This window comes from Cibotium barometz, chromosome 56 (genome assembly GCF_041138505.1).
Source record: "Cibotium barometz isolate CiBa-2024 chromosome 56, ASM4113850v1, whole genome shotgun sequence".
Taxonomy (NCBI): Eukaryota; Viridiplantae; Streptophyta; class Polypodiopsida; order Cyatheales; family Cibotiaceae; genus Cibotium; species Cibotium barometz.
Window position 1 is genome coordinate 11,188,191 of NC_141101.1, and position 72,089 is coordinate 11,260,279.

The window sequence follows — 72,089 nt, forward strand, 5'->3', positions numbered from 1 at the left end:
TACACCAAGGTTAGCTATGCACACAAAATTTGTTATCCTGATGTCATGTGTTGCTACGCACATGAATGTCACCTATCGAGAATTTCACGCATGCTATTTCACGCATGCTATAGTAGCTACACATACTTGTGTATATATGTGTGTACAAAGCCACACACACATGTGTGTGGGGAAGCCAAGATTACGCATACTCAATAGGTGGGAACCAATGTTTAGACGCCTTAGTAATTTCCCTTTTAATGGACAATTTTAAAAAATAAAGTTATTGAACCACTGCATACATGTCATGTCAGTTAAGGACAGTTGTGATCAGGTTATTAATAGCTAATAGCCAACTACATTGGAATCTAGATGCCGTATGCTTCGATGCACAGTGCGCGGTCTTCATGAGCCTCTCTCTTTTTCAGGCAAGCTCACTTTCTCGTGTCAACTCACACAAACCGTTTACACACATGTCCTATTGCACTAGCTCAACGGTCAATTTCCACCCACATGGACATTGTGAGCGTGTGTCTTTACTGTCGGGACCCTTGTGTCGTGTGACAATGCTATGCAATAGCTCTCTATTATTACCGCCCCAATGGCCTATTGTGGCATAGCCATAGCCATGGCCATGGTGAATATGGTGATGACAAGGTGTCATGCCGTCTCTTTGACGGCCGCCTTGTGTGACACCCACACACACATGTAATCTGCAGGATGACCCGATGGTGCCACTCCTAGTAGTTAGTGGTTTCTGGTCGACTGTGGCACTGCTCCTTGGTGGCTATGGCTTCGGTGCTAAGTTGTATAACAGTGGCAACACCTACAAGCTCACGGCTACCTACTGTTAAATTTCATGGTGGATCAAACACTAAACTAAACATGATGAGAATGTGAAAGAATGTGATTAGACTCAAGTACAATTAGGCTCCAAGATTAATTAGCTTGGAAGGCATATAGAGACTTGAGATGTGGAAAAGTGCATTGTATTTCATTGCTTGGAATGGCCCCCTTTTATATGAGAGGCAAGTGCACATTTTCCATTTCCCCTCATGTGGGATAGATACAACTAGGTGCTCATGGCACTCTAGCATCATATTTTCAACACCCCCCCTTGATGCTACATTGGGTACAATTTAAGAGATTTTTGAAACTTTCCACTCTTCCTCTCTCTCCCTTTGTGCTAGGCTACTTTGGCCTTTCCTATGCTACTTTGGCATGCTTTAGCTACTTTGGCTCTTCAGCTTGGGTACATCATTGGTCCCAGAGGCTGGTTACAACACGTTTTGTAGAGACAAGAGAGGTGAAGCTTTATAATGATTCTTTTTTTAGAAGAGTTGTTCTTTGTCATGCTCCGAGACTTCCTTGACCTCGGTGAAGTGTGCTTGGTTCTTTGTGTTTACAAATGACTTAATGATCTTTGCTCTTTCTTTGACTTGATTTCTTGAGAGCTTTACTTTGACTCTCTCACTCACAATTATATGCATGCTCATATGGCCGCTTTTACATGGGTTTTCTTAAAGGTTACATTTTTATTTTTGTAGACTAAAAACGATGCCTTCAATATTGATGACATTTTGCTGGTGATGGCTTTGATCTCGACCATGTCGATGATGAATGTGTTGATGCTGACGAAGAACATGTTTATTCACATAGCATGTTTGTAGAAGCCCAATTAAAAATACCCATTTGAGTCACCTCTTGTTTGAGGGCCTTTACACATTTTAAACGAAGGGCTCACAATCAAACCCTAAGGTTTCAAAAACCTTATCATGATTTGAGGAAATGAATGGGTGTCCTTATAACACAAACACACGGCTAGCGTGAACCGCCGCTGGCGATTTCGAATTGGTGAGACGGCAACCTTTGATAGGATCTGAAAGGGGCCGACTAGGAACAAGTGGAGCAGCAGACGGGCACAAGCCACTGTGGTGGGCGAATAGATGAGACCACTCGATGGTGAGCCACAGACGCTGGCTTTTGTAATTTTGATGAGTACGTGTTTGAGAATTCATGGGCGTGCTCTCTGCAACAACAAGAATGGACAGCGTCAGATTTTGTTAATACCAAACTGTGGGGAGAACCCTGCCCCCACCATGTTGAGAAGCCCAACATCTTCGTCATCCGTCTCTGCGGCAGGCGGCAGAGCTATAAAAATCTGGGCAAGATCTTCGTAAGGCTGTTCACAGCTTCTATGGCACTTCTCCTTTCTCCATTTACAAAGGCTTTTGAGTCCTTGCACGGAGTGAGCCTGGAAATGTCTGCCAAAGTCCCTTGTTGCGGGCATGTCAAAGGCGCAGTGTTCAGCACAGTGCGGCCAAGGCCAAGGCAATGGTCAGCTGCTTGTTTTCAACCAAGATGGTTCTAGAGATAGACTTCTTCTATTGCTCTTTTTCTTGCTGGTCTTGTTTACTTGTACCAAATTGGAGCACTCACTCCTCTTCTACTATTTGTGGGATTGGCACCTCTCTTTTTCTCTCTGCGTTGAGACAAGGCTATTGACCAGCGTCCTTCTTCCCTTTAATTTTGGTTGCACTTGTGTTGCAATGCTACTTTTGAGAAGTGAAGAAGTTGCCAAGTTATGGTGCTTAGAATATGTACAATAGAGTTGAGTATCTCTCTCTTGATTGCAAGAGAAGATGGACAAGAAGACCTATAGAGAAGAAACCCTAACCCTAAAGATAGCAAGAGGAAAACCCTAATCTTGCCTAAGGAGAGCTCTACTGAAAAAACCTAATGGTAAGAAAAGAAGTACTAAACAAACCCTAATGTAAAGTTGAAAACAGAAACCCTTAATGGGGATCTAATCACCTCCTAAACCTAATCTAGATCCACCATAACCTATAACCTAGCTCTGATACCATGTTAAATTTCATGGTGGATCAAACACTAAACTAAACATGATGAGAATGTGAAAGAATGTGATTAGACTCAAGTACAATCAGGCTCCAAGATTAAATAGCTTGGAAGGCATATAGAGACTTGAGATGTGGAAAAGTGCATTGTATTTCATTGCTTGGAATGGCCCCCTTTTATATGAGAGGCAAGTACACATTTTTCATTTTCCCTCATGTGGGATAGATATAACTAGGTGCTCATGGCACTCTAGCATCATATTTTCAACACCTACGTACTTTGTGTGTGTGCACCACACACATACACACACTCTAGTAAAAGCTCTTGCTACCATCGAGCACCATAGCAGCCATTACAAAACACAACACCATCACAGACCCACGATTGCCTACAGATACACCCACAATAATGCCCACAACAGAATGCCCAACACACTTCATAAGTGACTACCTTATTGCTTCAACCTCGAAGAACACACACACATTTCATAAGTGACTACCTTATTGCTTCATCCTCAAAGAACACACACACACACACACACACACACACACACACACAGAATGAATGAAGCAAACATTAACAAAATAGAAGCAAAATTAGAAGTAAACATTTAGGATTTATAGAAGCAAAATTAAAATTATTTCAAATTCTCCACAATATTTATCCTATTGAAAGGTTGCTAAAAATGAGTCCTATCTGAAAATAAGCTTACAATTAATGGCAATAGAGCCAAAAACTATAAAAAATATCTTTATAATCATATTTGAACTAAGATAGCTCACAAACTAGATTGAATTCGATAAAGCTTGTGAAATGGACTTTTGTAAATCTTTGCAAGATCTAGATTAATTCCCCTAACCATAGAAAGATATAACTAATAAAAACAACCTTTGATAAAGATTTGATTGTTTCAAAAAATAATGAAAATAAACACTCTTCCAAGACTCTTTTAACCACACCTATAAATGAACATATATATACCCATTGATTATGAAATATAGACTTTTAATTAGGAACAAATTACATTTTGAAAACATTATTAAGAGGGTATTTTGCAAGCATGGGTGCTACTCAAGGCATGGAGTAGACATGGGTGTAGGGCACCATCCATGGAAAGCTTGTTTGAGGAAGAGAAATTATGATTAGTATTCAAAAGTTATGATTAACAATTAGGGCATTGGGCTATATACCACTTGCCATGTTCACACTCACTTATGCCCATGTTCCCCACACTTGGCCTTTGGCCCAAACCTATTTACATGGCTTTTAAGCCCCTTTTGTCCATGGCTGTCCATGGCCCCATTACAATTATATACATGGTCTATAATCCCGGGTTTCCCGTCACATTACAAACCATCCCCACCTAAATATGTTTCGTCCTCGAAACATCTATCATGTAGAAGATCCCCATATATGAGAATGATATGAGTGAGGCATCACAAGGAAAACACCAATGCAATTTCATGTGGGTGGAATTGTCTTGTGTACAAAGCTGTCCAAGAGAGCATGATTGAGCAATATCACTCCCAAAACCTTCATGTAATGCTCCTCGACGAATACCTTCAAAGCATAGTACTTGATAGTACATATCTCTCATGAAGTGCACATACTCATTGCATCCATTTTGGGCATCCTCAAGGCCGCATATGAGTGAATAACAGAAAATTCCAGCAAGCATATTCACTATTGTATAGTCACTTTTACCCCCTCGGAAGCATCTAATAGGTGTTCATAACCTTCCATCATGGAGGCGGGCTGCCATGTTGCTTCATCTTGAGGTAACGCCTTCCATTTAATGAGGTATTTGTGCATAGAGCGATTGCAAAGTACCTTTCCTCTCATGCCCATTACTCTCTCAGGAATGTATTCCACCAATCCATCCTCATTCATGGGTGGCAATTCATCCAAGACTTGCACCTCCGGCCCAACATATGCCTTCAAATGTGACACATGAAACACATTATGAATTCTAGTGGTAGATGGAAGAAGCAATTCATAGGCCACCTCTCCAACTCTTCTTGTCACCTTGTATGGACCATAAAATCGATGTGCAAGCTTTGTATTAGTGTTGCCTTTGAGAGAACCATATCGAAACTTGGGTATCCTCAAGAACACATAATCCCCTTCTTTGAACTCCAATGGTCTTCGGTGTGCATCTTCATAATGCTTCATCCTTTCTTGAGACTTCTTAATGTTCTCTTTGCATGTTTGCAATAGAGTTTGCATTCTTTCCACTTCATCCTTGGCACATATGTGCTATTGTATGCAAATTCCGCCATATGCAAGCAATCATCCCAAGTGTGTTGTGTCTCATAGCAATAATGCCTTAAGTAAGTCTCAAGCCACTTGTTAACCCTTTCGGTTTGACCATCGGTTTCCGGGTGATAGGCCGTGCTTGGAGCCCGTGCTTGGAGCCAATTGAGTGCCCATACTCTCAAACAATGTTCGCCAAAATGTGCCCATGAACTTGACATCTCGGTCACTTACTATTTGCTGCGGCATACCATGCATCTTGAACACATATTCCATGAATTGACGTGCAACCACCATGGATGCCGAGTATCTCACTTTTTTAGGCACAAAGTGGGCAGCTTTTGTCAACCGACCACCACATAAATGTTGTCCCAACCCTTCTTGGTGATAGGAAGGCCCGTGATAAAATCCATTGCTATATGTGTCCATTTACCTTTCGGAATAGGTAAAAGCTGAAGCAAACCACCGGGCTTTTGTGTGGGATCTTTGTTGAGTTGACACGGCAAACATTTGGAGACAAACTCCTTCACATCACTCCAAAGGCCTTTCCAATGAAAGCTTTTCTTGATGGCATCATAGGTTTTAAACAACCCCAAATGTCCCGCCATGGGAGAAGCATGCATATCACTCATCACCTTTTGCTTGAAAGCCGAATGAGGCACAAGATACACCTTTTCCTTGAAGTAAAAGAGGCCATTTTGCAACCGAAAATGAGGCAACTCTTCACATGTACCAAGCTGTAATTTTTGCACCATGTGTGAAGTCTCCTCATGCAACATGTACTCCTCTTGGATGTCATCAATCCAATCTTTATGCACTTCCGTGATAGCAAATAATGTGCAAGCCCACATTCTTGAGAGTGAATCCACCACCACATTATCCTTCCCCTTCGTATAAGTGATTTCAAAATCATAGTTTTGAAGGGTAGCCAACCATCTCCTTTGTTTTGGTGAAAGGTTTGGTTGAGACAAGAAGTATTTGAGAACTCTATGGTCACTTCTCACATAAAACTTGCTTCCATAGAGATAGTTATGCCACTTCTTGATTGCATGATGTAGTATAGCAATCATCTCTTGATCATAAACATGCATCTCCTTCTCTTTGTCATCAAGCTTGCGGCTCTCAAAGGCAATAACCCCATGATCTTGATACAACACGGCACCAATCCCTCTCCCACATGCATCCGCTCTAATAGTGAAAGGCTTGGTGAAATCCGGGCATACCAAAATTGGTGCGGAAGCATTAGGACTTGTTTGGGGTCTTCTTGGGCCCTTTAATTTGCCCCAAGCCTAATGACAGTCATTAAGGAATGGTGCAATGGGAGAAGGCCATGTGGAGAAAAATGTTGGGTTTCCCTGCCCCTAATATGTAGGGGTCAAACTTGAATCATACGTTTTTTTTTTAAAGAAATTGGGCTGAAAATGCAAAATCTTTCAATAAAATCAGATTTCCCACCTTTTTTTAATAAAGACAGCTCAAACTGGCATAAATGACCCCACCTCAAAAAGTGGGCTAGGGCCAGAAACGCCCCCCCATCATTATCCCTCATTTAAAGCTACTTTTCCCTCTCCCCACTCCCTCTTCCTCTCTCTAAAACTAGCAATTCGGTTTTGAGTCTCTCTCTAACTAAAAGAATCTTTTTTGGCCTCCTCCCTCCCCATTCTGCCTTCCCCTTCCCTCCTAAAGTTAGATCTATCTTTCTGTGCCTTCTTGGCTATGGAAAGCTTGGAAAACAGTCCACTTTTTCCCCCATCAAGTCCATCCTCTCTTGCTTGCACACATTCTTCACTCTCCTCTTGCTAGCTTATACACATTCTTGACTCCTCTTGCCAGCTTATATGCTCTGCTAGCATTAGGTTGCAGAGATCTTCTTGGCTATGGAAAGCTTGGAAAACAGTCCTTTTTTCCCCATCAAGTCCATCCTCTCTTGCTTGCACACATTCTTCACTCTCCTCTTGCTAGCTTATACACATTCTTGACTCCTCTTGCCAGCTTATATGCTCTGCTAGCATTAGGTTGCAGAGATCTTCTCACACACCTACAACTTCATAGCATTTAGCTTAGTCGGTTAGCCAAGCACAATGAGTCGCCGACCTCGTTCAAGGGTGGAGTCCTTTAGCAGCAGCAACGAACAAGACGACACTGGCTTGTGGGTTACAAGCACCTTTGCAAAAGGAATGTGGGTGACGATGCGTCCAAGCACAAGGGGAGCCCACAAAGTCTCTCGCAGATACATAGGGTTAAAGTCACACCATTGGAAGGGTCGCATAGTGGATCTCAAGAAGGGGGCTGACGGAAGCAAGCAGGTGATGATCCAACACGTCTACAAGGCATCGCAACTCCGTGTTGACAATGCCAATCACAAACGCTTTCCTGCAAATTGTAAGTTTTATTTGTGCTTCTTGTTTTATGGGCTGCACTGAGACATGCTAATATCATTTCATGTTACGGAAGCTTGATTTTTTCAAGTGTGTTCTTGTAATGTTCTGTGTAGACATCTTTCCGTCGACATTTGTGGAATGGGAGCCTTTAGAGGCCCTTTCTGGAACCTTTGAGGCGCATCACTTTGAAATCGGCAAGCTACTATATACTGGTTGTTCAACATCAGAGCTTTTAGAGCGCTCAGTTTTCTTCTTTCATGCAGAGTATATTGTACCCACGTCAAGAGATGGTTCTGGGACTCTACGGAGGCTCCCTACACCAAGTCTCATGGACCATGATTGGCCAAAGCCCGACAATACTTTGGTTGCACTAACCAGACGTCGGATTGAGATTGATGTGTGCAATGCAATGAAGTGCACCTATGGGTCACATCGTGCGACTCTCACGTTCTTCATGCCTTTACATTTGTTTGTGTTTTTGTTCAAGGAGGTTGATGTTCACCGGACTCCTACAATGTGGATTGCAAAGGGAGGCACAGTAATGAGTGCCTTTTTGCCACCTTCGTGGGATTTGAAGGTTATTCAACATCAGGGTGACAAGATAAAGTGCATGGTGGTGTCGGAGAAGATGGTCGTTCGGTACCAGCTTGGAAAGCAACAACTCTCTATTATCTTTCCTTACAGACGTTGGAAGCTGACTGGAGGCGAATGGCAAGCACTCGATTCGGACATCAACGATGCAGAACAGCTTGATGTACATGTTAGCACGCAAGCTGATGTGTGGGATATCGTAGTAAATGCTGATTGGAATATGGCGAACCTAAGGGAGTACTTAGGCCTTAGGTTTGCACTGAAAGGTGACTTTTCATTTGTGATTGATAACACACCTCTACGTAAGAGGAAAGAGGCATCTTACTTTTGTAAAAGCATTCCCTTCCCCAGATGTATCCATATCAAGCAAGCTATGTAACAGATTTTGAGAGATTAATTCAAAACAATTTTGGCTACTCGCAATTTGCGTTCAATTTTGTGCACTTTTAAGTTTTGTCGCGTGTTTTTATTTTTTTGGAGGTTTTAAGTGAGTTTTTAAACATAAAAAAATTTTTAAAGACCTCTTTATAAGTCACTTTTGGCCACTTTGAGTTCATCTCCTCACTCTCGGCATCTTTGCGGTCCCCTCGCCTTCTTCGCTACTCAAGCATGGCCACCCCCGCCCAAGCTCTCCTATCTCAATTGCACAAGCTTGACCTCGATCACTTGATCGAGAAGCTTGCACCCATCTTTCAGACATCTATTGACATGGAAGGCACCGCCGAACTCCATAATGACGTGTTTGGGGCGTTCACTAGCTACATGGACACATACATGGCTGAATATTGTGTCAACTTTGAAGACGAGGAGGGAACTTGGGTGCCTGTGGATCTTATCAAGCATACCTACAAAGCGGACAAAAATTTCAGGTTTAGGCTTGCAAGATTCCTCAAAGGCCTTAGTAGCGCATATCTAAGGGAGGAGGAAGAAGATAACCTCGTAGGTCTTGGAATGGGCAACATTGGCACAAGTTTTTTGAGGTGGGACATGACTCTTGCCCTCCTGATCTTAGAGGGAACAGAGAAAAGCAAGGGAAAGAGGAAGGCCACTCCTCCAAAGAAAGCCACACCTTATCTCTTGATCAAGGAAGCTGACCCAAAGGAAGAGATTGTCACCCCAGTGCAAGAAGCATCTCTTGCACTTGTGACTCTGGCGGAAGAGCCGCAAGCTGAGGCTGTGAAACGGGACATCGAAGGGGACGATGTCATGGATGAAGTTCCAGAGCTCGAAGTGCGAACTCTACACCCCATCATAGTAGAAGGTGTAGAGTTCTTATTTTTGGATGACATCGCCCATGTCCTTGGGCTACACCAGGATGAAACTCTCTCAGTCATTGCTATGTACGCGGGCATGCGAGACACACAACAGCCGTCCAAAGATGATGACATCCACATTGACTTCAGTTCCGCAGATGTCACAAAGGTGCTTGCGCTCCCGGAAAATCATGTCTCAATAGAGTCCCTTGTGGCAGAGACTCTTGTACAAATATCCCAGTGCAAGGATTTCTACGAGAGTGTGCCAGAAACTAGCTTTGCCCCTCACAAGCCACTTGCCATTTCGGATTCTGTCAGCCTCGGGAGCATCAATATTAGTGATGCAGACCTTGCGGATCATGATGATGCCACTGAGGTAGTACACCCAATTTCTTCCCTTCTTAATTTGTAATTTTTTGAAGTCAACTCATTCTTCTATCTACTTTGTAGACCGCAAGAGAAATGGACTGGTTCGCAAGCCGAAAGGGTGGAGCACGAAAGGAGGTGGAGGGGAAAGATGCTGCGCTATGGCACTACATCCCGAGCTTCAATGCCGAGATGCTTCGCGTAATTCACAACGACTTTTCAAATGATGCGCAAGCTGAATTTTTGAAGTGCAGAGCCCTAAGCGCCGTCCTGTCTGAAGCCCCTATAGCCCAAAATGCCCATAAATGTATTCTTGTAAATAGGGAAGCAGCTATCTATAGCTTTGGTGATAAAGGTGCAGGGTCTTTCCTAGGATTTTGTAGCCTTAGCCTTGGACAAGGCATCACTGATGCCAAAGAGATAGCCGAACGCATTGGTGACAAACCATCAGTAAAGACTCTCACCCACGAGGCTTTCACCAAGCTCATCAAGCGAGTTGGCTAGATCCAATGTAATCATTTGCCTTCTGTGAAAATCAAACAATTAATGACATCAAGATGTTTTTCGAGCTGATTTTAAGTTTTATCTTCTTGATGTGTTTATATGTTGTTGTCGTGTCCTGTCATGATGTTTCAATCAATTTTTGTGAACGCTCGTCTGTGAAAATCAAACAATTAATGACATCAAGATGTTTTTCGAGCTGATTTTAAGTTTTATCTTCTTGATGTGTTTATATGTTGTTGTCGTGTCCTGTTATGATGTTTCAATCAATTTTTGCGAACGCTCGTCTGCCACCGCCCGTCCGACTTTGGCTCGACTCGACGGGCCAATTTCTCCCGCGTATGGCCCCAGAAGGGTATATCAGCTGTGCGGGGTGCGCCGGGGCCGAGGGGGGGGGCCGGTGGTCGCTCCGTGGAGCCTGTGTGCCACGGAGCGACTTTTGGCTGTTTGACCAGGTACGGACGCGAGCCCATTGTGAGCGGACGCCCGGCCGAAACACCACGTCTTTGCCGCACGCGGCCCTTGAAGCTCATGACGGCTCCGCCGGCCCGTCGAGCGCGTTGCGCGCGTTTCCCTTGAGGGTCTCACCGTCACGTGCCCTTCATGCCCGGCTCGGCTCCAGGACGCCTCACCCGGGACTTGCCTTCAATCCATGCCCAACCGGCCTAGGGTCCATCGCGGCCCCGTCGGCCCGGCCCGGCCCGCCGGCCACGTCGGCGGCCGTTTTTCCACCGTCCACGGTCCCGTCGGCTCAATCGGTCCCGACACCGTCAAGGTAGGGAGGGCATCCCCCAGGTCAAACAGCCAAAAGTCGCTCCGTGGCACACAGGCTCCACGGAGCGACCACCGGCCCCCCCCCCCGGCCCCGGCGCACCCCGCACAGCTGATATACCCTTCTGGGGCCATACGCGGGAGAAATTGGCCCGTCGAGTCGAGCCAAAGTCGGACGGGCGGTGGCAGACGAGCGTTCACATGAGGTCGAATGTACATAGCGACAACAATTACATGCAAAAGACTACAATTACCTTGACAAGACAACAATCACTTGCAATAGAAAATAACTTTTTTGAAAATAGACATGGTTTTTCATTAATCAAATTGAGATTACAAAACACGGTTTGTTGCATTACAAGGCTTCCCCTATCTAGTGAAAGAGAGCTTCCTCTCCACGGATACGCCTAGCTAGATGAAGATCAGATGGCTTCAAAGTGACACGTTTTGCATGCACCATGCACAAAACCGCGTCTTGGAAAAGCGAAACCAAAATATCCTCGGCACCTTGTTGCAGAGCGCCTAGTGCCGCCGCTTGCACACGATTGACATCCTGGTGCTGGTCGTGGATAATCTCTTTGACGAGACGCCCAAAAGGTGCCTTTGGAATAATTGGTGTGCAGGTCTTTTGATATTTGCAAATTTCTCTAAGGGCAACTGTCCCTGGTCTCCACCTTTGCTTCTTCTGCGTTGTTGGGGGCGGTGGTGCTTGCGCGTGGCGAGTCCAAGCTGGCGTGTCATTTTTAAACTTCTGTCGCTGCTCTTGGAAGTTATCGGAAGGGATTTTTGAGCGTTTAGGAATGGTTTTCCCCTTCTTAGCCTTTGCAGGTGTTGGAGTTTTCTTTGTCTTTGCAGATGGAGTCTTCGGAGCTGCTCGCTGCTCTGCCTCCTTCCTTACTCGCTCCTCTTCATCTTTCCTGTCTTTTTCCTCACGAAGCCTCCGTGTGTTTGCTGCCCTGGCTTCTCGTTCAAGCTTCTGTCTCTTATTTTCTACTTCCTCAGCTGAGAGTTTTCTCTTTCCTTTACCAAGTGCACGAGCCAAGACTCTGTCTAGCATTGCATTGACAATCCTATTGCTCGGCAGGTGCTCCCTTTCTACTGTGTCTTCATTTCTCCTCTTTGTATATTCTGCTCGAAGACTTTGTATGGCCGCTTCCAAAATTGTGTCATCTTCGTATCCGGCCATTCGCAGGTCAGCAACAAATCCGTGAGCTTTTCTGTTAAGCCAATCCTCCTCCGCAGCAAAGAATGCTATTCTTCTCTTGTTGCTTGCGGCGGCCTGAGCTTCTTCTACAGCCTTCTTATCTGCCTCCGCCTTCCTAACTGCCTCGTCTTCTTCCTCCTTCTTGGCAGCCTCATCCTCCTGTGCTTTCTTTGCTGCCTCGTCCTCTTGAGTTCTGACCGTCTCTTCGGCTTCTTTTCTTGCTCTCTCAGCTGCCTCCATGTCCTCTGCTTCTTTGTGTAATCTCTTCGCTTCTTGGGCTTCTTGGGCCTCTTGGGCCTCTCGCTCAAGCCTCACACGCTCAGCTTCCAGATCCACTTGGGCTTGTGGGTAAATGTTTGGGATTGCAGTTCTATGTGCCACCGGTAAGGGCCCAAGGTCTTTGAAAATGTCATCCTGCGTATTGGAGGGAGGATCATTTGGGGGCTCCATGTGCGTGAGATATTACTGCACGAGCGAGAGAGAGAGAGAGAGCGCGCGCGAGAGAGTCAAGGGGAGAGGAAGAGAGAGAGCTCACAAGTCAAGACTTTTAAAAATGACTATAAAACTCATTGATATTTATAGGAGGCCAAAATTACAAAAAAGTCAATTTACAAAATGAACGCGCCAAAAAGTGGCGAACAAGAATTATTGGGTGGGTAACCACACACGGCCATTTCTTAGTCGACCACTGTGCCATTGCCTCGCTCTTTCACGTGCCATTGACGCATTGCACCCTTCTCTTTCGCCTTGCACCTAACACCTTCATGATTTTGCGCCTCAAAGACAAATTTCCGGCTCGCTTTTGGGCCTTTCTCCCAGTAAGTGCACGGTAAAACCAATTGAACATTTCCTGAAACGCATTGCTGCGAACCTTGCCACCACCATGACCCGTGTTCTTAAAATAGGCCGCCTTGGCTTGGTAATGTGATCGTTCCATGCCTTGGTTGCTCCAGAGTGCAAGAGACCCATATTCATCTAGAAAGAAGGAACTGTGCGCATAGAGAATATGCATGTAGTGTGTTATATGAGTTTCCCCCCAAGCATCGATCATTTCTTCTGTGAATCTGTCAATCGAAGTCTTGAATGTAGCTATCTCTGCTTCATCAAGATACGGGCGCTCAAGAAGCCTCATCATCTCATCACAAGCTTCCCACACATGTGCACGCTTCAATCCTAGTGTCGCCTCATTGCCTCGATAGGTTGTTACATCACAAATCTGCTTCCATAATTCAAAATGTGTATGGCTTTGAGCCTCACCATAGTTTGAGAGCAGGTGTCTTGCTTTTGCACCACCCATACATATCTTATTAGGGTTATCTTGGGTACTTGATGGGTTTTTGCGATCCTTAGAGAGGGTGACAGCACCTGCGTGAAGCCCCACGGATGATAAAACAACTTCAAGCTCTTGGATGCCCTGTTCTCGCCGTGACTCTGGCTCCATGTTCCAAGCATAATTGATGTGGAGCATCAACAATTTGTCCAAAATTCTAAGTCTTGCGTGCAAGGTACACACATGTACTCGCGACAGTGGAATTGAAAGAATAGGGTTCCAAGTAGCATCCTCCTCTGCGCGAGATGGTGCCTTGCTTTGATTGCAGCTCATAATTCCATTGAGCCAGACGTGCATACCCTTCCCTTTTTGTAATTGATTTGAGCCCTTTGCACTTGCCTGCTTACGACCTTTCACCTTGGTTGCTTGTTTGGCCTTCCCCACTGCGACACTTGGCATCCTTGGATGACAACAAAAGATGCATGGAAACAAAGTGTTAGCACCGCTTTTAGTTCCCAACATGCATTTGAGGGTCTTGAGATCACCACCAAGGTGCCACTCTATTTCAAAGTGACCAGTGCCAGGCACATGCAAGACTTCACCATTTGATTGCCTGTGTATCACTCCTTGAATACCTGTACGGGTGAAGTACCACCTCAGACTGTCATGGTCCTCGTGCGGAAGGGTCCATGCCGCCTGCCACCATATGTTCTTCTCAGACTGCACTCCAAAGTAATCTTGCTTGCGTCGCTTTGTGTGCAAGTTATTCTCCGCATCACCTGTTTCATCTTCGCCGTCTAAGCTCTTTCGCTTCAATGCCCTGCTCATGAGTGTCAGACTTGTACGTTCCACCCTTTGGCCCTTTACAACCTGACATTCATCCAATTTGAGGACAAATATAGCCTTTCCATCCGTCTCCTCTAATGTCATATCATAAAACTGAATCATAGCTCGTTGAAGCGCCTCCACCTCGACGTAAACATTGTTAAACTTGTTGTAAGCAAAATCTTTTGAATTTGACATTGGCATGCTACCATCCACCCATCTGTAGCCGCCTAGCAAGTCGGCAATATTGTTGTTTGCTGACTTCCTTGCCATAACTATACTGTATGGTGTTGGAAGTATAGATCGTGTCATTCCTTTGCCTCGTAGACGTGCTGTGATGCAAGTATACAAAGCCCTGTATCCCTTATCACTGATACCTGCTGTGTCGCACACAGTGAGCATGTCAATGGGACTGACAATCTGCTCGAATTCCTTGAGAAAATACTTTTGAATCCTGTCACGCAACGCACCATTTACTGGATTGGTTATCATATTGATTACTTTCTGCTCTGGAATAATGTGCTCAAGGATAGACTCCTCAGTATTGGAACAACCTAATATTGCTTTAGCACATTCCCTGGACATCACATAGTTCAGAGTCAATGACATAACTATATGAAAAAGGAATGTAATGCTAGTTTTGAAGCTGTGATTACCTTGTTTGACGCACACGTCGCTTGCGAGCCCCCCCATCTTTGGAAAGAAGACTCAGAGGCTTGCGCTTTCGCTGCCTTGCATTATATCCCACGGGGAGGTGAGTGAAATGATCGACACGTCGGCGAAGGTTCCGAGTTGAGTTTCGAAGACGGAGATAGTTCTCTATAGCTCGATCCCTCCTTTCCACACCTTTATCAAGCTTCATCTTCTGCTCTGCATCCTCCTTCTCTAGATCCTTGACTCGAGCCAGCATATGTTCTTTTGTGGCCATGAAAGTTGACGCACATTCTTCCTTTTCTGCCTTGCATAATTTTAGAAGCTTCCTGAGGTGATTTTGATTTGAGAGTTCCTGCAAGTACAAAGAATAGAGCCTCTGACAGTACCCTAAGAAACCATTATAACCATCACCCAAGAAGCGTACGACCTGCGTGATATTACGAAAAGGGGGAGGTGCACCAGTCTGTGGATCAAGGGGATAAATGCTTCCATCAGTCCAAAGATCAATGGCTTTTGCACCTTGAAGTCGTAGCACCTCAGCAGGAATACATCCCTTCGTTCGATTACTTCGCATTGTGGCATACTCCTCGTCTAAGTCCACGTGCAAGCGAAACTTTGATTGCTTGTTGGTGATGTCCCGTAGAGCCATTGTACCTAGCAAATGGAGATGGAGATGTAGATGGATACAGAGATGGAAATCTGGATGGTGATGGAGATGGAGATGTAGATGGATACAGAGATGGAAATGTGGATGGTGATGGAGATGATGGAGATGGAGGATGGAGGTGGAGGATGGAAATGTGGATGGTGATGGAGGAGATGAAGATGGAGATGGTGATGGAGATGGAGGTGGAGGAGATGCAGATGGATATAGAGAAATGGAGGCCTTGAGGAGATAGATATGGAGAGCTTGCTAGTGATGGAGATGGAGAGCTTCAGCTTGCAAGGATGTGTAGATCTGTACCTTCACAGGAGGGGATGGTGAGCTCTTCCATGAGAGCTGGTGGAGAGGATGATAGATATGGAGAGCTTGCTAGTGATGGAGATGGAGAGCTTCAGCTTGCAAGGATGTGTAGATCTGTACCTTCACAAGAGGGGATGGTGAGCTCTTCCATGAGAGCTGGTGGAGAGGATGATGGAGTAGGAGGTCCAGATCTGCAGGCCATGGCTCCTAGAGAGAGAAAAAGAAGCCCTTACCCAAGTAAAACACCCTAAACGCGTTTTAGAGAGAGAGTGTAGAGAGAGAGTGGGATCTGCAGCACCTCCAAAAAGGGAGGGAACAAAGTGACGAAAATTTTCAAACATTCTTTGTGAAAGGTACTTCACTACAAGACAAAAAGGCATTTAGGTCCATATTCCTTCCCAAGGACAGAAGATCTAATGATTAGATTACCTTTAGGCCTATTTTCTTTTTTGTAGAAAAGGAAAAATGCATTTTCAGGCCTAGGCCACTAGCTTGGTCAAAGCTTGATTAGCATTTTAAGCATTTCACTAAGTGTCCAAATAAAAGGGCCCAAGAAAACCCCAAACAAGTCCTAATGTAAGCATACTTTTCAGCTCTTCAAAACTCTTGTGAGCAATTGCATCCCAAAAGAATGCTTCCTTCTTCAACTTGTCGGTCAATGGAGCCGCTATGTGAGCATATTTCTCAATGAACCTTCGGTAGAATGAAGAGAGCCCCAAGAATCCTCTTAGTTGAGTGATGTTCATGGGTGTAGGTCAATTCTTCACACATTCCACCTTCTTTGGGCCATTTTCACCCACAATGTGACCAAGATATTCCACTTCACTTGCCATAAATGTGCATTTGCTCTCCTTTGCATACAACTTGTTGGCTCTGAGTGCATCCATAACCTTTTGTACATGAACCAAGTGCTCCTCTTCACTCTTGCTATACACCAAGATATCATCGAAGAAGACCAAAACAAACTTGAAGAGGTATGGTTGAAGCATTTTATTCATTAAGGCTTGAAAAGTGGCGGGTGCATTACATAACCCAAACGGCATCACCATGTAGTGATATAATCCCCTTTCGGTTCTAAATGCCGTTTTGAATTCGTCACCACTCTTCATCCTTATTTGGTGGTATCCGGTCTTTGTTGTGAAGAACTTAGCACCTTTAAGCTCATCCAATAGATCATCAATCCTTGGAATAGGATATCTATTCTTGATTGTGATCTATTCTTGATTGTGATCCTTGGAATAGATCATCAATCCTTGGAATAGGATATCTATTCTTGATTGTGATCTTATTGACATCTCTATAGTCAACACACATGCGAAAGGTACCATCCTTCTTCTTCACCAACAACACCGGTGATGCAAATGGTGATTGACTTGGCTCCACCCATCCCATGTCCATTAGCTCTTTGGACTTTCTTGGCCACCTCATCTTTCTCCACTTTTGACAATCTATATGGCGGCTTGTTGATAGGCCTAGAGTTAGGCTCAAGCTCTATCCCATGATCAATCTCTCTCATAGGTGGTAAGCATTTTGGCATTTGGAATACATCCTTGTACTCCTCCAACAACTTTATCATGCCATCATGTGTAACCTTGCCTTCATTTTGCCATTGTTATCCTCTTTGCAAAGCTGTAATATATATACCATGCCCAACTTCTTGAGCTCCCTTTTGAGTTGAGTGCCATTGATGAAACTTACCTTTGGTGTATGATTGCCCCATAAAGTGACACTTCTTCCTTCATGCATGAACTCCATGTATCCTCGTTGTAAGTTCATGGTTATGCATCCAGAAGTAGAGAGCCAATCACATCCCAAGATTATGTCAATAGGACCCATGTCAAGCATCAATAGATCCACTTTGCAAGTGTAGTCATGAGAAAGCACCAATTCCACATCATGGCATACCATATTGCAATCCATTTTTGCCCCATTTGCCACTTGAACCTCGGGCAAATTTGCCAAACACATGGGCTGTAATTTGAGACTGCACATGGATTTTGTATTCACAAAGCTATGTGTACTTCCACTATCCACCAATGCATGAGCAACTCTTCCATTGATGTATGCTTTGATCCTCAAGGTGCTTGAACCCTTGCATCCGGCATATGAATCATGTGCACAAAGTTGGTTCCATGCATGTACCTTCCAAAGTACACATAGGTAAAACATCATCATACTCAATATGTGACCAATGTTAATGCCACCGGGGTCGAAAGGAAACTCGCCATCCGGCTCATCATCATCATGGTTAACCTCCTCAAAGTCTTGACAAGCATCGAAGGTTTCCTCCTCTTTATCATTGTCATCCTCAAAGACTTCGGAGTACACCATATTGAGTTTGATATTTCTTTCTTTGCAAACTTTGTAATGCTCCTTGTTCCACTGCTCTCCACATTTGAAGCATAAGTCTTTACTCCTCAGTTCATTCATACGGTCCTCTCTAATGAATTTGCTTTTGGTAGCACCATTGCGAGGCTTCCCGTCAACATTTGGAGGCCTTTGAGGAGCATTAGAAGTGTTGCCAAATTTGTAATTGGTTTTTCCTCCACTTCCATACATGGTTGGTGGATACTTGGGCACAAAGGAAGTGGGTTTGGCATCTCCCGTAGACTTCCCATAAGTGGTAGGAGCTGAATCATTACCGAAACTACCTCGATTGGGCCATGCATTTGAATATTTTTCCTCATAGATCTCCACTAGTATCATGGCATCCTTGAGTGTAGCTGGCCTTTGAGCCTTAACATCCGCACCGATGTTACTCTTCAAGCCCTTGATGTATTTGATGACCTTGAAGTCTTCACTAAAGCCATCCACATAAAGCATGAGCTTGAGGAATTTGTGAGTGTATTCCTTCACTCTAGAGAACCTTTGATGAAGATTGTCCCACTCACAAATCAATTTGTCCTTGTGGAGCTTGGAAGCGAATGCTTCTCTCATTTCCTCTTTGAAAGCATCCCAAGAAGTGACTTCATATTCTTGTGATTGGAGATGCCTCCACCATGCATGTGCATATTCTTCCAAGTGCAATGAAGCAAAGTAGACTTTGGCCTTTTCACTTCGAGGGTTCATCTCAAAGTAAAAATCTAGCTTGTTGGCCCATTCTTCAAATGCTTCATTTGTCGTAGACTCACCATTGAATTTGGCAAGTACCACTTTGTCCTTCATCCCTTTGAATTCTTCCCTATCATCGTGTGCATATCCTCCCCAAATACGACCACCATGGCCTTCAACATCATGAACATTTGAAGCATGACCAAAGTGACCTTGGTTGGTGGGCATATTAATGTTGGGCATACCAAAGTGTCCTTTGTAGGGCATATTGACATTAGTAGGCGTATCAAAGTGTCCCTTGTTGTGCATGTTGGCATTTGGCATATCAAAGAGACCTTTGTTGTGCATGTTGGCATTTAGCATATCAAAGAGACCTTTGTTGGGCATGTTGACATCCACCCAAGAGGAACTACATGCAAGACCTTTGCCTTTTGCATCACTTGGAGTAGACGTGTATGTCTGATTCCGCATGGTTCCATAAGAAGAATGCAAATTTGGGTGATTCTCCTTATTTAGGTATGTCATGTCCTCCATGTTGCCAAACATAATACCCTTGGTATACCTGGATCCCACATTCTCGGACCTAGTTGCATATGCATCCATTCCAAACTCATGAGAATGTTTCTCCATCGAAGAAGGTCCTTGATGTGTTTGTACCCATGGTTCATGGTTTTGTTGACGTTGAGAGAGCTCACTCTTGATATCATCTCTAATACCCTTGATTTCAACCATGAAGGTACTCATCATATCTCGCATCATCATGACCAATTGTGTCGTGTCATTATTGGCATTGGCATTCGGTATGACACAATGTGCATGATTTTGTCCTTCATCCATGGCATGTGTAGTACCTTCAAGTACTTGAAATGCCCCTTTTCCCTCATTTGTGATGGCATTTGTACCCCATTGACTTGAATCATCCTCTTCCACTGCATCCCTATGCTCCATATTGTTCAAATCTTTGATCTCTCGGATTTGGGTGGTCGTCCTTTAGGCATGACCGGGATGGTCGTCCTTTAGGCATGACCGGCTGAAAATGAAGAATTGGGTGCTAAGAGCTCAAATCTTGTTGGAATTTGATGATCTATAGCTTGATGGAACCGTGTTGGCGTGTAGAATCTATATCCCGGAGGGTTTGACCAAAGTCAAATGGAAACTATTCTCTGTTTTGACTTTTCTAAGACAACTGCCTAGGTTTGACCCACCAAACGGAATCGGAATTGACATGTTAAGGGCTTGTTTAGAAGGTATAATGGAGTACTACGAGGATGTATAAAGGGATTTTTGATAGCTTTTAGGGTTTGGGACTGAATTAGGGTTTTGTGATTTCTGGTAAACCCTAATTTGCCGCTCTGGATGATGTCGATGAGGTTTCTATAGCTTGTTACGAAGCCCTTGTGGAGTACTATAAGAGGGTGTAAAGATCTAAGTGATACCTACAAACCCCTAGGACTGAATTTAGGTTTAAGGTTGTAGGATTTCTGAAAATTTTTGGCAACACTTTGTTCGTTTTTTGAGCTGAATCTCAAAAAAAAATGCAACACCCTTTACCATTGCCAAGCAAGGCATTCAACAAGCATGTTTAAGGCATCCATATCATCCCAAAAAGTATCCCAAGATTGCATCCATTGGCATCACACTTGCCCATTCCAATGCAGAGTGGATCAAGTGATCAGCTATATACCACAACCCGGAGAGGTGAGTCAAGTTCATCAAAAAATGATACTCGCAATATATTCTAGATAAAGGAGTTCACATCAAAAATTACCTCATATGGTATCTTATGCCGCCCAACGGGTCTAACCACATAGGTACAAGGTAATATCATCTCCACCACTACTTATAATTGTCCTCTCTACACCGTCCGACGGATAGAAGAGACCTACCCGCACGGTGCTCTCATGTAGGCACATACCTCTACATGGGACATCTCCCATACGTCGATCGAACGAATATTAGGGAGCCTACCCGCACGATGCACACATGGTAAATAGTCACACGTGGGACAAAATTCTCTTACGCCTTCACGGATAGAAGAGGCCTACCCGCCGCCGTAAGCCGCACCACCAATCATAATCACACTCATGTTGCCCCACAATGGTGACAACCATGAGCCGGGGGATCCTCCCGTTCCACTGTACACAAATACAAGTCTTTTACAAATATTTCTTTTCAAAGGTAAAGTACGATGCACTTTCCAACGTTCATGCACATGAATTCAAGGTGAAAACAAATTCCTTTTGCAAGTAGAATCTAGCAAGGGGGCATCATTCAATCCATGGAATTGACGGAAGTTATCCTTTTCCACTCATCTTTCATCCTCCCATAGGGCTTAACCCTGGGGGAATCTACTTCTCATCTTAAATCAAAAACTAGAAATTTTTTTAAGGCAAAACTGGTTTGACATGCCTACTTTGAGTCTCTGTAACGTTTTTCTGAGAAGGAACCAGAGAAAACTCAAAACATAAAAGTTGTTTCTTGTTAAATTTTCTACACTTAAGTTCCTATTGAAAGGTCTCAAATTCTGAGCCTATGATCTTCAAAAACAGACTCCAAAACTGGTCTCAGGCCAGAATTCTGCAGAAATTCACAGAAATTACTTCTGATCTACTTTGGAGGGTAAATATCTCTTAATCTGGTTAGAATTTGACAGGGATTTGAGAAATACACTTTGATAGATTAATTAGTTCTCTACAACTTTGCCTTTTGAAGCACCAACAAATTCTGAATGAGTAGAAAGATAAAGAATTCTGAAAACAGCTTCTGACACATTCTGGACAACAGAATTCATGAAAAATCTCTAGTATGAAAAATAAATTTTGTGATTAAACAGAGGTTTAGGGTTATATATAACCTCTAAAACACACTAAAAACTCATAATCAAAGTTTCATTAAATTTGGACACACTCTCTCTCAAGAATATTTTCTCTCTCTAGGATTTTCCACTCTCTCTCTAGGGTTTGAGATTGGATGAGGGTGGATATGGGTTCTCTATGACACACTCAACTTATATCTATAATTCCATCTAATTTAGATACTTTCTCTCTCTAGGATAATCTTCTCTCTCTAGTTTCTAGAGTACTCTCTCTCTAGAATTTTAAAAAGAGGGTCAACATCTCACATGGAATAATTATTCTAAACCTTATTGAATAAAGTTTTTACTAAAATTCACTCTCTAAAACCTCATAAGAATAATTTCCTCCCTAAACTAAGGTTTTAGCCTAAGGGAGACAGTAAATTAAAAGAGAGGGGGTAAGGATTAATTTCCTCAAGAAAAAGTAGGTTCTAAGGTTTGGGTATAGACTAAATGACTTTCAAGAAGAAGAAATTAAATTTTTCCAATAAAAATAAATTTAAGGGCAAAAAAGCTCATAAATACCTTGATTCTGGTGTTTTTTAAAAATTTGAGATTTTTGGGGATGACCCAAATTCGTGGCCTTCTTGATGGAGATGTGTGGGGGGACAAGGTATGACACCACACACTTGAAACTGTCCTCTTCTGCACCTTGGATGAAGAGAATATGCCCACTTTAAGACTTGTACCACCGGGGACTTCCCAAGGTGTCAGTACTTCAGTACTTGAGTTCTTCAAAAGGGAAAGCTTGAGGATGACTAGCTGTATACCCGCCGGTACAATAGGGCAGATTTGGAAAGAAAACAAGGTAGCAATCAATCCAAGTAAGACTTGGGGGTTGTGCAACACATAGGGAAGAGAGAGAGGATGACAAGTACCAAGGATGAGGGTGAAAGCTAGCCGCCTGGAAGAAGAGGGGGGTATTTATAATTGCCCTTGGCCCTCTCAATTTGCCTTAACCCTTCCTAAAAGCAAGGGGGTGCTTTTGACTATTTTTATAGATTTTCGGGCCCTTATCACCCAATATAGGCCTATCTCTCTAATTTTTACTTATCTTGATAAGCAAGTAAGCTAGATAAGGAGCATGGTTCCTCTACAGCCTTCCTCTCTCCTATTAAGAGCTCTTATCTATTTTTAACCCTTAGCCCAAGCCTTTAGGCCTTCCAACCTTAATATTTGACCCTTCTAGTGCACATCTCTAAATTAATATCCAAAGCTAAGGTGTGCACCTAGGATATCCATTTAATTAAATATATGCACGGGATTTTAAATATTTTTAATGCCAGGAGGCGAGGGATCATCTTCCCGCATAAAATTTAAATTAATGTGATCATTATTTTCTTAAAAATTAAATTGTTAATTTTTGGGGGTGCATATTTATGCCTATTGCACATTTGTGCACATTGGTGCACATTTGCACACACATGTGCGAGATTGCATATACATGAATCCACTTCGACAAGGCGAGGTCTAAGCTTGCCAAACTTCACGATTTATTATTTTTCTAAGGGCTAAACTGATAAAATTTAAATATTTTACAATGAATTTAACTCATCAATTTTACTCTAGGGAAGAGGTATCTTGCATCCTCCCCCACTTAGGAATCGAGATGTCCTCATCGAGCGAAGTTGGGGAAGTCCCTCCTGAACTCCTCTTCGCGTTTCCAAGTGGCATCTTCGATAGGGAAAAACTTCCATTTTATGAGATATTCCCTTAAGATACGGTTTCGAAGGGGTTTTTCCTTGGTCTTGAGAATAGCTTCGGGTTCAAGGCTCATCTGTCCTTGAGCTTCAAAAGTGACCTGATCTCCATCCAAAATGTGCGATGCATCGGGCACGTACTTCTTGAGGAGACTGATATGAAAAACATTATGGATATTTATCTCTGGCGGGAGGAGAAGCTCATAAGCTTGCTCACTAATCTTCTTCGTTACCACATAAGGTCCACAAAACCTAGGAGATAGTTTCTTGTACCTTCCCAAGGATAAGGAACTCCTCTTGGATCGTACGCAAAGAAACACCATATCTCCTTCCTCAAAGCTTCTGCTTATTCTCTTCTTATCTGCATAAACTTTCTGTCTATCTTGAGCGGCTTTTATATCTTTCTTAATTCCATGCATCTGATTTTCCATTTCCTCAAGCATCTGTCGAGAAACTTCTACTCTAACCAATGGGTCGGACCATGTCAAAGGAGTAAGACAATCATAACCATACAAAGCTTTGAAGGGACTCATCTTAATGCTGCGATGATAAGAGGCATTGTAGGCAAATTCCACTAGGTGCAAATAGTTCATCCACCTCTTGGGTTCGCGTCCACAATATGCTCGAAGGATATCTTCAATAACTTGATTGACCCTTTCTGTCTGACCATCAGTCTCTAGATGATAAGCAGTGCTAAGGTCAAGAGAGGTTCCTACTGCTTCGAAAAGGCAATCCAGAATTTGGAGGTAAACTTGGCATCTCTGTCACTGACAATTCTCCTGGGTAATCCATGTAGCCTGAATATCTCTTTAAGGAATACTTTAGCTACATCGAAAGCAGTATAAGTCTTCTTGACTGGGATTAAATGAGCGACTTTGGTTAGCTGATCCACCACAACAAAGATGGAATCGTAACCACCATGCACGGTGGGAAGTCCAGTAATGAAATCCATACTAATGTATTCCCACTTCATCTACGAAATATCAAGCGGTCGCAATTTACCAGGCATTTTTTAACCTTTTAGCTTTAATCTTTTGGCATACCAAGCATTTTCGAATGTATTGAAGGATATCTCTCTTCATTCCAGGCCAAAAGAAACTCTTCTTTACTGATTCATAAGTCTTAATGTACCGAGGGTGACTTGCTATCAAACTGTCATGAGCTTCAACTAAAATCTTCCTTCTTAATTCTTAATTATTAGGAATACACATCCTGTTGTTGAAGTAAAGGCAATTGTCTTCCCACTTATATCCTTGAACCTTATTAACTTCCTTGGGCGTCTTGCTTTCTTGATGAAGTAATGAAATTATGGGAGAAAAGAATTCATCTGATCTTAACTTTTCACGTACTTCCGCGGGTAATGGATTAGAAATCATGGTGATGGCGCACAACGAGGGTTTCCTGCTTAGCGCATCCGCAACTACATTCTGTCTTCCCGGTCTATACTTTATCTCAAAATCAAATTCCTGTAAAGTCTGCATCCATCTTCTTTGTCGCATATTCAAATTATCCTAAGTGAAGATCCACTTGAGACTGTTATGATCTGTCATTAACTCAAACTTTTGTCCCAAAAGATAATGTCTCCATAATTTAAGGGCATGAACAACTGTAAGTAACTCCAAATCATGAGTTGCATAATTCTTCTCACTCATGGGTCCTGAGTTTTCGTGATTCGTATGCAATTGGGCTATGCAATTGGTGCGGTTGTCTTGCATAAGTACACCACTTACTGCAAAACCACTCGCATCAGTGATGTGACTACTTCAAATGGTTTGTCAAACTTGGGGAGTTTTAGTATTGGATGAGTTACTAAAGCAACCTTGAGTTTGTCAAATGCACTTTGACACATAGGGGTCCATTTGAAGGAGGGCGATCCTTTCTTTAATAAGGAGGTAAGAGGCGATGCTATCTTGGCATAGCGATGAATGAAAATCCTGTACCATCCTGTTAACCCTAAGAATCCTCTGACTTCCTTCATATTCTTAGGTTCTGGCCAATCAATAACTGCTTGCACTTTTCTTGGGCCGGGGGTAATTCCATCCTTAGAAACTATGAATCCCAAATATTCAATAGTATCAGTGAAGAAGGTACACTTACTTTTCTTAGCAAAAAGTCCGTGTTTTCTCAAGATCTCTAAGACTTTCCTTACATGGCGTTCATGATCATTTGCATCCTTTGAATACACAAGAATGTCATCAAAGAATACCAATACGAATTCATCCAGTTGCTCTCTGAAGATCTCTTGCATAAGTCTGTTGAACGTTGCTGGGGCATTAGTTAATCCAAAAGGCATAACGGTAAACTCATAGTGTCCATACCTCGTATTAAAAGCTGTCTTTGGAATATCTTGCTCTTTGATCCGAATTTGATAATATCCTAATTTTAAATCGATCTTGGTAAATAATTGAGACCCATGTAATCGATCCAGAAGTTCATCGATTCGAGGAATTGGGTATTTGTTCTTAACTGTAAGCTGATTCAATCCTCGATAATCAATGCAAAGCCTAAGAGTCCCATCCTTCTTTCTTTGGAAAAGTATGGGCGCTCCCCACACGGCGACACACTGGGCTGAACATATCCTTGTTCCAAAAGTTGTCTTAGTTGTTCCTTGAGCTCAATGGCCTCAGGAATTGCCATCTTATAGGCTCTCTTTGCCGTAGGTTGAGCTCCGGGCATCAACTCAATTTCATGATCTACTTCACGCTTCAGGGGCATTTCGGTTAGCTCTTTTGGAAATATATCGGCATACTCACTTAGCCATTCGGGTTCCTAAGCATTAACTTCTTTTTCGATTGGATTCAATTTTACTACATAAATTTCTTGTCGCTTCCTGAGTCCTTTAAGTAAGCTGGAGGCTTTTACTAACTTCAGTTGGGGTGATCCAGATTCACCATGACTTTGGACTTTCACACCATTATGATCGAAGAATGTGACGAGTCCTTGACAACAATGAATATCTGCTCTACTCTGGTTGAGCCAATCCATTCCTAAGATTCCATCATATAGACCAAGAGGCAAAACTCTAAAATTGCACTCAGTCGGGTTTCCATTGAGTAAAAATTGAATGGTACCTGTCTCCTGACGTGAGAGAAGTAACTTCCCACTAGCCAATTCTACTTGCATTGGACTGCTTTCACTTTGGCTCAATTTTAATTTACGAGAATGCATCCTGGTGAAATAAATGAATGAGTACTTCCAGAATCAACAAGGACTTTGAACTCCTTACCTTCATAACTTGCCGGGGCTTGAATAACTAAAAATTGACGGTTCTTTCCTTGATCCTCAACTGCTGCATGAATATGGCCTCTCTCCTCCTCATAATCTTGAATGGTAATTGCCTTTGCTGCTCCTGACTTGGGAGGAGGAGGACGGTTGGTTGGGTTCCTTCCTTGTTGTACTTGAGGTCTTTGATAAGCGGGAGGCGATCGAATCGGAACTGGGCGATTTCGAACATTCCTCAAGGGCTCCATCCAACAATCATTCATATGATGGCCAGGTTGGTTGCATCTAAAGCAACGAGGGCAATTATCATAGGGTGCAGGACCTTGAAATTGTAACTCTGGCTTCTCGAATCCGGGGTTACATCCCATTCCATAATTTGATCTTTCTTGATTGTTATAGGGAACTGGTCCACAATTTCTCTTTTGGGGCGGACCACCTGCACGGATATTGGAATCCATAGGGCGACGAGGCGGGGGTACCTTTTGTGTTGGAAAAGCAATCGCAAAATCTTGAGCCATTACCACAGCCACTACAATAGATTCTGGCTTCGAATTCTTAACCAATCGATCCAAAGGCGGATTTAACTTTCGAACAAAATTGTTTAATATTCTCCCTTCAGCCATCCCATTTGGAGCATAACGGATGAGCTTGGCAAAAGCTTGATGATAATCTTCAATAGAGAGGTTCCCTTGTGATAACTCAAGGAACTCATTCATACGATTCTCATGGAATCCTGGGGGACAAAACTGCTGACGAAGATAATCTTTCATTACTCCCCATCCTTCTTGATTCTGTTGGTTGGATTCGCAATGGTTCTTCCAACTAGTCTTGGCAACTCCTGCAATTTTTAAACGAGCCAATGCCATCTTGCTTCCTTCATTGTAGCCAGCCACATCAAAATATTGGTCCATGGCATCGATCCATGACTCAGCTGCTTCTCCCAGATTCTTTCCTTCACCCTTGAATATATAAGGTTGAGCCTTGTGCCTCACGGCGGCGGACGTCATGATCTAGAGCTTCAACATCCGCATGATCGGGGGGAGCAGCACCTCCTCTACGGCGATTCATTCTTCACAATAATTTTCTAAAAAGGAATAGTTTATTTATAAGAAAATTTCTTACTTATAAATAATTTGTTATAAATAATTTGAGAGGGTAAATCATAAATCTTTGAATCATATATTATTTGCAAAAGTTATTACAATTTTTGGGGAGAATCTCAATTTCTGACTCCAAATAATCTGAAGTAATGATAATTTCCAACATACTCAAATTTCGTATGGGGTAGATACAAGCTTAAGTGATTAAGCCTAGAGAGATATTCTCCTAAATTCTCATCAACTGGAACCACGAATTCTATATTTATACACCAATCCTAGCTGTTCCATGTTGAGAAATGTGATGTGTAGCATGCCTAGGATGTGCTAATGAGCACTATTGCATGAGGAAAATTGAATGGTTTTGAAGATGACCAATAAGAATTCATGAGATGTAGGGGGTCCAATGGGAAAGTGGCAATGTCCAAGTGGCACCAATGAGTGTGCACAAAGCATGTAATATTTTGCTATATTATAGCACAAATGAATGGAGCAAGGAAGCCTTTTTTGAGTTGCACAAATCCAAACCTCTCTTTAGCATTTACGTGTTTTTTTCATTCTCTATATGCCTACTACCATGAATGGTACACATGCTCTTCCACCATAGCCATAGCTCAAGCTCTCCATAGCTAGGCTAAGAGCTTTGCACTTCAATCTCTTTTCATGGTATCAAGAGCTAGGGGCTCTTAGCTAAGCTCATCTCAACCCTATTTCAGCTCCATTATCACTAATCCTCACACTAATCTCAGTTATAGCTCACTAATAATCACCTTATCCTCTTCACCACAAATCTTGTGAAGGCTTGTTCTCCTTGCACACCCAACCATTTTGCTCAAGATTTGAATGGCAAGTCCACAGCACCAAGGCGTTGAAGCTCACCGGACGAATTAGCGATTGGAGCTGTCGTGAAGGCGAAAACGGCGCTGTTTTCCGCCGGCTTGCAGAGCTCGCCATTTCCAGCACGCTTCAAATTGGTTAAAACCCTCTTAGGGTATTATCATACATGGTATGAGGTATGTACAAATGAAATCTTGGAGCATTTGGTCCACTATGCAAGCCGTGAGCAGCTGTTCAACAGTCAAGGAAAATTGCATGTTTTAAGCTATTTTTTGCAAAGTTTTGCCATTTCTCTTGGCTTGGGGAGTTTCTATACTTCAAGGGCAACAAAACCACATCAAAGCTACATCAAAACTCCAAAGGGTTTGCTCAATTTCATCTTCCAAACTCTCACCGCCTTAATTACCAATTTTTATACTATCATTAAGGGATGATTAGTGGAAAATAGGGTTAATTAAAGATAAACTTGGCAAGTTTATGTTGTTAATAGCCCAAGTGAATCCTCATTTGTCTCTTTCCCTCAATTTGCATCTTGTAAAACTTGTCTTGCCAATTTGTGTAAGAGGCTAAGACACTGCCATTGAGATTCACAAGAGCTCAATTGGTAAGACCGCCTCATGGCACCCATCATTGAAATGGATAAATTCAATGGGGTTGGATTTCATACATGGCAATCCAAACTTATGTATTTACTTATGAGAAAAAATTTATGGGGACTCATAAAAGGAAGGCAAACCAAGGAAAGCTTAGAAGGGCTTTGGGAAGAAACAAATGAAAAGGCTTTGGGCACAATTGCTTCCGCACTAGGTGATGAAGTTATACACAACATCACGGGAATTACTAATGCAAAGGAAGCATGGGATGAATTAGAGATTATATTTGGGACAAGGGCAAGGCACTCTAAGGTTAAGCTACTCATGCAATTGTATAATCTTAAGCTTAAACCTAGTGATGACATGATGAGTCACATAAACAAATACAAGAGCATTAAACAACAACTTACTTCCATAGATAAGAAGCTTGAAGAGGATGAAGCCAAAGCCATCTTGTTATCTAGTTGTGACATTGAAGGGTATGGTGATCTTGTGGAGTATTTGTCAAACATGGAGAATCTCTCAATGCATGACATAGAGAATTCTCTACTTGAGAAGGAATCAAAGCTAAAGAGTGCAGGTGAATCTTCTACATCAAATATGGAGCGGGCCTTCTACTCAAGAGGAGGAAGAGCATCGACATCAAGAGGACGAGGACAAGCATCATCATCAAGGTCTACTTGTGACTATTGTGGCATGCAAGGCCACATAGAGAAGTTTTGTCGGAACAAGGGTAAGCCCCAATGCAAGAAGTGCAACAAATTTGGTCATGAAGAATCAAATTGTTGGTCATCAAACTATGTAAATGTCAAATCAAATGATTTAATAGATGTACCACAAGAAGAGTTATTTTAAAGCTTACGAGCTAGAGACTTATGAGTCTAAAAAATCACTCCTTGTAAGAATCCTACACCCTAAAGTGACACCACAGTGCTAAAGGCCTAAGTGGGCACTAAAGGGGGGGATTATCACCTTCAAGTATGGTTATGATCATGCTTACATCAAAGGGGGGATTATCACCTTCAAGTATGGTTATGATCATGCTTACATCAAAGGGGGGTGTTGAGAAATGTGATGTGTAGCATGCCTAGGATGTGCTAATGAGCACTATTGCATGAGGAAAATTGAATGGTTTTGAAGATGACCAATAAGAATTCATGAGATGTAGGGGGTCCAATGGGAAAGTGGCAATGTCCAAGTGGCACCAATGAGTGTGCACAAAGCATGTAATATTTTGCTATATTATAGCACAAATGAATGGAGCAAGGAAGCCTTTTTTGAGTTGCACAAATCCAAACCTCTCTTTAGCATTTACGTGTTTTTTTCATTCTCTATATGCCTACTACCATGAATGGTACACATGCTCTTCCACCATAGCCATAGCTCAAGCTCTCCATAGCTAGGCTAAGAGCTTTGCACTTCAATCTCTTTTCATGGTATCAAGAGCTAGGGGCTCTTAGCTAAGCTCATCTCAACCCTATTTCAGCTCCATTATCACTAATCTCAGTTATAGCTCACTAATAATCACCTTATCCTCTTCACCACAAATCTTGTGAAGGCTTGTTCTCCTTGCACACCCAACCATTTTGCTCAAGATTTGAATGGCAAGTCCACAGCACCAAGGCGTTGAAGCTCACCGGACGAACTAGCGATTGGAGCTGTCGTGAAGGCGAAAACGGCGTTGTTTTCCGCCGGCTTGCAGAGCTCGCCATTTCCAGCACGCTTCAAATTGGTTAAAACCCTCTTAGGGTATTGTCATACATGGTATGAGGTATGTACAAATGAAATCTTGGAGCATTTGGTCCACTATGCAAGCCGTGAGCAGCTGTTCAACAGTCAAGGAAAATTGCATGTTTTAAGCTATTTTTTGCAAAGTTTTGCCATTTCTCTTGGCTTGGGGAGTTTCTATACTTCAAGGGCAACAAAACCACATCAAAGCTACATCAAAACTCCAAAGGGTTTGCTCAATTTCATCTTCCAAACTCTCACCGCCTTAATTACCAATTTTTATACTATCATTAAGGGATGATTAGTGGAAAATAGGGTTAATTAAAGATAAACTTGGCAAGTTTATGTTGTTAATAGCCCAAGTGAATCCTCATTTGTCTCTTTCCCTCAATTTGCATCTTGTAAAACTTGTCTTGCCAATTTGTGTAAGAGGCTAAGACACTGCCATTGAGATTCACAAGAGCTCAATTGGTAAGACCGCCTCATGGCACCCATCATTGAAATGGATAAATTCAATGGGGTTGGATTTCATACATGGCAATCCAAACTTATGTATTTACTTATGAGAAAAAATTTATGGGGACTCATAAAAGGAAGGCAAACCAAGGAAAGCTTAGAAGGGCTTTGGGAAGAAACAAATGAAAAGGCTTTGGGCACAATTGCTTCCGCACTAGGTGATGAAGTTATACACAACATCACGGGAATTACTAATGCAAAGGAAGCATGGGATGAATTAGAGATGATATTTGGGACAAGGGCAAGGCACTCTAAGGTTAAGCTACTCATGCAATTGTATAATCTTAAGCTTAAACCTAGTGATGACATGATGAGTCACATAAACAAGTACAAGAGCATTAAACAACAACAACTTACTTCCATAGATAAGAAGCTTGAAGAGGATGAAGCCAAAGCCATCTTGTTATCTAGTTGTGACATTGAAGGGTATGGTGATCTTGTGGAGTATTTGTCAAACATGGAGAATCTCTCAATGCATGACATAGAGAATTCTCTACTTGAGAAGGAATCAAAGCTAAAGAGTGCAGGTGAATCTTCTACATCAAATATGGAGCGGGCCTTCTACTCAAGAGGAGGAAGAGCATCGACATCAAGAGGACGAGGACAAGCATCATCATCAAGGTCTACTTGTGACTATTGTGGCATGCAAGGCCACATAGAGAAGTTTTGTCGGAACAAGGGTAAGCCCCAATGCAAGAAGTGCAACAAATTTGGTCATGAAGAATCAAATTGTTGGTCATCAAACTATGTAAATGTCAAATCAAATGATTTAATAGATGTACCACAAGAAGAGTTATTTTAAAGCTTACGAGCTAGAGACTTATGAGTCTAAAAAATCACTCCTTGTAAGAATCCTACACCCTAAAGTGACACCACAGTGCTAAAGGCCTAAGTGGGCACTAAAGGGGGGGATTATCACCTTCAAGTATGGTTATGATCATGCTTACATCAAAGGGGGGTGTTGAGAAATGTGATGTGTAGCATGCCTAGGATGTGCTAATGAGCACTATTGCATGAGGAAAATTGAATGGTTTTGAAGATGACCAATAAGAATTCATGAGATGTAGGGGGTCCAATGGGAAAGTGGTAATGTCCAAGTGGCACCAATGAGTGTGCACAAAGCATGTAATCTTTTGCTATATTATAGCACAAATGAATGGAGCAAGGAAGCCTTTTTTGAGTTGCACAAATCCAAACCTCTCTTTAGCATTTACGTGTTTTTTTCATTCTCTATATGCCTACTACCATGAATGGTACACATGCTCTTCCACCATAGCCATAGCTCAAGCTCTCCATAGCTAGGCTAAGAGCTTTGCACTTCAATCTCTTTTCATTCCATGAGCATAACTAGACAAAGATTGGGTCCATAACAAATTCTATAGCCTAAGTCTATGCATACAACATATTGTCGTTTATTCATATCCCATATGTGCCTCCACATTAAAGCTCGCCTACGGGGTCGAGAAAAGTAATGAGAGCAGCATCTCGATCTTGACCCAGGTACTGGAATGCAATAGAAGCGCCTTCCTGGACTCGTCCTTGGTTGCGGGCCATTCCTGAAGGATTAAGATACATGATCCAATCTTTTTACAAAAAGAAATAATATTGAGCCTTTATTATATCAAAATAAGATTTTTACAAAAAGAAATAATATTGAGCCTTTATTATATCAAAATAAGATTTTTACAAAAAATGATATTTACTCCTTTATTCCAAATAAGGTGAGGCAACGGGAGGGATATATATATATATATATATATACACATATACATACATATATACACACACACACACACATGCATATATATATATACACACATAGACACACACACATCTATATAGTTGTGTGTGTGTGTGTGTGTCTATATATATATATATATGCATGTGTGTGTGTGTGTATAGTAGATACATAAATTGGATATATATATTAATACATTCAATTTACATATATATATAAATATATATACATATAGATATAAATAGATATTATATATGTACACACACACACACACATATATATATTCATTTATATCTTTATGTATATATATTTTTATTTTTATACATGAATTTAATATATATACATGTATAATATATATGTATATATATACATGTATAATATATATGTACATATATTACACATAAATATACATATCCAATGTATGTGTGTTTGTGTGAGTGTGTGAGTGTGAGTACATATATTATATATATGTGTGTGTGTGTGTGTGTGTGTATACACTCACACACACATACACACATATATTGCTAACAATCTTCTTCCTTCCACTTATTCTCTTACTTCTCACATTTCTAAGCTTTTTCTCTAACTCCAAAATGACTTCTTTCTTTGCTTCTAACTCTTGAAGGCATATAGTATATTTACTCAGTAGAAGTGATGAATATTGAATGAAAGAACATGTTTGAATGATTCTAAACTTGCAATAGCCTCTAATAAACCTTTATAACCATCATGAGCAAACCTAAGTAATGAAGTGGGATTAGTAAAATTTGGACTAGAGTTAGTAATTGGATTCTTTGGATAGAACTTACCATCACACTAGTGATCTATATGCTTTTTCCCATTAATTTTCTTTGTCAAGCATAGTAAAATATACTCTTCTTCTGAGCATGCTCATAAGCTCTATCCAAGTCTATATGAAGATGATAAAGAGATATTTTGGGCTAATATTAGTTTAGGTTCAGCTTTCCCCTTCCATGATAAACTACTCATCATTAGTGGTCATTAGTGGGATAGTGTTAATAGCTAAGTTATCTCATATACACACGATGGGACAAATTTGAATCTTTAATTTTAAAATTTTCATTTTTTTGGCTCCAAAGTATCCTCTTTTGGTGCATACTATGAAAGCTACATTCTTAGTGATTCAAAAGTTGGTAACTTTCAAATTCCTTTGAGTAGTACCAAGGTATGAAAACTATTAAGTACTAAAACCTAAGAAAACTTTAGGAAAGCTATGATACACAACTTTTTTATGTGACTAATATTTCTTACATGGCCTTTTGGAGACCCCTAAATTTCTCTAATGATTGGAGGAAGATCTTTAGATCTAAGAAAGCATTAAAAAAAGCCAAAAAAGCAAAAAATAAAAGGTGACTAAAAAAAGCAAAAAAAAAAACTAAATATAAGTACTCTCTCTCTCTCTCACGCAACCTCACCCAAGCGCGTGAGGTTGTGAGCGGAACACGACAACACACACACACCGGTGCCCCGTCCCAATTTCTCTAATCCACCTAAAAGGTGGAGGGATATTGGGGGGAGCCCCTTATTTTTACCCTATATACCTAGGGTAAGGATCCAATGCAACCCTTATGGGATAAATCTCATACACGTGGTAGGCGCTAGAGAGGAGATGACCTACCAAAACTGCAAACCATGGACATGGGATGGATGAGATCTAAACTTCCTAACAAGAGGAAGTATACCTCTTGTTGAGGAGGAGGTTGTGTGTCTATCTTCAGTCGCATGTGAGCACAATTGAATGACATAGGGTGTGGAGTTCAATACTTGCCCCAGAGGTGAGACTAAAGGTTAAACCTTAGTTAACTAAAATTTTGGGATCTATCTCATGAAATCCATTGTGGATGAGAAAGGTCTTACATGGTCCTAGATGGTTATTAAAGAGGCTAGATTAGTGTAGTTTAGACCTTGGATTTGTTGGTTCTACCAGAGAGTCTCTGTGTATTTTGGAGATTAAAGTAACTAATGACATGAGGAAGATTATGAGAGAAGCTTTACTATGATTCGCCATATGTGGTGGGGTGAAGAGTAGCTTAAACCAAGGCCATTTGATGGTTGGTGAGAGAAGCTACTTATTACGGTTGGCATTTGGAGAGCAAGTACGGTCCACAATTGCTTACCGCTTTCATATATTGGTTTGCAAATCATGGCAAGATATGGTTCATCCATATAGTACCATGGTTTTCACCGAGAAGGGTAATGCGGAGGTATACTAGAGAGAGAACCCTCTAAAAGGGGTGAAAGTGAAATTTGGTAAAATTTGACTTTTCCTCCTAGTTTTGGGCCAAAAAAACCTAGAAATTTTTTTCCTCCAAAAAATCAAGTTTGAGGGATGGTGTTTTGAAGTTTTACCTTGTTTAGAAACATTTCGGCACAGAAATGTTTTGTAGGTGTTGTTGGGAACAAATATGCTACTATGATAATGCTTTGCAATTTATTTTGAATTCATTTCCACATAATGTGCAATTACAACAATATAAAGCTCAAAAGCAATGAAGCCAACTTCCAAGGTATCATGAAGTTGTTTACATGATTATTTTACAATATTGGATGAAAAAGACTTTGGGTTATAGCTTATGGAGGTTCTTATGCTCCTTGAAAGACTTGCGTTCAAGATACCTAGCATTGAAAAGCTTATAATATATTAGTAAAAAAAAAGCAAAAAAAGAGCCAAAAATAAAAGGTGGCTAAAAAAAGTAAAAAAAAAACTAAATATAAGTACTCTCTATCTCTCTCACCCAATGTCACCCAAGTGGGTGAGGTTGTGAGCGATGGGCACTCACAACCTCACCCAAGTGGGTGAGGTTGCGTGAGAGAGAGGTCTCTCTCTCTCTCACAACACCACCCAAGCGGGTGGCACTCACAACACCACCCGTTTGGGTGGTGTTGTGTGCCTTTGTTGATCTTTTCTGGATAGCTCATTTGATGGGAGTTATGGTCCATCTTGGGCGAGTATGTTTCCCCATCTCCTTGGGTGCCGTTGTTGCTTTGGATCACTGTCCCCTCATTCTTCTTGCCAAATCGACTCCCAGGCATGTTGAAGCCATGCACGGGCTTGTTTATGGCCGTTAGGAGTGAGTTGGTGCCCTGAAGATCTGCATTCCAGCCGAGTTGGTGCCCCTGCATGCTGGCACCCATCCGGCCCACCATGGTTGCATTGGCAGCCCTCAGTGTGTTAGGTATTAAAGACGTGTTGAGGTTCTGGTGCATAGCAGGCGTATTGGGGACGCTTTCCCCATATTGGTAGGCGAGATGATCACTGCCTTGTTGAAGAGTGCCGACGGTGGCCAGTTGGGGCTCGTTGAGCATGTTGGCTGACTCTCCTCTCGTATGTAGCTTGTTGAAGGTGGTTGCCTGTGAAAGAGGAGGATGAGTTGTTCATTAGCGTGTTGAATTTGGCTGCTCCTGTGTTGAAGGCTAGGGATGAGTTAGCCAGAGGCGTGTTGAACTCAGCTGCTTCGGGTTTTTTGAACACATGGCACAAATTAGAGGGGGTGTTGGACGCATTAGTGATGGCACAAATTAGAGGGGGTGTTGGACGCATTAGTGATGGCCTGAGAGAGAGACTCTCTCTCTCTCTCTCTCTCTCTCTCTCTCTCTCTCTCTCTCTCTCTCTCTCTCTCTGTGGCACTGCCCGTCCGACCCACCATGGTTGCATTGGCAGCCCTTGGCGTGTTAGGTATTGAAGATGTGTTGAGGTTCCAGTGCATAGTAGGCGTATTGGACGCTTTTCCCATACTGGTATAGGCGAGATGATCACTGCCCTATTGAAGAGTGTTGCGGTGGCCAGTTGGGGCTGGTTGAGCATGTTGGCTGACTCTCCTCTCGTATGCAGCTTGTTGAAGGTGGTCACCCTAGATGTGATGAAAGAGGAGGATGAGTTGTTCATCAGCGTGCTGAATTTGGCTGCTCCTGATGTGTTCAAGGCTAGGGATGAGTTAGCCAGAGGCGTGTTGAACTCAGCTGCTTTGGGTTTTTTGAACACATGGCACAAATTAGAGGGGGTGTTGGACGCATTAGCGACGGCCTGCTGAGAGAGAGACTCTCTCTTTCACAGCCTCACCCAGGAGGTGAGGTTGTGAGTGCCCAACACTCACAACCTCACCTCTTGGGTGAGGTTGTGAGAGAGAGAGAATGTCTCTCTCTCTCTCTCTCTCTCTCTCTCTCTCTCTCCACCATCCAGCTAGGGTGGATGGTGTAGAGAGTCTCTCTCTCTCTCTCTCTCTCTCTCTCTCTCTCTCTCTCTCTCTCTCTCTCTCTCTCTTTCTCTCTCTCTCTCTCCACCATCCATTTAGGGTGGATGGTGTAGAGAGTCTCTCTCTCTCTCTTTCTCTCTCTCTCTCCACCATCCACCTAGGGTGGATGGTGTAGAGAGTCTCTCTCTCTCTCTAGAGACTCTCTCTCTCTCTCTCTCTCTCTCTCTCTCTCTCTCTCTCTCTCTCTCTCTCTCTCCAACATCCATTTTTCTTGAAAAAAGAGATTAAAATAATGTATGTAAATTATCTATGTGCAAACTTATAATCAACCTACCGATATCAAAATGCATTGGGAAAGTAATGCTATGATATCCAAGCAAGAGCCTATATCCTGATAATGTTGATTTAAGTGCAGGATTAATGAGGGATTGACCAACTATTGGAAAAGACAAAGATTATAGTAGATCATGCTTTTAACCAATCAATGAGCTCGTCTATAGGCTATGTGCTTAAGGCCACCATAAGCCAATTGTTAAAGCACAAAGTAGCCATACCCACACAGTCGCTAGGTTCATTGGCCATGAATGGTGGAGAGACTCTCTCTCTCTCTCTCTCTCCACCATCTCTCTCTCTCATCCCCACCATCCACCTTAGGGGGTGGGTGGTCTCTCTCTCTCTTCCACCACCCACCCTAGTGTGTATTGATCAATGATATTTGAGATGTATTGATCGATGATATTTGAGATGTTTGAGATGTATTACAAATGAGACTATGCTCATGAATGTTTGAGATGTCTTACAAATGAGACTATGCGAAGATTTAAATTCTGTATGTATTGGTTACGAATGACAAAAAAATTGTGTTTTGTTTGCGAACGAGAGACTACACTATGCCAAATTTGTTTTGAATTAGACAAGTTTCTATTTAAATTATGTATTCGGATGTAAAGTGTTGTTTTTAGTTTGTTAAAAGAGACGATGTTTTCACATAGAATATTAATTATACTTATGTTTGGTGGGTGACCTTGTAAATACCATAATGGTGGTTCTTACCTATTATTTTTTGTAATGTGTGCAGGTTTTTTGACGTCCTAATAGCTTGTTTTCATAAACAAAATTAAAAAAAACACAATAGGAGGTAACATGTCTTTGTGAACTTACTATTTTTAGATTCTTTAAAATATAAATAGATTGGACTAATTTCATTTTGTTTATTATTGCAGTAAACTTTCAAGAGCAATATCCCAGTAGAGCAAACAATTCAAATTTTGAAGTTCAAGAAATCAACAATCAACCAAACTTTAAAGGTGTACTACTCTCCCCTCTTTTTGTTATGTATCAATCTTTTCTCCCTTTCGTGTGTATCTCTTCTTTCATCCCCTCCTAAGTTCAAGAAATCAACAATCAACCAAACTTTCAAGGTGCACTACTCTCCCCTCTTTTTGTTATGTACCAATATTTTCTCCCTTTCGTGTGTATCTCTTCTTTCATCCCCTCCTAATTTATATGTACTAATCACTTAACTAGCTTGTCACTTCTAAACTAGCACACCTCAATGGGTCTACCTTTCTCCATCGTCTATTCATTCTTATCTAATAATTACAAATATACATTAACCATTGTCTCTCCCTGAATAATTCATAATTATTAATCACTCCACATTATAATCACTCAACTTGGAATTGATAAATATTTTCCAACCATTTAGTACACAATGCTTCAAGACTAGTGGAATTGACTCGTCCTCCGAAAAAGCTTGGAATGCTTCTATTACACACTCACGGCATGCAAGTTTGAGTATTTTACATCGAATGAATCCACTATCATTTAACAAGTATTCCCATTCTTGCAAGGTTCTCTCCTTACATTTCATTTGTCTTACAAGAATATGTCCTTCCTATTTAGTTAGGTCATCATCCATAACACATGGCTCTCCATCACTTAGCCAATACGTTGGAAATTTTCAGCACACAAGCCGTCCCTACAGCCATGGATGACACATCCACATTTATAATCTTTCTCTTTAATTTTTTCTATAGCACTCATCTTTTCGATCATTGTTCATTCTTTCCCTCTATCTTGAAACTTATGTAAATCGTGTAAACTCTCTTCTTATTTCAGGATGTCGATGCAGTTCAAGAGAGGGGATGTAGTGAAGATGAGTTATGATGGAGATATCGTAGGAGAGGGCAAAATTATGCAAACGAGCACATCAGAGGTCTTGCATGGCAAGCCTTTGCCTAAAGGGTGTGCCGGAATTTATGTTCAAAGCTGCACATCAAGAAAGAGGATTGCTCTTCCTCACAAACCTCCGATAGAAGGAAACATTGAGTCTTTACAACAGCTTGCTGTGAAGAAGGTTATAACATGGCCCACAAAATGGTTAGTAAGTATTAAAGAATGAATATTTTTAATGTTTACATACAATATCTCGATGATTATCTTAGTGTAGTTTTATCTTAAATAGGCTCCAAAATTGGTTCATGCAACGAAGGGTGAACCATCGATTCGAAGAAGCAGAAGTCAACAACAAGCGTGGGCAAACCACACAGAGCTAGACTCATCATTGATGATGATTCTGATTGGTTGCCCCCTCCTACCCAAGCTGTGAAACACTCATCATTCAAACCGGCAACATAGGTGCAAGCAGAACATACTGCATCTATTACGTTCAAGGGTGGTAAGAGGCTTCCAACCGAGCTTGAAAGTGTTAGTCCAAGGAAGCTACACAAGAAGGTAAAGACTGTGTCAACAAGTGTGGTACACAAAAATCTTTAGATATGCGAGATAGTGGGGATGAGCCACTATCTTCTTGTATAGTGAGCAAAGCTCGTAAAGACACAACGGTTGTTCGTAAGGCACGAGGAGCAACAAAACTTCCTTCATGAAAAACTCCCAAAGTAGTGTTATCACAAGCGCATGAGAAGCCCTCATCAATCCCAGAAGATGACATTGTGGAAGAAGATGTTCAAGTGGACAAGCACGAGGAGGAAGGATAGAAAGAAGAGCTCTACACTCTTAATGAAAATCATACGCTAGGTGTAGACCTTCTCTCAGACATTCTTGCACGGCTCGAGGTAATTCTGATTCGCTTTACTTTTTAAGAATTTTATAGTTACGTCCACAATATGCTATAGGAGGGAGGATTATGAATGGACATAGAGCACATGAGGGAATAGATTGAGACATTGATGGAGAGATAAGATAGAAAAGATGGAGAAGGGAAAAAGAGAGAAAGTGACAGAGATATTGATGGTGGACAGATAGGATGGAGAAGAGACTTACAGAATAGGAAGTGTTGATAGATAGATAGTGGAAGATAATGATTCGAGAAGGAGACATAGTGTTGGATGTAGTGAAACTATAGGAGAGAGAAGGAGACATAGTGTTGGATGTAGTGAAACTATAGGAGAGAGAAGGAGACATATGCTTACATCCACGAAATGCATTGATGACGAGGAGCAATGTAGAAAAAGCAAAGTGAGGGAAGAGACAAAAAATAGTGATAGAGAGATAGGATGGAGAAGAGAAAAACAAAGTTTGAATGGGAGAGAGTGAAAGAGAGAGGAGGGTTGAATTATGGTGTAGGAGGGAGGATGATGAATGGACAACGAGCGTGTGAGGGAAGAGATCAATTAAAGTTTGTCAGGAAGCGTCCCCAGACTCACTACCTGAGGAAAAGGTAGCTCCACTTCGAGAACCTGCAGATTCTGAGAACTGGATGCCTACCATGGATATTCTACCATTGAAAACAGGCACAAGATTCGCCACCCAAGACAAGATAGAGAACATAGCATCTATCTATATGTTGAGGGTGGCAACAACAATAGAGATTTCAGAGGGTGTCACACAACACTTGGACAAACTCTTGGAAACAACAAAAAGGGGTAGAATCCAAGATTCTATTACGCAAAAAGAAACCTCAAAGGGAGAACCTTATGTCTTCACAACAGGAGATGAAGAACATTGGTTGAAATATGTTCAAGCCGTCAACACTCTCATGAAGCCTTCCTTCGAGAATGGCAGAGGAAGTTAGATGAAATAGCCCCTTTATGGACAACCACCAATGTAGAAAAAGAAACAAAAGAAGAGCCTAAACTCGAACATTCTAGAAGAAAAACATGAAACAAAGGCTTAGCAGCAACAGCTGCAGAACGAGAAGCCAAACACAAGAGACTATTAGAAGATCAATAGGAAGATCTCCGACAAGTACCAGAGCATTCTTGATGACAGATGAACAACGCACGAAGCACGTACAAACTTAATCATCACCCCTTAAACCAAGCCGAAACACCATACCCACACATGCACACACTGTTCCACCCAAACATGATTAACGAGAGAGGAGGGAATGAGCACTTACACTCACATCAACCCAAGTCCTCAAAACTTGTCAACCTCGCCATCAACTACACTCCCACCACCAACAAGAGACGAGGGAATGAGCACTTACACTCACATCAACCCAAGTCCTCAAAACTTGTCAACCTTGCCATCAACTACACTCCCACCACCATCAACTACACTCCCACCACCATCCTTACCTAAATCATATAAGGTCTCATCTCTAACAAACCAAAAGATGATGTATCATCATCAAGGAAACCAGTGGTGGATACAGAAAAGCTTACTTGTAGCTCAGGGATATCAAGGAAAGCAGGTATAACTTTGGATTTCGAGTAGGCCACAGGTAAAACAGTAGGCAAACCCAAAGCTTAGCCAAGCAAAGCAGAAACCACAAAGGATCCAGAGCTAGAAAACCCAACCAATGTCAGGTACGATGCGCACGAATATGTACCTAAATCCACTCTCAAGGCACAAGGATACTATGAAGGAAGGCAATTCATTTGGCTCCCAAAGATGATCAAGTGAACAACCAAAGTAAAGCTTATAATATCACAAAACCCTCGACAACCACCTCCAAGCAAGCCCAAGGAGAAAAAGCCAAGAAAACATGTATAGAAATGGGTTCCCAAAGTTTCCAAAGAAATACCTTGTCCTGTTCCACGGCCAGACTTTATTCCTAGATAGGTAATTCTCAATTCACAACACAAGGATAAGGGGAAGGATCTACAGTCAAAAACTGCAAAAGGGAAGCAACACCCTAAACTGAGGCAGGAAACCAAAGTTTTAACCTCAGTATTCGATGCTTCTTCTTCTTCTCTCATTACAACAAAAGACAGAAACCCCATATCCTCAATCAGCTCGATTGTATCCTTGTGGAGAAAGTTAAGCCTCTTCAACAACAAAAGCTCATAGCCTCTCTGGCCCATCTCTTCAAAAAGAGAAATTAGGTCAAAGAGAGTCGAAGAAAGTAGAAATATTGAAGAAAGCAGTAAGTTGGAGGTATGAGTAATGCATGGAGCACTTGTGTTTTAACACCTTCATTCACCATATTGCATTAAGTATGCACAAAGGCTAGGCCTAGTCAATCTCAAGATGCGGGGACTCAAGTGAGCTTAGGCTTGACCTTGGGTATAACTCATCACCAGGCAACCACTTCACATGAGACACCATTGCATTTATCAGGAGAGTTGAGTGCACACAAATTCCATAGAGAAAAATCAAAATCATGCTGTTTTGAAGAAAATGTGTTATCAAAAAATTATCGAATTATGCGTAATTCTTAAAATTATGTACGTAATTCTCTAATCACGTGTAAATCCATAATCTTCAAAACATGCACGTATTTCTAAAAATACGCATTCTCAAATCACGCACATAGTTTTAAAAAATATGCATTCAAAAAATATGCACGTATTTATAAAAAATACACATTCAAAAAATATGCACGTATTTCTAAAAAATATGCATTAAAAAAACAAGTATTTTTAGATTAACAAATGCTTGAAAAATATAAGCACAATACAAATAAAAAATTTAAATTAGAATGGGTGTAACAACATACGATAAATAATAATATTTTGTTAGGCTAAGAAAAATTATACTTATATTCCAGGCCTTGTGACTTTCATGGTCCAGAGGAACTCCTGCTTTTAGAGTTTTGGGATGAGAGTATGCAATCTATGTCCTCGAACATGCTTTAGAATCTCCAGGTATGAGAGTATGCAAGCCATTGTCCTCGAACATGCTTTAGAATCTCCAGGTATGGTTGTGTTCTCATAATGATTTGTGTCTCTGTATTTGTCATTTTGGAGATCCTCGTTGGTAACATTTGGAGGACAATTCACAACAATCCTAACAATCCGCTTGTAAGCTTTGGATTTTCGTTGGCGAGTGAAAATTTTGGTAGTCATAAAATGAATGCTGCCTCCTCTCGACAAAATCCACTAGTTGTACTCCATTAGCTTGTCCATCATGACATCTTCCTTGTGCATCGACTCAGTAGTCTTGGGATCATAAGGTATCAAATCGATCGTGAATGAATATACCTTGGAATAGAAGCATAGTTTCTAACAAGCAATTTGACATAAACATGTGATAATGGCTTGCATTTGTACTTCTTTGGTGCTAAATTACAATTTGCCATAAGAATCCTTATTGTAAATTCAATGCCAAACTTGAAGAACTCTTCCAGACCAACATAGCCCAACATCCCTTTTTTAGTTGTATGGGCTATCTTTTTTTGAAGCTCCTCAAATTGGGATTACATAGGCCTTCATCCATAGAAAGCCACAAGCATTCACACTACATAGCCACATGAGTTGGACACTTGACCACCCATTTCATTATATATTATGTGCACTCACCTATGCTCTTACCACATGTAACAGACATTATTGTATATGGGATGCCCTTGAGGCTATATATATGAAGCATAGAGTGAGGGAGAGCTCATTCTCCTCTTGCCCTAGTTGCGGATTACTCTTTGTGTCTTTATAGGAGCCTCTTGAGTCTCTCATCTCAAGTGTGGCTTAACTAAGATCTTGAGTAACTTCTTGAAGGTTTTAGGGTGTGATTAGTCTTTTCATTAGCATGCTTTAAGTGAGAGGTAAGTTTGCTTATGTTATGCTAATTGTGGGTTCATTGTCTTGTTCATTATAATGTGTGCTTAGACTTGATGTAATTTATACTTTCTAGAGAATACATGAAAAACATGATGAGAGATGCGCCTGCATGGTTGCTCTACATTCATGTGGACTTGCTTAGGAGTGAGCAAGAGAGTGATTACATCTTCTTACCTAAGCTTGTGCGGAAGCCTTGTGAGAATGAGAGAGAAGTAGGTAGAGAGAGTGTGCTTGTGAGCACGTGAGTGAGTGAGAGAGTGGAGATGATGCTTGGTAGTCCTCTTGCCCTCTTGTACCATAGTGTATTTCTACAATAACCTTAGCCTCTTTCTAATGACCACGACCCCATGTGCATGCATGAGAGACGTGTGTACGAGGAGCGCCTTCTCGAGTCTTTCAACGACCTCAACTGCTGCCAATACCTGGCGGTGTGAAGGTGATTACACAATAGACTACACATTGGGGTTTTATGTTGCCGAGACCAATTTGCAAGGAGACATTCCACACATCAACAACAAGAAAATCACAAAAAAAAAGATGCAAAATATTCCTATTTCGTTCCATTTCATTTATTCTTTGAAAGCAAAGAAAGAGGGAGTTGTTGGCCGCTTCTTCCTTACCAAATATAGTTTTTTGTAAAGCACAAGGGAGGATTTGAACCTCCACCTCCTCGACATTGTGAGGGCTTCACCATTGAACTACTTGTGCATGTGAGAAGCCCTATATTGTAAAAGGGCGGGTAAGAAAAAGCTTGCATGGTTTTTTCCTTTGAAGAAGGAGAAGAAAGAGGCTACTACCTTTGAAAGAGAGAGAAGGAAGAAACCTGTTTTTAAAATAAATAAAAAAACTCTCTAGAATTTTTGTCCGCCTCTGTCTCGCCATCTCAGAGCCAGATTTGGCCGCCTACCGCTCTGTAGAGCTGCCTTTCGCCACCCGCCTCGCTGCCGGTCCGCCACCGCCTAGAGCCCGTCGACTCTGCTCCTCCACTGCAGCTCTCCCATCGTGGCTTTGAAAGCGCCGCAATCGCCCCACCACCCCACCGCACCTCACCCCACCCCACCCCACTTTTGCCCCCTTTCGACACCCCCCACCAACCCCTCCACCCGCCTCTCTCCCGACCTGCTGCGCCACCTCCACCCGACCACCCGCAGCGCAACCGCAACACCCCCTTCACCCTGTTGAGATGACGAAGGAGAAGGGAGACGAGAGAGACGATGCACACGATTGAACGCTCCCAAAGTGTGTAGAAAGCACACAGAGGATAGATATATATAGGTGAGACTTAGGGTTAGGGTGGACCTAAATATAGAGTTCCAACACCCCCACTCAAACAAAGGTCTCTAGCTGTGGATGAAAAAACCCTTGGGGAGTAACAAGGGAAAAACCCACAGCCCCTATTATACCTTCCATTATATTAATATTTGAAATGTTACAATGAAATGTTATAAGATACATAGGCCATATTCTATGAAGTTACAATGTGTAAGTATAGCTGCAATGACTCAAGTAATCATATTTGTCTCGCCAAAAATAAATCATAATCCACTGCTGTAAGGGTCCACCAACACCAAAGAGCTCCACGAATAATAATGAGCTGCACAGTGTCATATTTCCTGCCAATGAATAGTTAGATGAACACAACACATGGTCCATTGAGACGGTTCGCGACGCCGCTCTTTGGACAACATATAGGCACATGAACACGTACACAGATGAGAAACATGAAACACATGAGGGGCCCCATACTAAATAACGATGTAACGATGATGAAAATCCGACTACATAAGTCGGAATAACGATGTAACGACAACGAAAATCCGACTACACAAGTTGGATTAATGATATAATCATGACGACATAACTGTCTCATCTCAGGATGACTATGAAATGATGTAATCATGACGAAATTCCTGAGTCAAAATAATCAACCAAGAACGATCTGCCAGATTAGCCATCTAATGATGTAATCAACGAAAGCAATCAACGAGAGCCTGCACCATGACAATGAGTTTAAATGACGATGAAATGAAATAATCATTATTACGAGAAACCTGAGTCTGTATAATCAACAGGAACAATCTGCCGGATCATTAGGCTCTGAGTTGGAATAATCAACAAGAACGATCTGCCGGATCATCAGGCTCTGCATCCATAATAAACCACCCATGATAAAATATGAGATCATCTAGCTCGGATGTTGCAGCATGACGAAAGAAAATAAAACTTGAGTCTGCACAACAGCTGAAATATATGAGATCATCTAGCTCGGATGTTGCAGCATGACGAAAGAAAATAAAACTTGAGTCTGCACAACAGCTGAAATATGCCTTAAGGCATCATAATCACGCTCAAGGCACTCATAAGCAGCCTCTACATCAGCATAAGTGTTGTATTCGTTTGGCTTGCCACTAAAGTTGTGGCGGAGTCACATGAGCCTCCATAGGAATTGTCATAGACTCCATTGGTTCGGCCAAGGTTCCGAGAGTAAGAGAGTATACGGAGATAACCATGAGTGATGTAGAGTTGCTCCACAGAAAACAATGCCAGCAGCATGAACATGGGCGGCCAGCCTCTCTCCCATCCAAACCGGCCAAAAAGCAAGAAAACACCACCGTCGATACTATATATAGAACGTTTACCAAAGTAGGTGGACTAAAAAAGACTATACACGGTTAAAAATAACATAAGGCTAATTTGGCTGTACTCACGTAGGCGGCGGCCAGCCACCAAGCCCACGCGCAGGCAGTAGGCCCATGCGCAGATCTTCTTCTCCTTCACCACGCCGCTGTCTGCTTCATTGACACGGAAAAGTGTATGTTCGCTTCATTGACACGGAAGGGGGGGCAAGACAGTGCCCTTGTTGAGCCTGCACAGCAGGCATTTTTCAACGTAATCGTGGGCTTGAGAGATTCTCTCACGCGCTGTGAGCAAAGGAAACGCTAATCTACACGTCGCAAGGCGTTGCAATTCGCTCAAGAAATGCTAATCTTCACCGCAAGGCAATTCACGATAGAAATCGCCATTAAGTATACGAAATTCACTGATTTGCAATACTGTATGCCTCTCTGTGCCTAAAAGCTCTATCGCACGTCGCTTTGCATCTATCGCAATTCGAAACTAAAGAGAAAATATAAACAAAAATAAAGATGGAGAAAAGAAACGCCTCTCTGCGCCTAAAAGCACACGTGTCTGTAGCACGATGCTGATGATGATGACAAAGATGGAAAACGAATAAAACGGTTTGCTCCACGTGCTTGGGCTGGCTCGGTGAATTTCTGCGCTTGCAGGAGAGAGCCAAGACGGCTACGGAAGAAGCCTGCCAACACCTAAATTCTGTAGCAGTGCTGACGGAAGAAGAGCCAGTAAAAGAACGACCCAGTGACTCCAGAAGGAAAGCCCATGAGGCGGCAGATTAAAACGATGTAAAAGAACACTGACTCGTTCTTTTACAAGTAAAAGAACGAGCCAGCGAGCCAGAGTTTTCGAAAGCCGTAGATTAAAACGATTACGCTTCATAGACTCAAACGATTACGCTTCACAGAGAAGCGAACACACAAAATAACATCAAAAATTTGAAAGCAACTTATCTTGACGTTGATGATGATGATGTTCGCTGAAAGGAAGAAGAAGCATCGCTCTGATACCATGTTGAGATGACGAAGGAGAAGGGAGACGAGAGAGACGATGCACACGATTGAACGCTCCCAAAGTGTGTAGAAAGCACACAGAGGATAGATATATATAGGTGAGACTTAGGGTTAGGGTGGACCTAAATATAGAGTTCCAACACACCCGACGGCGCCCATTGCAACCCAGCCACTCCACCTCGCTTTCCATGCCACCCAACCCTGCCTCCCCATCGATGCCCACCTCCCTCGCTGTGCTCTGTAGCACACGCCTCCACCCTGCCATTCACCCCCCGCGACGCTCCTCTCTCGGCCTCCGCCTCGACCGATCACCCATGGTAGCAACCCCCCTAGCCTCTCGTTCTCCTGCCCTTCACCCCGCCTCCACCAGCCCCCCTCTCCGACCAAGCCTCGCGCCGCCCCTCTCCCACCGCCACTGCAGCCCCCCGCCCGCCCGCCCGCCCGCCCGCCCGCCCATTCACCCCGCCTCCACCTTCACCACCGCCGACCCCGCCCCCCCCCCGACTCAACCCTCCGTCGGCTCTCCCGCCTCAGCCCCCCCGACTTTGCCCCTGCCACCTCGCCTCCCCACCCTCCAACCCCCCGCCTACGATAGCCCCCCCCAACCTCGCCCGCCTCCATCATAGGGCCACCCGCCAACCTGCAGCACACGAAAAGAAGAAAAAAAAAAGATAAAGAAAAAAAAGAAAGCAGCGTGGAAAAATTCTCCCCAGTGGACCCCACTATTTTTTTTCGAATCTAATTAATTCTCTTACACCCCTTACACACTCCACCTCCCCTCTCTTACACCCCTTACACACTCCACCTCCCGTCTCTTACAAACCCACACCCCCCCCCTCAATGCACTTACACCCTTACACATTTACACCTCTTGACTTTTAGTATTAACTTACTAATTTTTCATCTACAATAAATCACAAAAAATAACTAACCCTTTTTACATGGATCCACATGAGGACATTTCACATGAGGTTGCACGCTTTATCATTTCCACACTCAAATCTATCCCATCGCCTCATGATGATAATGCAATTGCAGGTTTTTTGCATATTATTAGTTGGTTTCAGGATTGGTGGGCGGATTTTTCATTCCTTCATGAGTGTTATCAGCATGTGGGTAGTGTATATTTTGGCCATGTCTCTTGGTCTTCACATCACGATAGATTATTTCTCGAGACCTTGCAAACTATGATCCTCTATGGATTCCCCCACATTTTTCTATTATTATAGGATTATCTTGACACATGGTGGCCACTTCTTCACATAGAGGTGCTACAATTTTCTCATCTATTTGCACCATCATATGAGGTCTCATGCGCTTCATTGCACACCCCTGCACGCTATCCACATCACCTTGAGGCTATCTTGGAGGTCCACCCCTCTATTTTTCCTATGCCCACCTTGAGGCTATCTTGGAGGTCCACCCCTCTATTTTTCCTATGCCCACCTCCATGCCTCATGAGTTTTTAGGCCAGCTTCTTGCTCCTACCACCATCATCCTCACCATCGAGCGTTGTGTATCCTCATGTGATGAGCCCACCTTTGGGTCTTAATCCGCAGTTTTACCAACATAGGATTAATTTGAAGAAAGATACAGTGCCGTCCAAAATGCATAGGTATCGAATGAATCCGCATGTGGCTAAGCAAGTGAAGGAGGAGCTGGATTGTCTATTAAGGATCGGATTCATTGCTCCCATTGAGAACCCAGAATGGATTTCACCCATAGTGATAGTGCCGAAGAAAAATAAAAAGCTTAGGATCTGTGTGGATTACTGCAAACTGAACGCAGCAATTGTGCTTGATCCGTTTCCACTATCGTATATGGATTCAATTCTGGATGATGTTGCGGGTCATGAGATGTATTCGTTTCTGGATGGATTCAGCGACGGTATAACCAGATCCGTATGTTGCGGGTCATGAGATGTATTCGTTTCTGGATGGATTTAGCGGGTATAACCAGATCCGTATGGCGGCAGAGGACCAGGCAAAGACCGCATTCATCACTGCTTGGGGGGTGTTTGTATGCACGATGATGTGGTTCGGCCTTCGCAATTCTCCCTCTACATTCTAGCACACTGTTCAGGAAATCTTTGGCTCCTACCTGACTGAATTCATGCGAATCTTCTTGGATGATTTAAGTGTCTTTGGGAAGAGGACACTTCATTTAGGCCAGTTGCGGCTCTGCTTTCTGAGATGCCGAGAAGTTTCCTTTAGCCTCAACCCAATGAAGTGTGCATTTGCAGTAAAGAGTGGGAAGCTCTTGGGTCATGTGATATCTCAAGAAGGCATTGCGGTAGATCTAGACAAGGTAGCCGTAGTAATGCAGGCACCCGCACCGTCCAATTTGAAATCTTGCATGCGGTTCCTGGGGCAAATACAATGGCACAGCAGGCACCTGCGATTTTTGGTGCATTTGGCAATACCGCTGAATGCCACAACGCATGCTGATGCGAAGACGTTTGTGTGGTCTCAGGAATGTGATCGAGCTTACCGCAGTCTGAAGATCTTATTATCTAAGGCACCGATCATGCTTCCACCAAATTGGAACATAGATTTCCATGTGTTCGTGGATGCTTCGGACATCGCAATTGGAAGTGTGCTGATGCAAGAGCAGTCGACAGGATGGTTTCGACCGGTTTATTATGCGAGTCGGCGGTTATCGGCAGCTGAGAAGAACTATTCTGTGACTGAGCATGAGTGCCTGGGCATGATCTATTCTGTTAAGAAATTCCGGCATTACCTTCTAGGCGAAAATTTTTCTTCCATGTGGATCATTCAGCACTCTTATACCTGGTAAAGAAGCAGAATCTGACTGGACGCTTGGCACAGTGGATGATACTCCTTCAAGAATTCGACTTTGACATTATCCATCGGTCGGGGTCGCAGCATGCGGTGGCAGATTATTTGTCACGATTGGAATTTGGCGAACCGGCAATGGGCGTGGAAGATGCGCTTCCAGATGCGGCCCTATTTGCGGTTTTGAAAGAATCTGTACCATCCCATGAGGAGGCTCGCCTGGAGCAGACAGCAATTCCATGGACCTGGTATGAAGAAATGTTTTGTTTTATTTCTACAGGTACCATGCCACCGCATTTGTCGCGTGATCAAAGGTAGCGACTGGCCCTGCGGAGTCGAAATTTTGAAATCATCCTAGGGCAGCAATATCGCAAAAATGTTGCTGATGCTCTGCAAAGGTGCGTGTTACTGCACGAGCAAAATGCGGTACTGACGGAGGCGCATGCGGGGGTTTCTGGTGGTCACTTTTCCGGACCGATTACAACGCGCAAAGTTCTTCAAGCAGGCCTTTGGTGGCCGCATCTCCATGCGGACACTGCGCAGTTCGTAAAGCATTGCGATGTGTGCCAGCGGCGGATGGGGCAACCGACTGGAAAGGATTGATTACCTCTTCACTCCATTTTACCGTTGGAACCTTTCCAAAAGTGGGGTCTGGATTTCATCGGCCCTTTTAAGCCACCTGCAGCTCGCAGCAAAAATTGCTACATCCTCACGGCGATGGATTACTGCATCAAGTGGGTGGAGGCCTGGCCCTTGCGGGACAATACAGCAGTTTCGGTGGCCCACTGTTTATTTAAGGATGTTTTTACCAGGCGAATGGGTTGGCAGAGTCCTCTAATAAAACCATTGTGCGGATCTTAACAAAGTTGGTCAATGCCCATCGGAAGGATTGGGATGAGAAGCTGTCAGCCGCACTATGGGCATACCGGACAACTTATAAGGTCACTACAGGATTGACTCCCTTCAAGTTAGCTTTCGGAATGGAAGCTATTACTCCGGTGGAATATGTGGTGTCAAGCTTGCAGTTGGCTTTGGAGGCTCGTCTCTTGCCGGAGGAGTCCGTGTATTTTCAGGTACAAGCATTGGAAGCCCTGGATGAGTCCCGATTGCGGAGCTTTTATTTGGCATCAGAAGTGCAGACGCGGAGGAAGCAGCAAGTGGACCGACTTTCGCGGGTGCGGTTATTTGAACGAGGGCAGCTGGTACTGGTCTTTAACACTTGCATGGGGAAAATGCCCGACAAACTCAAAATGCGGTGGATAGGCCCGTACTGGATTTATGATTCTTACAGTCTGAACTCTTTCATACTTGCGGACTTACAAGGACACGTGTTGTCCAATCCTATTAATGGGTTTCGGCTGCGCCACTACCACCCAGATCATGAAATCGCATGTCCGTTTCCTCTGCATGATGACCGCGTGGCACAGGCATTTACAGTGTTAGTCATTACGCAGTCCGAGGATCGAGGCAATCTTTTGGCAGCCCGAAAATTTTGGCATGGAGAGCTTTACATCGCCAACAACTTCATTTGGCTCTTTCAATTTTTCTTCTATCAAGATATCAGGCGTTTGCTTTCTCCGCGCATTCTATCTCGCAGGCTCTCTTTGCTAGCCATGGTGATGTCGTTCGTGCAGTTTGTTCCATTCACAACTATCGGTGCCTTGTCCATGGTGGAAGTGGACACATGGCTGGAAGCGCACAGGCTGCGTGTCTTCAGCAGCCTGGATTGGAACGTGATCCCAAATCACCCAAGGGCCTTAGCAATACTGGAGAATCTTTCAGCAGGCGATGCAGTTCCGGTGATGGGGCATAACGTTAGCCTCACAGTGGATCTCATTCACCGGTGTTTATTCCTACCAACAGATGGCGTGCAGACATCGACTTTAGTGACACCAAGCAACAAGATGCAGGAGGAATTTGGCCCAAAAGTTAGTGGTGAGTTCAAGTTGAGTGACTGCGCTATTCCCTGGTTGCGCGACTGCTATAGGTGGGTCTTGGAAGCCATTTGGTGCCAGGAAAAAACCTATACAATTTCGGCTCGTGTTAAGAGGATCATGGTAACTGCTAAGAGCGAGCCGGTAGCATGGGCGTACATACTGAAGGACCGTCCACGGGCGGAGGCACACAGAGTGACCATGGCCGCACTGCGGGCGGCTACCGTCAGCAGCAGTAAGGTAGCACAACTGTTGACTGTGCTCTTTCCCATGCATGAACAATTTGAAGTGCATCTGCGCTCGGGTGCGGTGGTTTGAATTCTAGCACCGGAAGGCATAGCCGGCGCGCCGGTGGCACCAGAGCGTGTCACAGCCACAGCGGCGGGTAGCAGCAGGAAGAGGGCTCGCACCGAGGTGGGTGACCATGCTGAAGCCCGAAGGCAGCAACAGGAGGCGGCCCGGGAGTAGGTACAGCCTGCGGTGGAGGCTGAGGTGGTCCCAAAGACACCGCAGCGTCAGGTGGCTCACACCTCGGCCGCGTTTCCCGCTGCAGCTCCCGCTGTAGCGGCGGCTCCGATGCGCCCTTCATCTCTTTCCCCTCTGGGGCAATGGCGATCTCAAGTGCTGCAGGCAGCGGGAGGGCGAGTTTCGGTGGCTCCAGCATCGACTCCCCCTTCTTCGCTACCTACCGAGGTGGTGGCGCCGGTTGCGGAGCAAGTGGAGGCAGCCATGTTCCCCTGGGACCAAGCGGCATATGCGGTCTAGGAGGAGCATGTGGCGGCCTGTTCCAGGTTTCTCACTCGCCTGGCTAATGAATTTAGTAATTCCACAATGGTAGCATCTCTGCGGGAGAACGCTTTGCAGCGCCGGGTGGTTGACCTGCGTGCGGAGAATGCGTCCCTCCGACAGCAGGTGGAGCAGACTCATCTGCTGGAAGAACGGGTCGCGGCATTAGAAGCGCGAGCGCAGCAGGCAGAGGCGGCAAATGATGCAGTGCGGCGTGCGCAGGAGGATTTTGTTCAAAGCATATTTGAAGAACTTTTGCGCCGTCGTACTTCAGACGCCTTGGTCAATTATCTGCAGACTTTCCCTGGTACTGTGCAGATTGACTTTAATCAATTGGAGTCCCTGGTGGAAGCGCTCCAAAGAGAGGTGACCCAGGAATGGGAAACCCAGTTAATGAGGTGGCAGGCTGTGAGTTCTCTCACATGTCGCCCGCCTTTGCCTCCTCTTCCCAGGGATACTCCAGACCCGGATGAGGGAACCCCGCAGTTGGTGGCCCCTTGGTCAATCCCTCGCAGGCACTTCTACGCCGCTGCCGGCTACCTCAGACAAGGGTAAAGCTGTATCTGCTGATCCGGCAGTGCGGGATGAGGAAGTGGGTCAATTGCGTGAGGAATGCTCGAGGTTAAGGGAGGAGCTGCGGGATACCTCCAAAATCAAAAGGGCTTTATTGAAAGGAACGAGAGTTACTAAAGCAAGGATGAGAAAATTATGTTTTTGGTTTGAATTATGTGCTCATTCCTATGCTTTACATTTGCTTCCCCGTCCTCCTTGGTGGCGAGAAGCAGATGCATTTTTGCAACGATTCTATGATTTGCACACTTCTTTCGCACCATTGCCTGATCCCCCTGCTCGGTTCCCCATGACGGTTTTGATGGATCTTGATGAGCAGCAGATACAGCAGGGGGCAAACCCGAATGTGCAGATTCCGCAGCAATTACCTCAAGAACAGTGGCCTGGTCCGCAACGCCCAGATCCTAATCAGCCGCATCCGTTACAGTGGTTGATGGACCAGGAAGCTGAACGCGAAGCTCGGGCTCAGCATAGAGCTCGCGTGCGGACTGTTTTACATATTAGTAGTGATTTGGATTCTAATAGTACATAGTAGTTTAGAATTATTTTTTTGGATTTTCTAGACAAGCTCTGTGCGACGATTGTCTGAAACTTGGTACTGCACCAAGCTCTTCTTTCAGTTCATTGCCTTAGTCTGGGCTTACTGTGGTGCAGTAAGTTGCGGGGTCTAGCGAATTCCATGAACTTAGTTCTTTACTTTTATTTACTTTTATTTACAGTTACAGTTTTAAGTGGGTTTGCAAAGTCCACCGTGCGTGCCATGTGTAAGGCCGCAATGTTAACATCACAATGATAAACACCGCATCATCGCATTATCGCAATGCCGCATTATCGCATTGTCGCAATACCGCCTTGCGGTATTAGATCCGAATGGGTGTAACGCTAAGTTGTATCGTCGCAACTGGATTGCGAAGCGGCATCATCTTGTAACTATTTATTCATGATTCAATAATGAAATATCATCGTCTTTTTGCTGTGCACAACTGTTGTCTTCGTATTGTAATCTCTGTTATTCTGTTTATCTGATCATCGTAGTAGTAATGATAATCGCAATGAATATGTTAAGTAGGTAACCATTCCGTATGCGCAAATCATCTGCGGATTTGTCAAGCATACAGATACCTTGCTCATACACATCCAAGATGTGGATACACCTGGGGAATATTATGTCAGATGTATGAAATAGATACAGGTGCAAGGAGAAATCGAATTCATAGTGTGACAAGGAGAAATCAAAAGCATCCATGAGTATGTCCAGGAGATCAAAGGACTTGCAGATTCATTATTCATCAACAATACATGCACCGATGGATGATTATGATTTAGTGGCACTTACTTTGCGTGGCTTAGGTCGAGAGTATAAGCCATTTGAAACTTCTATATCAGTGAGATTGGGAGGAATGCTAGATTTCATTGAGCTAGTATCATTGCTCATTGTGGAAGAGCTAAAGCTTGGTCTTGGTGGAACATGCCAGATTTCAATGAGCTAGTGTCATTGCTCATTGTGGAAGAGCTAAATCTTGGTCTTGGTGGAACATGCAATACAGGTGGTGCATCATCATCAAGCAATGATGAGCATGCAAGGAACCAAGCATTCTACTCATCTAGAGGTTATCGAGGTAGGGGGAGATTTGCCCCTCGAGGCCATGGCCATGGTGGCCATGGTTGGAATGACAGGTCTCCTCAACCACAACAAAACCAAAGTTTTTAGAATTCTCAATCCTCATTTGGAGCACATGGAGGTCGTGGATTTTAATCCCATAGGGGGAGAATAGCAACAGGTGCTCATGGTAGAGGATGATGGCAAGGTCCTCAACAAAGTATGAATGGTATTGAATGCCACTATTGTGGCAAACTGGGACATATGGTGAAAGACTATTATAAAAAGCAAAATGATGTCAAAAATGGGAGACCACAACATGGTAAGTATGCATCCACAAGTAATAATGATGGGAGTTCAAACCATGTCTTTGCAACAATGAAACATGTTATGGGTACAACATATTCACAGAATACAAGAGATAAGTCATGGTACATGGACTCAAGTGCTTCAAACCACATGACTTGTCACGGTGGTGATGAGTGGTTTGAAAGGATGCAACCAATGGAAACAAATGGTTATATGGTCACTGGAGATGATACTCAGCATCCCATTACATATGTTGGTAGTGTGCCATTGAGAATGCATGATGGCACTGTCAAAAACATGTCAAAGGTACTCTATGTACCCTCCATTACAAAGAATTTGGCATCAATGGGCCAAATGGTAGAGCAAGGACTTTAGGTAAGGTTCAATGAGAATGGTTGTTTTGTGGAGGACTTCAAACATGGATGTAAGTTGATTGCCAAGGGCAATCAATGAAGGTAGATTGTTCAAACTGGATGATACAGGTATACCAGAGTTGAACTCTGCTATGTTCTCCAAAAGTAAAGGGATTGTGCAAGACATTGACATGTGGCACAAATGAATTGGGCATGTAAACATACAAAGGTTAAAGAACATGCAAGTGAAAGGTATTGTTGGAGAGCTACCTAGGTTCAAGTATGATGGTAGCCATCATATATGCAAAGCATGCTAGTTTGGAAAACATGCAAGGTTGCCATTTCCTAAGGAAGGAAACATGAGTAGAAAACCATTGGAAATAATTCATAGTGATATTTGGGGGCCTACACAAACCCCAACTATCAATGGGAACAGGTACTACATTACGTTCATTGATGATTACACTAGACCTATGTGGGTTTACTTCCTCAAAGAGAAGAGTGAAGCTCTTAGGAAGTTTATGGAGTTCAAAGACTATGTGGAAAAGCAACATGGATAGATGGAGGTGGTGAATACATCTCTCATGCATTTGATGACTACTTGAGAAAGCATGGCATACGAAGACAGCTTACATGCAGGTACACTCCTCAGCAAAATGGAGTTGCTGAGAGGAAGAACATGGTAATATGTGAAATGGCAAGGGCTATGCTAAATGAGAAAAACATGCCAAACCATTAGGGTTAAGGCATGTGCTACTACAGTGTATGTGTTAAACAAGACACCAACAGCAACCATACATGAGAGCACGCCTGAAATGAAGTTGATAGGTTACAGGCTAGATATTGGTCATCTCAAATTATTTGGTAGTATTGCATATGTGCATGTTCCAGATGAGAAGAGAAGGAAGTTAGATCCAAAAGCAGAGAAGTGCATATTCATTGGCTATGCACAAGATAGAAAGGCTTACAAGTGCTATAATCTAGTCACTAGGTAGGTCCTTATTTCACAAGATGTTATGTTTGACGAGCTAGCAAGTTGGTACAAGGACAAAGTGGGTGTCATGGTAGATGACATTGATGCAGATGTGCATGTAAACTTGCCTAATGAGGTCTCTAACTCATTGTTCAGGACCTGTAGGTTTATCTAGTGAAGCAAGTAATGTGAGTCCATGGTCTGGGAGACTCAGACATGACAATGATAGCACTAGTAGTAGTGCTATGGACAAAGGGAAGAAGAAGGTTGAAGGCATTGGCATTACAGGTTATGAATCCTCGAGTTTTGAAAGCCATTGCACATTATGTTTTATTCTATGCACGAGGGAAAGAGTTGGATGTGCATGGATACACATATACAAATTGGGCAGGTAGCTCCTATGATAGGAAGTATACTAGTGGTTATGCCTTTACTTTTGGTGGTTAGTTGGAGTAGTAAGAAACAACCCACCGTAGCTTTGTCTAGCACAGAGGCTGAGTATAGAGGAGCAGCTTTGGCTGCATGTGATGTATAGAGACTGAGTATATAGCTTTGGCTACATGTGATGTATAGAGACAGAGTATATAGCTTTGGCTGCATGTGGTTAGTTGGAGTAGCAAGAAGCAACCCAACATTCGTTGCTTTTTCTAGCATAGAGGCTGAGTATAGAGGAGTAGCTTTGGCTACATGTGATGTTATGTGGCTGAAAAAGCTACTTTCAAATCTTGGTGAGCATCATGATGGAAAGGTTATGAATTGTGACAACATGAGCAGTATATAATTGGCCAATCTATCATGCGAGGACCAAGCACATAGAGGTCCACTATCATTATGTGAGAGAGAAGGTGCTTGATGGGCAGCTTGACCTAGCATATGTGAGCACTGATGAGCAAGTTGCAGATATCTTTACCAAAGCACTTGGTAAAGAGAAGTATGAGTACTTCAGAGATAGACTTGGAGTACTAGAGATGGACATGTTGACTTGAGGGGGAGTGTTGAGATATCAAGCTCCTCACTAGATAGCATTATGGTACAATTGGTGGATAGCATTATGGTGGTATGGTGGTTTGGATCAGTCATGTATGACATTAATGGCTGGACACCCTGGCCGTGTGTGTAGGCTTTATGGTTAGAGTTACTCATAGTGTGGACACAACACATATTGTGTGTCTTCTCTTTTGTATTGTGTGGAGTGTGGGCTATGGCTTCTCTCTATGGCTATGGTGAATAATCTACATTAGGGTTTGGGTCATTGGTGTGTGTGTTGCCTCCTCTTCTTGTTTGTTTATGGCTTCTCTTTTGTATTGTGTGGAGTGTGGGCTATGGCTTCTCTCTATGGCTATGGTGAATAATCTACATTAGGGTTTGGGTCATTGATGTGTGTTGCCTCCTCTTCTTGTTTGTTTTCACCTCCTACCCAAGACGCTGCTACATCAACCACCACTACCCCCACTTCATGCAAAAAGCAGCCTACTACCCGCAAGCCTCATCAAATAGGTGCCCCGACCTCCTACCACTCTCATGAAAACCACTGGTAGGTACCTATTGAGATATCAAGCTCATCGGCTACATAGCACTATGGTATAGTTGGGATGTCATTATGGTGTTTGGTAGATTAGTCATGTGTGACAATAATGGTTGGCATGGGCTTTTGTGGTTAGGGTTACTCATAGTGTGGACACAACACATATTGTGTGTCTTCTCTTTTGTAGTGTGTGGAGTGTGAGCTATGGCTTCTTTCTATGGCTATGGTGAATAATATACATTAGGGTTTGGGTCACTGGTGTGTGTGTTGCCTCCTCTTCTTGTTTATTTTCATGGTATCAGAGCTAGGTGCTCTCATTTAGGGTTTTGTGAGTGAGTGAGTGAAGAGGAAGAGAAGTTGTGAAGAAAAGTTTTGGTGAAGGAATCCATTGAATCTTAGAGATTGGAAGATCTATGGAGCACACACGAATACCAAATCTGAAAAGAAACACACACAGGAAGAGAAGGCAACACACACACCAGCATAGAATCAAACCCTAATGTATATTACCACCATAGCCATGAAGAGAAGCCATAGTCTCTACACCACACTCTCATGTAAAGAGACTAACACATAATAGTGTTATGTCTACACTAAGAGTAACCCTGATGATAATGTCCACACATGCGGCCAGGATGTCTAGCCATTATTGTCACACATGTCTACTCTACCAAACCTGCATGATACTACCCAGTTGTACCATAAATTCTATCCAGCTGTTGTAGGCAGTGAGCTTGATATCTCAACACTCCCCCTCAAGCTCACAATGTCCATCTCCAGGATTCCAAGTCTATCTCTGAAGTACTCAAACTTCTCTTTACCAATGCCTCAAGCTCACAATGTCCATCTCCAGGACTCCAAGTCTATCTCTGAAGTACTCAAACTTCTCTTTACCAATGCCTTGGTAAATATGTCTGCAACCTGTTTTGCACTCCTCACATAAGCCAAATCAATATGTCCATCAAGTACTTTCTCTCTCACATAATGATAATGGACCTCTATATGTTTGGTCCTTGCATGAAAAACTAGGTTGCTTGCCAACTGTATACTACTCATGTTGTCACAATACATGACAACCTTTCCACCACAATGCTCTCCAAGATCCATAAGCAGCTTTTTCAACCACATAGCATCACATGTTGCCAAAGTTGCTCCTCTATACTCTGCTTCTGTGCTAGACAAAGCAATAGTGGGTTGCTTTTTGCTGCTCCAACCCACTGCACTCTCTAGTGTAAAAGCATATCCACTAGTAGATCTCCTATCATAGGAGCTACCTGCCCAATCTGCGTCTATGAAACGATGCTTATCCAAATCTCTACCATGTGCATAAAATAACCCATAATGCGCTATGGCCTTCACATACCTCATGATTCTCCTCACTGCATCCAAATGTGGTTTCCTTGGGCTTTGCATGAACTGACTTACAAGACCAACTGCATAGCTGAGATCTGGTCTTGTGATTGTCAAGTAGATCAAGCTTCTAATCATTTTTCTATACATAGTAACATCATCTAGCTCATCTCCCAAATCAGCCCGCAGTTTTACATTCTGCTCCAAAGGTGTACTCATGGGCTTACAACCTGTCATGCCATACTTGGCTAACATCTCCAAAGTATAGTGTCTTTGGACCAGCCATATACCATCTTTGCATCGCACAACTTCAATACCCAAAAAATATCTCAAGTCTCCCAAATCTTTCATATCAAACTCCGCACATAACATCTCCTTGACCTTGGCAATGCTCTTGCCAGAATCACCTGTAACAATCAAGTCATCCACATAGATGACTATAACCACAATACCATCCTCTGTCTTCTTCATGTACAATGAAGAATCTGATGTGCCAACAACCACAAAACCAATGCTCATGAGAAACCTGCTTATCTTATCACTCCAAGCACGAGGTGCTTGCTTCAACCCATAAAGTGCTTTCTTCAACCTGCAAACATATGTAGGATGATGAGGGTGTACATAACCCTCTGGCTATTCCATGTATACTTCCTCTTGAATTTCACCATTCAAAACTGCATTCTTTACGTCCATTTGATGTAACTCCCAGCCTTTAGAAGCTGCCATAAAAATGACTAATCTCACGGTTGCCATCTTGGCAACAGGACTAAATGTCTCATCATAATCTATACCATGAGTCTGTGCATATCCGACCAGCCTTGCCTTATGTCTTTCAACCAATCCATTTGAGTTACATTTGACTTTATAAACTTATTTGCATCCAATATCACTCTTTCCACTTGGTAGTGGAACCAAATCCCATGTTTCATTATGGCTTAATGCATCTATTTCTTCATTCATAGCTGTCTCCCATACATGCTTCCCATTTGCTTCTTCAAAGCATGTTGGCTCTTCATGTCTACTCCAAAGGTGTACTCATGGGCTTACAACCTGTCACGCCATACTTGGCTAACATCTCCAAATCATAATGTCTTTGGACCAGCCATATACCATCTTTGCATCGCACAACTTCAATGCCCAAAAAATATCTCAAGTCTCCCAAATCTTTCATATCAAACTCCGCACATAGCATCTCCTTGACCTTGGCAATGCCTTTGCCAGAATCACCTGTAACAATCAAGTCATCCACATATCAAGTCATCCACATAGATGACTATAACCACAATACCATCCTCTGTCTTCTTCATGTACAATGAAAAATCTGATGTACCAACAACCACAAAACCAATGCTCATGAGAAACTTGCTTATCTTATCACTCCAAGCACAAAGTGCTTGCTTCAACCCATAAAGTGCTTTCTTCAACCTGCAAACATATGTAGGATGATGAGGGTGTACATAACCCTCTGGCTGTTCCATGTATACTTTTTCTTGAAGTTCACCATTCAAAAATGCATTCTTTATGTCCATTTGATGTAACTCCCAGCCTTTAGAAGTTGCCATAGAAATGATTGATCTCACAGCGGTTGCCATCTTGGCAATAGGACTAAACATCTCATCATAATCTATACCATGAGTCTGTGCATATCCCTTGGCAACCAGCCTTGCCTTATGTCTTTCAACCAATCCATTTGAGTTACATTTGACTTTATAAACCCATTTGCATCCAATAGCACTCTTTACACTTGGTAGTGGAACCAAATCCCATGTTTCATTATGGCTTAATGCATCCATTTCTTCATTCATAGCTGTCTCCCATACATGCTTCCCATTTGCTTCTTCAAAGCATGTTGGCTCTTCATGTTTCAACATAGAGGTCATGTATGCATAGTGCATTGCATAACCCTTATATGTCAATCTCTCCATAGGTTATCTCACCCTCTGTGATCTCCTGAAGCCTTTGGTTCACTATGAACCCTCCTAGCATGAGGTGGAACATACCTCTCATGCCTTTCAACACACCTTGCGTATGAATCACTGGAATCCCAAGTTCCTCATCAAAACTTTCAGAACTTGAAGACTCATAACCTGTAACTCCAATTCCTTATACCTTCTTCTTTCCTTTGTCCAATACATTAGTGCTATTGCTTGCACTCTCATGTCTGAGTCTCCCTGACCATGGACTCACATTACTAGTGTCAGAAGAACTTGCAGGTCCTGACAATGAGGTAGAAACCTCATTTGGCAAGTTTACATGAACATCTGCATCTATGTCATCCACCATGACATCCACTTTGTCTTTATACCAACTTGCCAGCTCATCAAATACCACATCTTGTGAGATGAGAACCTACCTAGTGACTGGATTGTAACACTTGTATGCTTTTCTATCCTGTGCATAACCAATGAAGATGCCCTTTTCTGCTTTAGGATCCAATTTTCTTCTCTTTTCATCTAGAACATGTACATAAGCAATGCTCCCAAACACTTAAAGATGCCCAATGTCTGGCCTGTATCCTGTTATTTTCATCTCTGGTGTGCTCTCGTGTATGGCTGCCGTTGGTGTTTTGTTCATACACAGCAGTAGCACATGCTTCGGCCCAAAAATAATTAGGCATGTTCTTCTCATTTAACATGGCTCTTGAAACTTCACAAATAACCCTGTTCTTTCTCTTAGCAACTCTATTCTACGGAGTATACCTGCTGCAAGTAAGTTGCCTCCAAATACCATGCTTCCTCAAGTAATCTTCAAATGCATGAGACACATATTCACCACCTCCATCTGTCCTCAAGCATTTAATCCATTTCCCATATTGCTTTTCCACATATGTTTTGAAATCCATGAGCCTATTAAGTGCTTTGCTTTTCTCCTTGAGAAAATACACCCAAATAAACCTGGTGTAGTCATCAATGAAGGTGATATAATACCTCTTTCCATTGATAGTTGGGTTTTGAGCAGGCCCCCAAATATCACTATGTATAATCTCCAATGGTCTCCTGCTCATGTTCCCTTCCTTGGGGAATGGCAACCTTGCCTGTTTGCCAAATTGACATGCTTCACATACATGGTAACTACCATCATACATGGTAACTACCATCAAATATGATGGTAACTACCATCATATTTGAATCTTGGTAGTCCCCCAAATTGACATGCTTCACATACATGGTAACTACCATCATATTTGAACCTTAGTAGTCCCCCAACAGTTCCTTTCACCTGCATATTCTTCAATCTCTGTATATTCACATGTCCAATCCTTTTGTGCCACATATCAATATCCAGCACAATCCCATTGCTCTAAGAAAACATGGCTGAGTTCAATTATGGTATTCCTGCATCTAGTTTGAACAACCTTCCTTCCTTCTTGCCCTTGGCAATCAACCTGTAGCCATGCTTAAAATCTTCCACATAACAACCATTCTCATTGAATCTTACTTGTAGACCCTGCTCAACCATTTGGCCTAGTGATGCCAAATTCTTTGTGATAGATGGTACATAAAGCACTTCAGACATGTTTTTCACATTTCCATCATGCATCCTCAATGGCACACTGCCAATATGAGTGATAGGATGCTGAGTATCATCCTCAGTGACCATATAACCATTCGTACCCAATGGTTGCATCTTCTCAAACCACTCACAATGACATGTCATGTGGTTTGAGGCACCCAAATCCATATACCAAGACTCATCTCCTGCATTATGAGAATACATGGTCCCCATAACATGTTTCATGGCAAAAAGATGATTTGAGCTCCCATCATTACCGCTTGTAGATGCATAGTTTCCCTCCTGTGGTCTTCCATTCCTTACATCATTTGTCTTTTTGTAACAATCTTTTACCATATGGCCAAATTTGCCACAGTAGTGGCATTCAATCCCATTCAATGAGGACCTTGCCATCGTCCTCTACCACGAGCACCTGCTCCACTTCTTCCCCTACAGGATTGAAATCCACGTCCACCACGTGTACCAAAAGATGACTGTGAACTTTGGAAATTCTGATTTGATTGTCATTGGTTAAACCTGTCATTCCAACCACGTCCTCCACCACCACGACCTCAAGGGGCAAATCTCCCCCTGCCTCCAAAGCCTCTAGATGAGTAAAAAGCCTTATTTCTTGCATGCTCATGATGAGGATGCACCACCTGTGACATTCATTCCTCCAATTCCAAGCTTCAATTCTTCAACAATGAGCAAAGACACAAGCTCATTGAAGTCAGGCATACCTCCCAACCTTATTGAGATGGAAGTGTCAAAAGATTTGTACTCTTTGCCTAAACCACGCAATGTAAGAGCCACCAAATCATCATCATCCATTGGTGCATGGATTGACAAGGAATCTGCATAGCCCTTAATCTCCTGAACATATTCATGTATGTTCCTATTCCTTCGTGTTACACTATGAATCTATTATTTAAGCTGTATCTTCCTTGCTCCTGTGTCAGTTTCATACATTTTGCATAATATATCCCATGCCTCTTTTGGTGTATTGGCATCTTGTATGTGAATGAGCAAGGCATCTATAACACATATAGAGAAGTAATGCAATACTTTTGAAGACCGCTCCACCCATTGCTTGTGAGCCAGCACCTATGGATTTGTTGGTGTAGGGGGTAAAAATGGCTCCTGGTCTTCATCTGACACAAGGCCCCATAAGCCTTTTCTCTTTAGAAAACTCTTCATGCAGAACTTCCACGCTTGGAATTTAGATCTATCAAGCTTCTCTCCAACTATCTGGACCGGACCATCTGGACCGGCGGACCATCTCCCATGGTTGCCAGAAACTGTAATAGATGTACCCCTTTGACAAGCTATATGTAGGACCTATAAAGCTTCAAATCTCTCCAAATCACACCAAATATTTGTAATATGTGTGCATTTACATCCCACAATGAGCCATCTTCAATGTATACTCGATCAAAGTTAAAAACTTCACAAAAATAATTTCTGCTAGAAAAAACCAATCAAAGATCTTGCTCTAGTTGTTTCAAATCTTGTCCAAATTTTATGTTTAGACATTTAATAGCTTCATTACATATTTCTTCAACATATCCTAAGAGAATTTGATCAAGTTCATCAAGGTTAGTGAGAACCAATAACTTTTGTAACTCTCTGTTTTGCCTTTTTCTGCATATGATAGGTACCACCTCTCACTAAAAATGCTCTATCTCCTTCAAATCTGATCCAAATCCAAATTTTTTTGAATAAAAAGTTTAGCAACTATTATGACTTCACTTGTACCAAAGGAATTAGACCAATGTGCAATATACAAGGTTTATTGGCTTGATTAGTGGAGCTCTATTTCTGCATAGCACTTCTACAAACCTGTAAATCTCTGATGATTGAATCAAATGAGCTCTAAATACATCATATGAGCTGCCCCAAGTATAATAAAACTCACCCCAACACACTTTTGCTAAGCACTCAAGGCTTTGAATCATCTCATTTGGAGTCCAAATGAGTGAGATATGGCATATTCTTCTCAAGCTATCCAGAAATCTGCTCAAAAACGTGCCGCCTTTTTGTGAGGGCTATAGGGAGAGGGCATTAGCTCAATGATATCATGTGCACCTTAGAAATGACCTATACTAACATGTCCTTGAAGGCTTTGGCTCAATTCTTCTTCAAACTTCCGCATTCGCGGGGGGTATGTTCTCTGTTTCGTAGAAGCTCACAAAAACCAGAAGTTTGCTTCAAAAAACTCACTTGAAATGCATCAAACTTTGCCTGAATGATTTGCTCCTGACTTGCTAGTACATATGCTCTTCCAAATACATAATACATTCACTTGTTTGCTTGCATTTCCCCAAGTACATGTGCCAAAACACATTCACTCATCAACCAAGCTTTCCATGAAAGCTCCAAAATAGAAATTTTCTGCTTTCTCTTGCAAGCTTAACCTTGGCTTTCACTTGCTTTGATTTCTTGCAATCCGCAGAGGGGGTCTTGTTGCACTTACCAATGGTCCTTAGCTCTCAGATCTGGTATTTGTGTGTGCTCCATAGCTCTCCCAAGATCCAAGCTTCAATGGAGTTCTTCACAACAGTTTTACTTCACAGCTTCTCCTTCCTCTTCACTCACTCACTCAATGAGAGCACCTAGCTCTGATACCATGAAAAGAAACACACACAGGAAGAGAAGGCAACACACACACCAGCATAAAATCAAACCCTAATGTATATTACCACCATAGCCATGAAGAGAAGCCATAGTCTCTACACCACACTCTCACGCAAAGAGACTAACACATAATAGTGTTATGTCCACACTAAGAGTAACCCTAATGATAATGTCCACACACGCGGCCAGGATGTCCAGCCATTATTGTCACACATGTCTACTCTACCAAACCTGCATGATACTACCCAGCACCATAAATGCTATCCAGCTGTAGTTAGGCGGTGAGCTTGATATCTCAACAAGATCTAGGAGCTAAGGACCATTGGTAATTGAAACAAGACCCCCTCTGCGGTAACAAGAGCAAGTAACAGGCAAGAGTTGGTGTGCCCAAAGCAAGTCAAATTTTTGGTTTTTGGAGCTTTCATGGAAATCTTGAAGTGAATGTATTTTTTGGCAAATGTATTGGGGCAAATGCAAAAGAATTCTTGGGTTCTCATGTGTTGAGAAAGGTCACATGTATGAGCAACACTGGAGCAAAGCATTGCATGAAAGATTGGTGATGTGTGAAGAGAAATTTTTGGTTTTCTGGTGGACTCTTGCAAAACAGAGAACATAGGCCCCATGGAGGATCAAATGCAAGTGCTAGAGGCAAAATTGAGCTAAACCCTTCATACACATGTTAGATTAGGTCATTGATAAGGTGCTAAACCACTCATTGGAGCTTTGCCCTCTCTCTAGAGCTTAAATCAATAGGCGACGTGTTTTTTTCATGTATCTGGGATAGTTTACAATGATATTGGTTATACTCATTCATTTGAACACCAAACCAAGTGATTAAAAGCTTGGAAGGATTAGCAAAGTTGTGTTGTAAGCTTGGAGAAGACTTGTTGAAGCTCATTTGGAGGATTTGGAGCTCATTGAATCAAATAACCAGTCAAATGCAGAATTCAAGAACTATCCTATAGAAACAAAGCATCACTAATCCCATCATTGATTGGTTTTCTGGCGACGAGAAAGAAACTAATTTTTTTTTCTTAAGTTTCAACAAAAATTTTCAACTTGGATTGAGTCCATAGTGTGAATGGAGGCTTGAAGGATGCAAATGCATATGTATTGCACATAAACAAAGGGTTTTGAAGTGCTTTGGAAGTTCACAGGTGTTGCATCACTGGGTACATTTTCTGCTTGTAATCATGGGAGATGGTCCGGTTCAAATAGTTGGAGAGAAGCTTGATCGACAAACTTCCAAGTGTGGAAGTTTTGGATGAAGAGTTTTTTGAAAGGAAAAGGCTTGTGGGGCCTTGTGTCAGATGAAGATCTGGAACCGATTCTACCTCATCAACCAACCAATGCACAATTGCTAACTCACAAGCAATGGATTGAGTGGTCTTCAAAGGTGTTGCATTATTTTTCTATTTGTGTCACAGATGCCTTACTCATACATATCCAAGATGCGGATACACCACGAGAAGCTTGGGGCATACTTTGTAGGATGTATGAAACAGACACAGGTGGTGCAAGGAAAATTCAACTAAAGCAACAGATTCATAGTGTAACAAGGAGAAACCAAAGTATACATGAGTATGTACAAGAGATTAAAGGTCTTGCAGATTCCTTGTCATCCATACAAGCACCGATGGATGATGATGATTTGGTGGCACTTACATTGTGTGGCTTAGGTAAGGAGTACAAGCCATTTGACACCTCTATTTCAATGAGATTGGCAAGAATGCCAGATTTCAATGAGCTAGTGTCATCGCTCATTGGTTGTGGAAGAGTTAAAGCTTGGTCTTGGTGGAACAAGCAATACAAGTGGTACATTGTCATCAAAAAATGATGAGCATGCAAGGAACCAGGCATTCTATTCATGTAGAGGTTATCGAGGAAGGGGAAGATTTGGTCCTCGAGGCCGTGGTGGCCGTGGTTGGAATGATAGGTATCCTCAACCACAACAAAACCAAAATTTTTAGAATTCTCCACCCTCATTTGGAGCATGTGGAGGTCGTGGATTTCAATCCCATAGGGGGAGAATAGCAATAGGTGCTCCTTGGTAGAGGACGATGGCAAGGTCCTCAACAAATTTTAAATGGGATTGAATGCCACTACTGTGGCAAACTTGGACATAAGGTGAAAGATTGCTACAAAAACCAAAATGATGTCAGGATTGGGAGACCACAACATGGTAATTATGCATCCACAAGTAATAGTCAAACCATCTTTTTGCAATGAAACATGTTTTGGGTATGATGTATTCATAGAATGTAGGAGATGAGTCTTGGTACATTGACTCAGGTGCTTCAAACCACATGACTTATCATGGTGAGTGGTTTGAAAGGATGCAACCAATGGAAATGAATGGTTATGTGGTCACAGGGGATGACACTCAGCATCCCATAACACATGTTGGTAGTGTGCCATTGAAAATGCATGATGGAAATGTGAAAAGCATGTTGGAGGTATTGTATGTGCCTTCCATTATAAATAATTTGGCATCAATGGGCCAAATGGTTGAGCAGGGACTTCAAGTAAGATTCAATGAAAATGGTTGTTTTGTGGATGACTTCAAACATGGTTGTAAGCTGATTGCCAAGGGCAAGAAAGAAGGCAGATTGTTCAAATTGGATGCAGGTATTCCAGAATTGAACTCTACTATGTTCTCCACCCCAAAAGTCAAGGGATTGTGCAAGATATTGATATGTGGCATAAAAGAATTGGGCATGTGAATATACAAAGGTATTGGGCATGTGAATATATAAAGGCTAAAGAACATGCAGGTGAAAGGTATTGTTGGAGGGCTACCCAAGTTCAAATATGATGGTAGTCTCATCACATATGTGAAGCATGCCAATTTGGAAAGCAGGCAAGGTTGCCATTTCCTAAGGAAGGAAACATGAGTCGAAGACCATTGGAGATTATTCATAGTGATATTTGGGGGCCTGCACAAACCCCAACTATCAATCTCACTAGGTACTAAATCACATTCATTGTGATTATACCAGGTTTATATGGGTTTACTTCCTCAAAGAGAAGAGTGAAGCTCTTGGGAAGTTCATTGAGTTCAAAGCTTATGTGGACGAAGACCATTGGAGATTATTCATAGGTGATATTTGGGGGCCTGCACAAACCCCAACTATCAATCTCAATAGGTACTAAATCACATTCATTGATGATTATACCAGGTTTATATGGGTTTACTTCCTCAAAGAGAAGAGTGAAGCTCTTGAGAAGTTCATTGAGTTCAAAGCTTAGGTGGAAAAGCAGCATGGCAATTGGATCAAATGCTTAAGGACAGATGGAGGTGGTGAATACATCTCTCATGCATTTGATGATTTCTTGAGAAAGCATGGTATCAAAAGACAGCTTACATGCGCGTATACTCCTTAGCAAAATGGAATTACCGAGAGAAAGAACATGGTCATTTGTGAAGTGGCAAGGGCAATGTTAAATAAAAAGAACATGGTCATTTGTGAAGTGGCAAGGGCAATGTTAAATGAAAAGAACATGCCAAACTACTATTGGGCTGAGTCATGTGCCACTGTAATTTATGTATTGATGAACAAGACACCAACAGCTGCTATACATGAGAGTACACGAGAAATGAAGTTGACAGGTTACAGGCCAGACATTGGCCACCTCAAGGTGTTTGGTAGTATTGCCTATGTGCATGTCCCAGATGAGAAGAGAAGGAAGTTGGATCCAAAAGTAGAAAAATGCATATTCAGTAGTTATGCACATGATAGAAAGGCTTACAAATGTTATAACCCAGTCACCAGGTAGGTTCTTATCTCACGATATGTTGTATTTGATGAGCTGGCAAGTTGGTACAAAAGTAGAGTGGATGTCATGGTGGATGATATTGATGCGGATGTGCATGTAAACTTGCCTAATGAGGTTTCTACCTCATTGTCAGGACCTGCAGGTTTGTCCAGTGAAGCAAGTAATGTAAGTCCATGGTCTGGGAGACTCAGACATGAGAATGGCAGCACTAGCAGTAGTGCTATGGTGGACAAAGGAAAGAAGAAGGTTGAAGGCATTGGCATTACAGGTTATGAGTCTTCAAGTTCTGAAAGCCTTGATGAGGAACTTGGGATTCCAGTTATGCAAACACCAGGTGTCAGGCATGAGAGATATGTGCCTCCTCATGTTAGAAGAGTTCACAGTGAACCATAGGTTGTCAGAAGGTCACAAAGGGTGAGGTACCCTATGGAAAGGTTGACATACAAGGGGTATGCAATGCATTATGCATACAGGACTTCAATGTTGAAGCATGAGAAACCAACATGCTTCGAAGAAGCAAATGGAAAGCATGTATGGGACACAACCATGGATGAAGAAATGAATGCATTGAGACATAATGAAACATGGGATTCGGTTCCACTACCAAGTGGAAAGAATGCTATAGGTTGCAAGTGGGTTTACAAAGTAAAGTGCAACTCAAATTGAGTGATTGAAAGACATAAAGCAAGGCTGGTCACCAAGGGTTATGCACAGACACATGGCATTGATTATGATGAGACATCTAGTCCCGTTACCAAGATGGCAACGATGAGATCAGTCATTTCTATGGCAGCCTCAAAAGGCTGGGAGTTATATCAGATGGATGTGAAAAATGCTTTTTTGAATGGTTAATTGCAAGAGGAAATCTATATGGAATAGCCAGAGGGGTATGTACACCCTCGCCATCCTACATATGTTTGCAGGTTGAAGAAATCACTCTATGGTTTAAAGCAAGCACCACGTGCTTGGAGTGATAAAATTAGCAAATACTTCTTGAGCATTGGGTTTTCTGTTGGCACTTTAGATTCTTCATTGTATATGAAGAAGACAGAAAGAGGTATTGTGGTCATAGTCATCTATGTGGATGATTTGATTGTGACACGTGACTCTGGCATGGTATATGGCTGGTTCAAAGACAGAAAGAGGTATTGTGGTCATAGTCATCTATGTGGATGATTTGATTGTGACAAGTGACTCTGGCATGGTATATGGCTGGTTCAAAGACACTATGCCTTGGAAATGTTGGCAAAGTATGGCATGACAGGTTGTAAGCCTATGAGTACACCATTGGAATAGAATGTAAAGCTATGGGCTGATTTGGGAGATGACTTGGATGATGTTACTATGTATAGGAAAATGGTCGGCAGCTCGATCTATTTGACCATTATACAACTGGATATCTCAGTTATGCAGTTGGACTTGTGAGTCAGTTTATGCAAAGTCCAAGGAAGCCACATCTAGATGCTGTGAGGAGGATTATGAGATATGTGAAAGCCACTACTCATTATGGTTTATTTTATGCACAAGGGAAAGAGTTGGTGGATGTGCATGGTTACACAGATGTAGATTGGGCAGGTAGCTCCTATGATAGGAGGTCTACTAGTGGTTATGCCTTTTCTTTTGGGAGTGCAGTGGTTAGTTGGAGCAGCAAGAAGCAACCCACATGCTACAAAATAGAAGAAGAAGGGAACACACAAACCATAGATGCAAACCCTAATCCATAACATACTCATAAAAAAGAAGGGAACACACAAACCATAGATGCAAACCCTAATCCAAAATATACTCATAAAGAAGGAGACAAGCCATAGCCAACATCTCTCAACAAACTACCAAGAGAACACACACAAAGAGTGTTATGTTCACACACTAAAAGTAGACCTAATCTAATGTCCACACATGACCAGCTAGATGCGGTCATAAATCCACACCTACTAACATCTAAGAGTGTCAGG

At 42.6% G+C, this 72,089-nt stretch overlaps 1 protein-coding gene and 1 long non-coding RNA gene across 3 annotated transcripts; one reads left to right on the top strand and one right to left on the bottom strand.

Moving 5' to 3' along the window:
- Positions 1-23,391: 23,391 nt before the first annotated feature.
- Positions 23,392-24,009, bottom strand: LOC147606893 (uncharacterized). Its single transcript, XM_086791458.1, has one exon. It carries the CDS (start codon positions 24,007-24,009, stop codon positions 23,392-23,394), a length of 618 nt encoding a protein of 205 aa, XP_086647584.1.
- Positions 24,010-36,105: 12,096 nt separating this feature from the next.
- Positions 36,106-40,359, top strand: LOC147606894 (uncharacterized). Of its 2 annotated transcripts, XR_015264870.1 has the most exons (5): positions 36,106-36,177; positions 38,500-38,559; positions 38,645-38,728; positions 39,543-39,803; positions 39,889-40,359. It is a non-coding gene; the product is annotated as an uncharacterized LOC147606894 (long non-coding RNA). The 2 variants fall into 2 exon arrangements; XR_015264869.1 differs by lacking the exon at positions 36,106-36,177 and having other exon boundaries at positions 37,683-38,559.
- Positions 40,360-72,089: the final 31,730 nt, after the last annotated feature.

What these genes read in the sequence shown, in the direction of transcription:
- LOC147606893 (XM_086791458.1), bottom strand. Translation starts at nt 24,009, where the DNA reads ATGAGTCCCTTCAAAGCTTTGTATGGTTATGATTGTCTTACTCCTTTG.